At 45.7% G+C, this 72,089-nt stretch overlaps 1 protein-coding gene across 2 annotated transcripts; it reads right to left on the bottom strand.

Annotated features, from left to right (window-relative positions):
• Positions 1-13,382: 13,382 nt before the first annotated feature.
• Positions 13,383-68,629, bottom strand: LIFR (LIF receptor subunit alpha). 2 transcript variants are annotated; one of them, XM_077281511.1, is made up of 20 exons: positions 68,491-68,629; positions 37,379-37,524; positions 34,710-34,827; positions 34,045-34,193; positions 32,404-32,564; positions 29,742-29,916; positions 29,276-29,557; positions 23,833-23,965; positions 23,045-23,211; positions 22,681-22,826; positions 22,338-22,506; positions 22,114-22,190; positions 21,559-21,781; positions 20,306-20,482; positions 19,653-19,754; positions 18,399-18,566; positions 17,968-18,132; positions 16,568-16,661; positions 16,186-16,264; positions 13,383-14,990 (listed from the first exon to the last, which is right to left on the bottom strand). In XM_077281511.1, the coding sequence occupies exons 2-20, from the start codon at positions 37,455-37,457 to the stop codon at positions 14,370-14,372; spliced, it is 3,285 nt and encodes a 1,094-aa protein (XP_077137626.1). In that variant the 5' UTR covers positions 37,458-37,524; positions 68,491-68,629; the 3' UTR covers positions 13,383-14,369. The 2 variants fall into 2 exon arrangements, with proteins under 2 accessions (XP_077137626.1, XP_077137633.1); XM_077281518.1 differs by lacking the exon at positions 68,491-68,629 and having other exon boundaries at positions 14,257-14,990; positions 37,379-37,593.
• Between the last annotated feature and the right edge of the window lie 3,460 nt (positions 68,630-72,089).

The raw sequence follows: 72,089 nt of genomic DNA, 5'->3' as shown, positions 1-72,089 counted from the left end.
ACCTATGAACCGAGGTTTAAACTTAGGAGAAGAGACCTTCATAGGGACAAAACGAGAAGATAACCACACCAAGTCCCCAACACGAAGACGATGACCCACACGACGATGACGATTAGCAAACTGCTGAGTCTTCTCCTGAGACAACTTCAAATTGTCCACCACATGACTCCAAATCCGGTGCAGTCTATCCACCACAGTGTCCACTCCAGGGCAATCCGAAGATTCCACCTGGCCAGATGAAAAACGAGGGTGAAACCCTGAATTGCAAAAGAAAGGAGAAACCAGAGTGGCAGAACTGGCCCGATTATTGAGGGCAAACTCTGCCAACGGCAAAAAGGCGACCCAATCATCCTGATCAGCAGACACAAAACACCTCAAATAAGTCTCCAAAGTCTGATTAGTTCGCTCCGTCTGGCCATTAGTCTGAGGATGGAACGCAGATGAAAAAGACAAATCAATGCCCATCCTGGCACAGAACGCTCGCCAGAACCTAGACACAAATTGAGATCCTCTGTCAGAAACGATGTTCTCCGGGATACCATGTAAGCGAACCACATTCTGAAAAAACAAAGGAACCAACTCCGATGAAGAAGGCAATTTGGGCAAGGGTACCAAATGAACCATCTTAGAAAAACGGTCACAAACCACCCAAATGACGGACATTTTCTGAGAAACTGGAAGGTCCGAGATAAAGTCCATAGAGATGTGCGTCCACGGCCTCTTCGGAATAGGCAGGGACAACAACAATCCACTAGCCCTAGAACAGCAAGGCTTGGCCCGAGCACAAACATCACAAGACTGTACAAAAGTACGCACATCCCGAGACAGGGAAGGCCACCAGAAGGACCTGGCCACCAAATCTCTGGTACCAAAGATTCCAGGGTGGCCTGTCAACACAGAAGAATGAACCTCCGAGATGACTCTACTGGTCCACTCATCTGGAACAAACAGTCTCCCAGGCGGACAACGATCAGGCCTATCAGTCTGAAACTCCTGCAAGGCACGTCGCAAGTCTGGGGAGACAGCAGACAAAATCACTCCATCCTTAAGGATACCGGTAGGCTCAGAATCACCAGGGGAGTCAGGCTCAAAACTCCTAGAAAGGGCATCTGCCTTCACATTTTTCGAACCCGGCAAGTATGAAACCACAAAATTAAACCGGGAGAAAAACAACGACCAGCGCGCCTGTCTAGGATTCAGACGCCTGGCAGACTCAAGGTAAATCAGATTCTTGTGATCAGTCAAGACCACCACCTGATGTCTAGCACCCTCAAGCCAATGACGCCACTCCTCAAATGCCCACTTCATGGCCAAGAGCTCCCGATTACCGACATCATAATTTCGCTCGGCGGGCGAAAACTTTCGAGAGAAGAATGCACATGGTCTCATCACTGAGCAATCGGGACTTCTCTGCGACAAAACCGCCCCCGCTCCAATCTCGGAAGCATCAACCTCGACCTGAAAAGGGAGCGAAACATCAGGCTGGCGCAACACAGGGGCAGAAGAAAAGCGGCGCTTAAGCTCCCGAAAGGCCTCCACAGCCGCAGAGGACCAATTGGCAACATCAGCACCCTTCTTAGTCAAATCAGTCAGAGGCTTAGCAACACTTGAAAACCCAGTTATAAATCGACGATAGAAATTAGCAAAGCCCAAGAATTTCTGAAGACTCTTCAGGGAAGTAGGCTGTGTCCAATCACAAATAGCCCGAACCTTGACAGGATCCATCTCAATAGAAGAAGGGGAAAAAATGTACCCCAAAAAAGAGATCTTCTGAACCCCAAAAATACACTTTGAACCCTTTACAAACAAAGAATTGGCCCGCAAAACCTGAAAAACCCTCCTAACCTGTAGAACATGCGACTCCCAGTCATCCGAAAAAATCAAAATATCATCCAAATACACAATCATAAATTTATCCAGATATTCACGGAAAATATCGTGCATAAAGGACTGAAAGACTGAAGGGGCATTAGAAAGACCAAAAGGCATTACCAAATACTCAAAATGGCCCTCGGGCGTATTAAATGCAGTTTTCCACTCATCTCCCTGCTTAATCCGCACCAAATTATACACACCCCGAAGATCAATCTTAGAGAACCACTTTGCCCCTTTAATACGAGCAAATAAATCAGTCAATAGTGGCAATGGATACTGGTATTTGACTGTAATCTTATTCAACAGGCGATAATCAATACAAGGCCTCAGGGAACCATCTTTTTTACCCACGAAAAAAAAACCTGCTCCTAAAGGGGAAGAGGATGGACGGATATGTCCCTTTTCCAAGGACTCCTTAATATACTCTCGCATAGCAGCATGCTCAGGCACAGACAGATTGAACAAACGACCCTTGGGAAACTTGCTGCCAGGAATCAATTCTATAGCGCAATCACAATCCCTGTGAGGGGGGAGAGAACTAAGTTTAGGCTCCTCAAAAACATCACAATAGTCAGACAAAAATGCCGGAATTTCAGAGGGAGTAGATGAAGCAATGGAAACCAAAGGTACTTCCCCATGAGCCCCCTGACATCCCCAGCTTAACACAGACATTGTTTTCCAGTCAAGGACTGGATTATGAGTTTGCAACCATGGCAATCCAAGCACTAAGACATCATGCAAGTTATGCAACACAAGGAAGCGAATCACCTCCCGATGGTCAGGAGTCATACACATAGTCACTTGTGTCCAGTATTGTGGTTTATTCCTAGCCAATGGTGTGGAGTCGATACCCTTCAGAGGGATAGGAACTTCCAAAGGCTCTAGGCTAAACCCACAGCGTCTGGCAAAGGACAAATCCATAAGACTCAAGGAAGCGCCAGAATCCACATAGGCATCCACGGTAATAGATGATAATGAACAGATCAAAGTTACAGACAAAATAAACTTAGACTGTAAAGTGCCAATTGCAAAAGACTTATCAACCTTTTTTGTGCGTTTAGAGCATGCTGATATAACATGAGCAGAATCACCACAGTAGAAGCACAACCCATTTTTACGCCTATAACTCTGCCGTTCACTTCTGGACAGAATTCTATTACATTGCATATTCTCCGGTGCCTGCTCAGAAGACACCGCCAAATGGTGCACAGGTTTGCGCTCCCGTAAACGCCGATCAATCTGAATAGCCATTGTCATGGACTCATTCAGACCTGTGGGCGTAGGAAACCCCACCATGACATCTTTAACGGCGTCAGAGAGACCTTCTCTGAAATTCGCCGCCAGGGCGCACTCATTCCACTGAGTAAGCACAGACCATTTTCGAAATTTTTGACAATATATTTCAGCTTCATCATGCCCTTGAGAGAGGGCTATCAAGGCTTTTTCAGCCTGAATCTCCAAATTAGGTTCCTCATAGAGCAACCCCAGTGCCAGAAAAAACGCATCCACATTGAGCAGCGCAGGATCCCCTGGTGCCAATGCAAATGCCCAATTCTGGGGGTCACCCCGCAACAAGGAAATAACAATTTTAACCTGCTGAGCGGGGTTTCCAGCGGAGCGAGATCTCAGAGAAAGATACAATTTACAATTGTGCTTAAAATTCAAAAAACGAGATCTATCTCCAGAAAAAAACTCAGGTATAGGAATCTTGGGTTCAGACATAGGAGCATGTATAACAAAGTCTTGGATATTTTGAACTTTAGAAGCAAGAGTATTCAGGTTTGAAGCTAAACTCTGGATATCCATTTCTCAACAGCTGAGATCTGAGCCATTCAGGGATTAAGAGGAGAGAAAAAGCAACAGATTGCAATTATGGCTAGACAGAACTTCTGAGTAATAAAAAAAAAAAAAGTGTCAGAAACTTCTTTTTTCTCTCTTTCTTCAGCCAATACCTTTAATACATTATGGCCGGCAATACTGTCATGATTCCCAATGGCAGGGACTTAGGCAAAAACGGACTGCTCGAGGATGATGGAATCTCAGATGACCGCGATACTGAACCTAACACACAACTAATAGTAGCCGGGGGGCGCGCCTACGTTTTATCCCTAGACATCTCGCACCAGCCGGAGATCTAGCTACCCCTAGTAGAGGAATACACAGACCTGGCTTGCCTCCAGGGAAACCCCAAAAGTGATAGTAGCCCCCCACATATAATAATGGGTAGGTAAGAGGAAAACACGTACGTAGTATGAATATAGGTTCAGCAAAGAAAGGCCCTCTGACTATATAGCAGAAGATACAAAAGAGGACTTCGCGGTCACCTAAAAACCCTCACAAGCCATCCTGAAATTACTTTAACTCTGATATCAACTCATGACACCGGAGTAGTAATTTCAGATCACTAGAGCTTCCAGCAGCAAGAGTATATAAATGCGTGCTGGACAAACAAACACAAAAAATGCAGAAGATCCAACTTAGCTGAATTGCAGACTTGGAGCAGGTAGCAAACAACAGAGGTACTCTGGTAACATTGATTGCCGGCACTAGAATGACTGAAAAGCCAGACTAAATAGGAAACTCCCAATACCTGATGGGAACAGGTGCACTGGAAATAAAAGACAAAAGTAAGCCAGTACCACCAGTAGCCACCAGAGGGAGCCAAAAACAGAATTCACAACAGTCAGTCAGTCAGTCTCTCTCTCTCTCTCCTTCTCTCTCTCTCTCCTCTGTGCATATATTCTATTTGACTCTGGAAATCACTGCAGCCCAAGCGGTAATATGGCTCTATGACGCCGCAGAAACCGGGCCGGAACCTATGTCATCACGCTGCCCACAATTAATTGGCTGAAAAAATGACGGGGAAGGCGTCATTCAAAACGCGACTTTGGCGCCAAGATCGCGTACCGCATGGCCGACCCCACGCTGGGATCGGGTCGGGTTTCATGAGACGCCGACTTTGCCAAAAGTCGGCGACTTATGAAAATGACCGATCCGTTTCGCTCAACCCTAGTGAAGACCAAAGAGCTGTCGAAGGACATCAGAAACCAAATTGTAGCCCTGCACCAGGCTGGGGAGACTGAATCTGCAATAGGCAAGCAGCTTGGTGTGATGAAAACAACTGTGGAGCAATAAGAAAATGGAAGACATACAAGACCACTGATAATCTCCCTCGATCTGGGGCTCTACGCAAGATCTCACCCCGTGGGGTCAAAATGGTCACAAGAACGGTGAGCAAAAATCCCAGAACCACATGGGGGGACCTAGTAAATGACCTGCATTGAGCTGGGACCACCGTAACAAAGGCTACCATCAGTAACACACTACGCCGCCAGGGACTCAGATCCTGCAGTGCCAGACGTGTCCCCCTGCTTAAGCCAGTACATGTCTGGGCCCGTCTGAAGTTTGCTAAAGAGCATTTGGATTATCCAGAAGAGTATTGGGAGAATGTCTTATGGTCTGATGAAACCAAAGTAGAACTGTTTGGTAGAAACAAAACTCGTCGTGTTTGGAGGATACAGAATGCTGAGTTGCATCCAAAGAATACCATACCTACTGTGAAGCATGGGGGTGGCAACATCATGCTTTGGAGCCGTTTCTCTGAAAAGGGACCAGGACGACTGATCCGTGTACATGAAAGAATGAATGGGGCCATATATCGTGAGATTTTGAGTGCAAACCTCCTTCCATCAGCAAGGGCATTGAAGATGAAACGTGGATGGGTCTTTAAGTATGATGATCCCAAGCACACCGCCAGGGCAATGAAGGAGTGGCTTCGTAAGAAGCATATGAAGGTCCTGAGTGGCCTAGCCAATCTCCAGATCTCAACCCCATAGAAAACCTTTGGAGGGAGTTGAAAGTCCGTGTTGCCCAGGGACAGGCCCAAAACATCACTGCTCTAGAGGAGATCGGCATGGAGGAATGGGCCAACATACCACCAACAGTGTGTGGCAACCTTGTGAAGACTTACAGAAAACATGTGACCTCTGTCATTGCCAACTAAGGAAATATAACAAAATATTGAGATGAACTTTTGTTAATGAGCAAATACTGATTTTCCACCATAATTTGCAAAATAAATCTTCCCAAATCAGACAAGGTGATTTTCTGGATTTTTTTCATTGTGACTCTCATAGTTGCCAATTACAGGCCTCTCTCATCTTTAAGTGGGAGAACTTGCACAATTGGTCGCTGACTAAATACTTTTTTACCCCACTGTAACTCTAAACAGTACCAATGAGATTTTCGATGACCTCCATAAAGAAGACTACACTTGACAAGGGGGATATCCATAATTAACCCTATATACTTCCCATATATCAGACCTCATAGTTTATTAATTCACTCCCTGCATAAACTGTTGCCTTACATCACCACTAGAGGGAGCTCAATGTATAACAGTACGCATTTACCTCCTGAGCTCCCCCTAGTGGTGGATGCAGCCACTCAGAAACCACACGCTCACTGCTATAATTGCATATTAAACACAATAAAAGGACAAAAGATTATTTTTTTCTCCAATCCTGGACACTTCCATTAGCAAATTGAATATTCATAAGTTGCAGAATGCATATACATTTCTAATTTATTAACCTTCTTGCAGACTTTCTTCATAGTGAAGATTTTTTTGTGTGTCTTGCTGAACAGCAAAATGTCTCTCCAGATTCCCCAGACTTGATATAAGTAGGAAAGGAGCATTATTTATTTAATTATTTTTTAACTCTTTGTATGTATCCAGGAGAACCTGGAGGTCCGGCTGCAAAGAATTTAAGATGTAAGTAGTCACCTTAGTAATATTCTCCCTTTTTTTTGGCCCCAAACATAAGATTCCACGGTGCTGTGTCCACTAAAGATCCTTAACACCCCAAAAACTAATGATGCATGTTCTGAGCTGTGCAGCAGAAGTTTGAGCCACGCCCACTCTGACATCACTTCCTGCTCTGTTGCTATTGGCTGAAGCTGCACCCCATGGACACCCTGCACTGCCCTCCCCCGGCAGGAAAACTTCTTAGAATACTTGTCCTGTAAAGTCACTTATTAGGATTTGGAGCTTTGTATTTGAAAACAAAACAACATATTCTGAAATGTTTTCGTACAAGATCTAAAAGTCAAATGGTGTTAAAAGTTGGAATATCCCTTTAAGTATGATGAGATAACGCTCCTTTAAAGGGTTATTCCCCAACAGAAAAGAACAAAGTGAAGTTATAGGCTTGTCAGTGTAATCAACTGCCCAAAACAAAACAAAAAACAAACAAGAATAAACGCCAGGACAAAACCATCAATCTGCATCTCAGAGATTTTATTTATTTTTCTTACAAAACTCAAAAGCTCAAATTAGGATTTGGCTCAAATAAAAAAAAAAGCAGCATCAAAAGTGACTTTATACAAAAAAAAAACAAACAAAAGAAAAATACTGATGTAGCTTATGTGACGTGGAGCGACTCACATACATGGACACTAAAGAACAATCACAAAAAAAAATATCTACTGGCAGTGACGATCGAGAGGAGGAGTTACAAAAATAAGTCACCGAGAGCGATGGACAGATCCTCGGGGGACGGCCATGAAATGCCCAGGAGGAACCTATATATTACACATACAGGCAAAACAATTCACAGGGGGGTAACAACAGGGGGTGCAGAGGCGGCAATCGCTCCTGGGGCCCTAAGCTTCCTCTGCCACACAAGATGGCACCGTTATTAGTAGAAGGGCCCCGCTTACATTATTTTGGGCCCCAAGAACTTCCATTACCGCCTCTGACCCTACAGCAGGAGCTTCCAGTGTCATTCTCCGGACCAGCTTTCCGCTAGTCAATCGCATAACTGGCAACCCCCCTTAAAAAACCCTAAGGAATCAATCTACAGCAGGAATCCGCGCTCCACTTGGTGCAAAACTACAACTCCCAGCATTCCCTGACAAACGATATATAAGGGAACTGCTACTTAGGCAATCAGGTGCTACCCGCTGAGTGCAATTTAAGCCAATGCTAAAAGGTCATGTTTTTTCCCCCCCAGAGATGCCATTTTTGTCCAAGACAAGTGTCGGGTACAAGCGTCGCCTGCAATACCGGACATAGCCTGTGGTCAAAGGTGGCGCCATTCCTGCAGAAAAATAAATAGAAAACAAACTTTTTTGTTGTTGTAACTTCTAGTTGAAGGGGTTCATCCCCAGAACAGTGCGGGTCATAGAGGGGTTATCACATGCAGACAGTTGTTACATTTTTTTACATATATTCTACTATAAATACAGAATACATATAGAATTTTTTTTTTATGATCTTCTATCACTATAAACAGGAGACCCCAGAAGTGCATTTGCTTCACATATAAGACCCCAAAAATGTAGTAGACTCCAAAAACTTTTGGACTTTTCCCCCTTCTTCATATTTACACAAGAGATTAGCGCAAATAATCTGAACAGTGGCGTCTTATCTCCGATATACAGGTACGATTACATTTACAAAACGGTTAAATATTGGCTGATCTATAAATCCTCTTCTAAGAAACGCTCCCTGCGTTTTGTGTATACAGCTCCCATGCAGGTCTATGTGTCACCGTGGTAACAGACTACAAACCAGCCCTGTGTAGTCTGTCTCTGCAGTGATACATCCCTTGTAAGGGACAAGAAAGATGAGAGTATCACTGCAGGAGCGGGCTACACGAGGAGACGCATAGGTCTGCATAGGAGCTGCATACACAAAACGATAATCAACAAAGAAAAAAAAAAAAAGTTAGAACAAAAAAAATCATCTTTACTACAATTTAATACTGGAAGCGCAGGCACGGATTCTGTCTTTGGTATAAAGGGCGCAGGTCTATCCTCATTGGATAAAGTGCAAAGAAGAAGGGAAAAAAGTAACAAAAACCTCCAAAAATCTTACATTTTTAAATGTCTCTTAATATCGTAGTGCATGTCGTAGTGTCGCCTCCTCCCCAGCGAGGTGTATTATAGCAGGACTATATGGACGCTTTACAGGCACAGATTACAATATCTCGTATACGCAGCAGTGGAAGTTATTCCGGATATGTAACATTCACAAAACTGCCGCACAAGGTGAGAAGTCATCCACGACCCAGGGATGAGCCCGCGTTCTAGGAAATGGCCTTGATACGCGACTACCGCAACTTTATTGTTTTCATCAATTTTCTTTTTATATGTTTCACCTACTTGAAAGGGAATCTGTCAGCGGATTTTTGCAATTTAATCCGATTCCAACGATGCGTCACTTATTAGGCTGCGTGCTGCAGTTTCAACGCAATTATTGTTTTATCAGCAGGAGATTATCACAGACTATGTCTCATGTGCAGGTTAGTCAGGCTAATTTGTGTAACTCCGCCCCCCAACTACTGATTGGCACAGTATACAGGAAGCTACCAATCCCTGCTGGGGGCGGGGTTATACGCAGCTCAGCATTCTGACCACTGCTACATCTACAACAGAGAAAACGGGGATTCTAACAAAACTGCAGCAAGCAGAGCAATAAGGGATACATCACTGAAATCAGGGTCTCTGCCCCTACATCATTCTGCTCTCAGATTACATAGCAAAAAAAAAAAAAAACTACTGACAGATTCCTTTTAAATGTACGGTCGAACACTTAGGTTTTGAGTCCCGAGACCTCGACCCATCCAGCACACTCTGATGATCAGCAGCATCCAGCCCAATACAAAGTCTATGCATGCACTAATGCAAGAGCGTGCAGAAGTGAGTGCATCAGAAAGTGATGGGTCAGGGTCTCAGGGCCGATCGGCAGCATGTTTAAAGGGGTTGTCCTCTTCACAATTGCAAAACAAAACGTGCACTCACCTCCTGACTCGGCGCTGTTCCTCTGTTGTCGGTGCAGTGTCTCCCGGCGATTCTGACTGCTGCAGTCAATCAGTGGCAGCTGATCGGCTGCAGCCTTCACTATTCCAGAGCGGATGTCCGTTCTAATGAAATACTGAAAATTTCACTAGCAGTCACAAAATCGCTGGGTCAACGCACCGGACACCAGTGGAACAGCAGCGCCAGTCCAGGAGGTAAGTATAGGCTTCTTTAGCCATTATGACAAGGACAATCCCTTTAAATATGCAAACAATCAGCAGGAAACCAGATTCTAAGTCCCTGACCCATCACGCAAAACACAGTGGATTATTATATAAAGTGTGGTTCTTTAACAATTAAGTTTGTAGAACATATAAAAATGAATTAAAATAAATGGGACAGGATCCCTTTAAATTAATATAACTGATAAATAAAATCTGACGACCCAGTAAACTATTTGCAGCTGCGGAGTCTCTTTAGCTGCCATAAAACAATCTCAAGCTCTCTCTGCCTCTCTCACAGCAGAAATCCCAGCAGTAGTCAGAAGATACAATGTATCCAGCATTATATATACCAAGGGTCTACAGCAGAAAACCCAGAACCCAAGTCTAAGGTCACACTGCTGCCTAAAGCGTGTCCTTCCAGCCTCCACCTGCCTTCCCCATAACTAGCTGTACAGTCCACAGCCCACAAAATCCTATGTTTAAAAGGAACGTTACAGAACTTAAAGGCATTTTATAGAAATAAGAATTGATATTATATTCTTAATTCCTCAATTGTTAATATATAGTTAGTGAATGAGACAAATTGCGAGACAGTATTCCGATTCATAACGAGCCCTGCCCTCAGCTGATACAATGTATCCAGTGCAGACAATGCTCTGTGAGCGAAACATTCCGGAATCCAGCCTGATACAATGTATCCAGTGCAAACAATGCTCTGTGAGCTAAACCACTCAGAATCTAGACTGATACATTGTAACAAACCAGCAGAGAGATCTGTGCAGCTGCATCTAAATCCCATTTATAGTGTATACTTCTCACAGATGAGACTTTATTACAATTCTATCCAGTGTGGACAATGCTCTGTGAGCTCTGCTGGATTGTTACAATGGATCAGTCCTGATTCCAGCCTGTTTAGCTCACAGAGCATTGTCTGCACTGGATGCATTGTATCAGCAGAGACCTGTACAGGGTTACTGTCTTTAATTTGATAATTAGTGTATACAAATTCTACATTTTTTTTCTTTTATCTTGCCATCTCATCCCTGTAGTCATAAACATCCAGTTTACCTGAACAATCACTTTAAATAATTGTGACTAACACACAAAAAAAACAAAACAGGTTAGTTGCGAAAGTCATCAAAAATGTCATAAAACAGCAAAAATCTAAAATAAAAATTGTTGATAAAAATCTATTAACTTTACTGGTGGTGATTAACTTTAAAACCCTATCTACAGTGCAAGGCCACAAAAAAAGTGGAAAAAAAAATCAGTAGATAAAATAGTTCACTAAAGACTCTAAAAATAATACTTCTATGCAAAAATAAAAACAAACATTTAATATCTCAATTTTAACAGAAAAGTAGAAAATATCAGGAAGGGAAGGAGAGAAAGTGAAAACTTCAGATTAAAAGGGAATGTGCACAAATAAATATCCTCTGACCAGTTATTAGAAATCTTTCATGGGCTGTACTGGTGTTAAAGGGAGTTGCTCTAGCAAGAGTCTGGATTTATTTTTCACCAGGTGGCGCCACTCTTGCCTGTAGGCCATGACTGGTATTGCAATAAAGTAAATAAGGCGGAGCTGCAATACCGGCAATGTCTGACAGACAAAGGTAGCACCGCTTCTGGAAAAACACATTCCATTTCTGCTAGTTCTGGACAGTCCCTTTAAATTTAAAGGAACATTATAGTCCAATTTATATCAATGGGACAGAAACAGACTTAAAAAAAAAAAAAAAAGTAAGGAGATATATCAACCTCACTCAAAGTGCAACAGTCCCTACTTCCCCAAAAACGCTGAAGTAAAATGACGTTCTATGCTGACCATTGCTACTTTTACAATTGAAATTATTTTGCTCCAATACATAAAAAAAGGCAATTTTGCAAATAGTCAGGATTAAAATACTATAATTTGGTGCCTGCAGCTCTTGAACAGACCTATGTGTCGCCAAGGTAACAGACTACAAAACAACCCCACGTAGTCTAACCCTGAAGACGACCGTTACTTCTTTCCATCTACACAAATTTTTGATGACAAACATTTAGTTGATGAATAAGAACTAAGGGACTGACAAAAAAAAGAGAGAGTATGGCGGCAGGACCAGACTACAGAGTTAGTTTGTAGTCTGTTACCATGGAGACTAACAATTCTGTACAGTTGATTTTTAAATTTAAAGACAGTTTGAAAAGTTGCTACATTTTTGGATGCATCGATACAAAAATAGTTTCGGACACACATGATCAAAAGGAATCACCCATGTCCTGGACAAAGACAGAAAAAACATAAGGGACAGAAAATACAGCTTTATCCATATAGGATAAGTGCATAGACCTCTATGGACAGCTCCTCCACCCACTGGACTGTACAATAACCTGGTCACATGACTAGGACTATAGGTGTTTCTAACGAACCAATCTCCAATCATAAAAGTCACCACTTTAACTTTCTTCCTCCATGTACCCCCCCTTTGAGTTACCCCAATAATTCCTATATGTGCTGGCTTGCTAAATTGGGTACAACTGCTTTAATTTTCAAAATTTACATGATCTTCGGAGTGCAACCATGAAAAAAAAAATAATAAAATCACAAACATTTGTGGAATTTTCGAAGCCCCTTTAAGCAGTAAAGTCTTTACTGGGCTAGAACAATCTACTAGAATTTAAAAAATCGCTCTTAGAAATCTTGAGCGATCAGCGGTGATCTGGGAAAAAATTGTGGGGGCCACCTATATTGATGTGGGGTCCATTATAATTAGTAATTAACATGTAATATAATTACTGGTGGCGTCCACAAAACCCAGAGCCAATCTCCATTCTGGATAAAGAGGGGCCCAAAAGCTGGAGGAATAATTATTCTCACAAGTGGCTAATGTTTTTTTGCACAAATTCTTGCATTTTCAGCTAACTTTGATAGTTACAAAAAGAATAAATAAATTAAAAAAAAAAAAAAAAAAAGAACAAAACAACGAAAAAAGCAAAACACAAAAACAAAAAAAAGAACAAAACAAAAAAGAACAAAACAATGAAAAAAAAACAAAAAACAAAAAACTAACAAAACAAAAACAAAATTAAAAAAAGAACAAAAACTTAGAAATAACTTGCAAGGTACAAATAGGATTTTCAAGGATATAACTCAAGTAAAACATGGACCGCCCCACTTCACAGATTTCAAGGAGTTGGAAATAAAAAAAGAGAAATACTAAATCTAACGCAAAGCAGAAGCGTTCACACGTATGGATTCACATTTGTTGCCAAGGATCTGATCACACGAATTATGCAGGATCCCAACAAATCCCACTGCTTTATGAAGGGGGTCCTTCAAATTCTGGTCATGGTCGCAAATTTTTGACAGCGGGCTGTTCAATGCCATCAAAAGTGATGATACTGCATAACACAAGTGTGAACGGAGCTTTCAAAAGTGCGACAGGTTCACCGGGAAACAGATCACAAAAAGTAACAAAAAAAAACACAAAAAAAATCATAAAAATAAGTAGTGCTCTTTAACAAAAATATAATGCAATACATTCATAAACCTGACAAAAATCAGGACGAGCCGATACAATTCCACCGAAAGGAAAAAAATGTAAAAACAAAAGCGATGGAGAAAAATGAAAAAACATGTGGACATTCCTTTGGTAAAAAATAAAAACCCCACACGATTTTGGAAAGACTGCTACGTATTAAAGTCACATTAGTAGGACAGCCACTTCCTTCAAAAACCTTGAATGTAGTGTTAACCCCTCTCATTGCTCGGGGTTACTGTGTAGTGGTGTTGACCCTTCAGAAAAGTGTGACCAGGAACTAATTATTTAAAAAAATGTAAATAAAACATCACTGAAATTATTGTTTTGCGATATTTGGCATTCAAAAGAAAATCCAGCGCTATCACACGTGTTCCTTTTGGAGCCTCGGAAAGCCTCCCCTACATCTGACAGACCAGGACCACCACAAGTCCAACATTACCCCATACATGGAAATAATTGGACCACGGCGTGCACAGTTGCAACATGATCTTCTTTGGACCAGGTCTTCGGATTCAGGAGCAGCCATAATTAAAACATTTGACCACTGGAAGCTTGATGTGATTACTGACATCCTCAACCATCGCAATGACCAACGATGAACCCAACTAAGGCTGCCACAAGTCAACCTGGACATTTTTGGGCACCAAACCCTACAGCACCGGACTGGCACAAGCAAAACAAGGCGGACGGCTTTACTTCTGAAGAGATGAATGCAGCATCAAGGCCATATGGTAACATTTTTGAACGTTCTCCATGACCAATAAATCCCTTAAAAATCGGTCTCTTTGCCCTTTGAGAGAAGGAACCAATGATTGTATTGATCCAATTAATGCCGTAAGACGCGAAAACCCAAGTTCTACTCTTGAGTCCATGGACACCGCCTACCAAAACCTCCTTCATTGATGAGCAGCTGGAGGGGCATGCTGGATGGTGTTGCCCATGCTTATTCCTCTTGCTTGTTTTGAAACAGGGAAGATATGGACCACCCCACGTGGGCCGGTTTGAGGGGTTCTTTAACGTCCACTGGAGGGATGAGGAAATGTCTGGAGTTCACCGAACACGGGCTCCCAAAAGAAGCATTTTCACTTCCCATAGACGTAGGAGAACCTGGAGAATCCCCACCCCATGTATTGGGGTGTTCCTGAGGCCTATACCCTGAAGAAGCTGCCATGTCATCTCTGGGTGCCTGGTGGTTCATATTCACAGTAGTGATCGGTAACTGCATCTGAGGTTTGTATCCAGCTCCATCGACCATGTCGACGTCAAGTTCTTCTTCTGAGCCGGCTTGCGGTTGGTACATGGACTGGACGTCGATATAGACCACAGAGGGGGACGCAGACCCATCGAGAACAGGATTGGATGTGTCTTCATGTATAGTGGGCTGGGAATATATAACTCCGGTGTGATTATCATCCGGACTCTTCGAGCCATCCTCCGGGGTCTGACCGTTGTCCGATAGCGGAGAGTTAAGCTCCGTGTCCAGGATTTTCGGGAATGGTTCCACAACTTCCACGCTGCTGGGGGTACACCGGTTCATCTCCAGGGTTTTAATGGTTTTGCTCCCCTGTAAATAAATAAAAGATCACAAACTTCAGAAAAGGACAATAAAATCTGAAAACACACGGAGCATTGGAGCTGCGAGTATCCAAACCTGACCTAAGGGGATCTGTCCAAGAATGGGGGGAAAAAATGGGGGTCCTAGGTTGCAGCTCAACACCATTGATGTGGATAGGTCTGAGCTGCAATACCATGCTCAACCTAAGGACAGGGGTAGTGCGGTTTTTGAAAGAATGTGCCAAACACATATAGGAGATGAGCAAAAAGATTCACAGCAGGACCCTGATCTGGCATCCATGTCATGACATAGTGGGGGTCTTGTAAAAGCCCAGGATGTTGCAATACAAATGTGGACACCAAACCATGGTCCTGCAAATTCTTTTAATTAACTTTTTTTTTTATCAGTTAGAAATGTAGAATTGTGTACAAAAAAAAATGGGTTTGCGTTTGCCATTTACAGAGACCCCATAACTTTTTTTTTTTTTTTCATCCATGGAGCTAAGTGGAGGCTTGTTGGGTTTTTTTGTAGCAAGCTAAGGTTTGTTTTTATAATCAATGCCATTTCGGGGTACATGTAATATTTTGATCGCTTTTTATTACATTTATTTTTGGAGAGGGGATAGAGGGTGTGGTGACCAAAAAAAACAAAAAAACAAAAACAAAACAGCAATCCTGACCATCCCCCATCTACCTTTACGGCATTTACTGAATAGGTTAAATAATTTCACATTTCAGCACATTAGATTTTTACAGCACAGACTCGGCAATGTCAAATACTCTTATTTTTGTCATTTATTTCTATTGGAAAAAAAAAAAAAGAAGTTTCCACAGGGACTACAAAGCTGAACCTTCAGTAGTTCCCCATCAAGGGGTATCATGAATGGACCCCCAACCCCAGATCGCACCTCTTAAATGCTGCTGTCAATTTCTGACAGTGATGTTTAAGTGGCTAAACTGCAGCGATTGCAGTTTGCTCATCACTACTGTTAAGTTTTTACCACTGCTCCTGATCACACTTCATACATTTGCACCTGACATAGGACATAATACGTCCCATATCAGGAATGGATTAGAACTTTTTAGGAGCATTTATTAATTTTTGCAAACTCCTAACGATAAAAAATGGGAAGTTTATAATGTATTTTCGGATTTACTGAATGGTCGTCAATATACAGGGGGACCGTGATGGGGGGCGCGGTTACCTCAGTGACGTTCTTCGGGAATTGCAGAGCTTTACTGTTTTCTGGATTTGGGATTTCAGGGTAAAATGTTTCTTTGATCCTAGGTGGAGAGATAAAGAATATTTATATGCAAAAAAAATGAAATAAAATCTGGAACTGTCAATATCAGTTGAACGCTTAATTGGCAAAATAAAAACAAAAAAAAGTGCAATATTTGTTTTTCTCCCCCAAAAATGGTAACAACGAGGGTCCTTGTCCAACTAATCTAGAGTTCTGGCTCTGACATTCAGGTCCGTCAGGCTGCTCCAAGAGGTTGAAGATCTGTCAACAGCAGTTTTCCAATGGTTTCAAGAGAAAAGGGATTTGTTTTAAACCTGGCAAAAAAAAAAACCCTGTTTCTTACCATTCCCTTTTCTTGTAGCAGATGGCACTGGTGATGATAACGAGAACCACCACAATCACTATTGGGATTAGGATGGCGAGAATTATCTTGACCGCTGCAAAGATATAAGAAATAGACAGAAAGTGTTATCGACTAGTCAGGTTCTCAAAAAAAAAAATTGGGCCCCTGTGTCAGTCCGAAATCGCACTTGGCCCCCCCCCCCCTGGCATTAATCACTGTAAAAAAGGACCAGGTGATTTTTTTGCGATATTTTTTTCTCCCCTCCTTCTAAGACCCATAACTACGGTAATTTTATTTTCCCAACACACAGCTGTACGAGGGCTTGTTTTTTCCAGGACAAGTTTTCCCATTGAATGCCACCATTCATTTTACCTTACAATGTACTAAAAAACAGGGAAAAATAGCTCCAAGAGGGAAGAAAAAGTGGCACAGAAACACTAAAGAAGCAATAATTCAGCTATTATTAATAATAATAAAAAATTATTAAAATAGAAAAAAAAAAGTTTTTAATTGCTATTTTCTGAAACCATTAATTTTTTTTCATTTATGAGGGCTTATTATTATTTGCGCTGACATTTTTATCTATACTATTTTGGGGTACACAAACATTTGTCACATTTTATCACTTTTTTTATGTGAATTGCAGCAACTGTAAAATACTCACAAAAAAAAGTCTGGCTTATAAAATTATAAAATTAAGCTGCCCATATGGTAAATACTAGAAAAACATTTTTTTTATGGGAGTGATGTCGGATGACTGAAAAAAGCAATAAAATCATAGTATCTACCCGAAAAATGTACTAGTAAAAAACGTGCCTTCCTATTGATTGAAATATAAAAAGTTACAGGTGTCAGAAAATGGTAAGACAAACCCAATTACCCTCAAGTCTTAAATGTATTTTTAAAATAATTTTTTTTTTTTCATCCTACCGAAGTACTGTAGAACCTCTGTTCATTTTTTACCGCACAATGAAACCCCCCCAAAAAAATGATGAAATTGTACTTTTTTCTTAATCTCATCACATTATTTGATAAAGTGAATGGTGTCATTCAAAATTACAACTCATAGATCAATGGCAAAATAAAAGTGTAAAATTTATGACTCTTAGAACATGGGGTATAAAAAAAAATTAAAAAAAAATAAAAAAATCACGTGTTCTTAAAAAGGGGGGAAAAAATAAGAGAAATACAAAAACATTTTTTTTTTAAAAGTTGGAAGAAAATCAACAAGGAAAGGGAAAAGTGGAGTTTCTTCACGACAATAAATTGGAAAATCTATAGGGGATGCAGAGGTCGCAGCTGCATCCGGTCCCGATGCCCGAGAGAATTAAAAGTCCCCCAGAAATAGACTCCAGCTTTATAAGTGGATGATGGTAGGTGGGAGCCCAGTAAACACTTACCATTGTCACTGGTCAGAACAGAGAAGTACTTGATTGGGCCCATGCCTCCGTTGGTATACGCTTGTAATCCCAGGGTATAACTTGTTCCACTCTGAAGGTCTTGGATCTTTAACACCCGCACCGCTGGGTCTGTGATATTCCTAATTTTTGTCTCTGTATGACGAACTACAAAGTAAAAGTAAAATGAAATAAATACATTTTTTATTCAATACTCTATTACAGATTAAAAGTTCACGGGAGGGGGAAGCGTTCGCACCATTATATTCAAAAGGACCATGGAAAGTGATCATAGGGGCCCCACAAATGGGGTCAACAGAGGTGCGTTACTTATACAAACTTGCATTAAGTTTTGAAGTTTTTGGGGTGCTAAATGAACCATAATTATGGATTCATATCTTTAGGAGGTATGCAAAATCATTAATATTAATTACCCAGATCCTGGAACCTTGAGAAGGACGCGTTATTTTGCTGTTTGACAACATAGAACAAATAACCCTGCAGGAATCCCCGTAGGTTTTCTTCAGATATATCTTCCCATTTCACCAGTACAGAACTGGACGTTGTCTCCTGTATAGTGAGATTTGGAGCCACTAACGGAGCTGAGAAAATAGATTGTTTTTAGCATTAAAAAGGAATAAAGTGCTTATGTGCCATGTAATACTATAGACTAACTACACCACAGTAAAAGCTCATTGCTCCAGATTATAAAAAGGGACCGCTATGGGGACAAATCACTCCCCTGAAGTCCTAATAGGGTACGTGAACAGTGGTTGTGTTAATGACAAAATCCCTGTAAAACTATTTTTTTTTTATGTTAATGCTAATTAATCGCTGGTATTTGTTTTTGGGAATTAAGCATATAGAATTTTTGGACGTGAACTGATAAACTAGCGATATGAAATCCTTCCTGCTGTATGCATACGCTGCATAATATCCAGGTTATATAAAACAGCAAAAGTGAGAAACCAAAATCAGTCTCTGGCTCCCAGGGCAAACTGGAAAGCAGTGAGTAAAAGATCCTTGCGAAAGAAGGGGAAATGGGTTTTTCATTCCACTCTGTTTTGTATACCCCCAATATTACGCAAATGTAAATATACAGCAGGAAGGTTTTCATATTGCTCAGTTGTTAGATCACTGCCAAAAATTCTAGACACTTTATTCTTAAAAACAAATTCCTCATCTTAGCAACCAAGTAACATTAATACAAACAAATATAAAACAGAGTTACAAGCGGTTGTCTCATTATGACAAGTTCTGTAGTGTGGTCTATCAAGACATATGGACTTTAGTGAAGTTGTTTGTATGCATAGCGGTCCATTTTTACTAGCTGGAGCAGTGAGCTTTGACTGTGGTGGACTTGACCACGTTTATGTAAATGGCAGCAATTAAGTACTAAAATCAGTTTCACAAGCAATGAAAATTGGTGGATGAAGCTTCTTATGCAGTGAAATTTTAGATTGCTTAAATGTTCATGAAAAAAAAACATTTTTTTCTTTCCAACTTCTGTTGATGTGCCCTATAAGAACTTATGGATATCATAGGGAAATGAAGGTGGGGGGGTGGGATGTCCCCATAGCGGTCCCTTTATATTTGCTGTCGAAGTGAACAGTGACTCTCAGAGCTTGATGGAAGTTGTAGTTACAGCTAGTTAGGGAGCAAGGCACTATAGGGTCTTGCGATATTACCTAGTTCCTCGGAGTACATGTTCATTTCTCTCAGGAGCTGGTGGTCATCATTTTCACAGCGGTACAGAGACACATTGTATTTTTGTCCAGGTTGGAAAAGTTCTGAGAATGCAGATAAGCAGAAAGTTACACAAATGTCATAATGGTTGTAGATGGATCTCCTGATATTCTAAGAGGAGGCAGCACTCGAAGACACAGAGGTCTCTCGGCCTACTGATGATGCCCATATCTTAGATAAAGGAGGTATTGAGAATCTCAGCAAACTCCTCTTCTGTGCAGAGTATGGGGGCAACAAAAAAATTGCCAAATACATCCCGAATCTCTCTGGCTTTGCAAAAATGTTGCACAAAGCAACATTTTTGTGCCGATTTTAATGCCAAAACATTTTTTATGCACGGCTAAATAAATGTAAGTCAATCGTTATAAATGGATTGTATAAAGCTAAGAAAGCAACTTCTAGAAACAGTGCTAACGCTTGCCCATGGCGGCAGCTTGTATTGTAGTTAGAATGTTTCAATACCAGATACGTCCAGACAAAAGTGGAATCATTCATGACAAGTTTCTAAAATTTTTGGGGGTCCAAGCGTGATCCTCAGTGACTGATAGGAAGAGAGCCACATTAAACGCATTCTGTTCCACTGCCCTCTTCTTACTTGAGCTGATGAAGCCGCTGGAAGAGCTAGAGGAAAACCTCTCCCACATCAGCGACGAATCTAGGGGGAGGCTGGATGGCACCCACTTCACCAAATATCCGCAGGAAGCATTCGGGTCTCGACTCCATGTGATGTTAATGCCATTACCGCCCCCATCAATCTGCTCCACAGCCACCTCTGGAAGCAAGAAAAATAAAAAATAAAACAAAAAGAACCATTAGACAAAAGCATGGAAATTTAGGTAAACTCTACAATGTAATAGAAAATTCAATCACTTTCAGCGGTTAGGCATCGGCCATATTTTTTTAGTTCCCCCCCACCAGTCCTTCACAACCGGGAGATTTTCTGTATTTTTTTCTATTTACCATGTTCACTGTACAGTAAAAAGGACCTGGCAATATGTTTTTCCAAGTGAGTATGAGTACGCAGATAGCAAACGTATAGTTTTTTTTAATTTAAGCTGTGATTTTTTCCCCAAAAAATTTCTAAAATAAAAAAAAAAATTGTGTGTCGCCTTTTTCCGACACCCATAGAGTTTCCATTTTTCGCATCTGTGGCTGGGTTATTTTTTGCGCCCTGAGTGGACGTTTTTATTGATGCCATTTTGGGTTAGATGCGATGTTTTGATCGCTTCTTATTGCATTTTATTGCAATGTTTGGGTGCAATGTACTGAAAACTGGAGAAATATTCCAAGTACATTGAAATGGTAAAAAAAATAAATAAATGCGATATCGCTTTAGTTTTTTGTTCAGTAAAAAAGGTACAACACTGGAGCGTCAGTACAGTTACAGTGATACCAAACAATAGAGGTAGGTTTTTATTTTAGAGGCTTAAAAATAATAATAAAAAAAAAATAAAAATTTGTGCTTGCGTCAATATTTTCCATAGCTTTCTTTTTTCAGTCGGTGGAGCAGAGTGAGGGCTTGTCCTGTAGTTTTTATTTGAACCATTTTAAAAGGTGCTTAAAATATGTATACATTTCGACTTTTTTTAAAATTATATACTATATGTTCACAGTATTAGAATCTATAGTAAAAATAATGGCCTTTGATAAAGCTCTGCTTGTGGCTTGGCTTCATTGGAGCACCAAAATGAAGCTTTAGATCGGCATTCTGATGCCTTTATGACAGTGTATATAAACATAATATAAATTGTTTCAATATCTGCAGTGGACGGATGCGTTGCAGCTCTAGATGTGAATAGATTATTTTCTTGATGGCGACACCCGCCGCTCTGATGTCCGGTCACTCACCACTTGGCAGCAGCACGGTCGTTATCCTGGACGGCGGGGAAGACCCAGCAGAATTGACGGCCCTGACAGTGATTTCATAATCCCGCCCGTCAGTAAGGGTGATGCTGGTCCTGTTGCGATCTGCAGTCACCTGTGTCTCCTGGATCGTGTCCACACCGTGCAGTGGTCTCCATGTAACTCTGTAGGCGATCACTTCCCCATTAGCTTCTCGGACGGTGAAACGCTGGAAGAGACGGTCAGATTGTCAGCACCGACAGCAATGCTCATGCCTGATCTCTGTACAGTGCTGTGCAAAATGTGGGCGCTACATCTGCACCTATGGTGACATCTGTACCCTCAGAACCTTTTGGCCTTTGTTGAGGTTAATTGACTTGTCTGCAGATTAATGTGTCGAGGATGCCATAGATAGCATCGAGCCGCCAGGATCAGACTTTCGGGACAAGATGTCACCTCTGTTTATATTAATAACCTATTTCCAATTTGGAAAGGGGAGGGGGATGATTAAATTTGGAAAACAAATGACAACGACGTCACACTGCAGTTATGGCAGCTTACCTTCCAAAAAACCTCGATCTTACGCCCTTCTGCGCTCCAGAGTATCTCTCTCCAAATATCTAACTTTCTAAAAGGGGCTGTGGACAGAAAAAACTAAAATTAATAAAGTAACTCTCCTCCTGTCAAACTGTTCTTTAGAGGGTGAGAAGATGCTAAAGGAGTCATCGTTGAAATGGGACCGCCATGGGTACCAGACACACCCCATACAGGGATCAGCGTCCTACCGGCAGTCAGTGTGCGGTGCCTCTTGGCGCTTCTCCAATCGCTCCACTTCCAAAAATGATCGTAAGATGCACATCGTACACCAAAGTCGTAAACATGAAACGGGTGGAGGTTGTTGATATCACAGTGGTAATGTGAATCTTTTATTAACCCTTCCAGAGTAAAATTGCGCTGTAAAAGACAATTGTTAGGAGATATTTTAATGCAATAATTTTACATATTTGGCTAATTTTTCAGGATTTGAAGCTACTAAACCCCTTAGACACTGCGGTCACTTCAGGCAGCAGCATCTAAAGCGGTTTGCCTGATGGCAAGTGTTGACCGATACAATGAATTGGTCCTTACCGTCTCCGGCTCTCCGTGCATCAGCTTGACTTCAACTTCACACAATAGATTGACAGATGTATAAGTTCCCGGCAGAATCCAGGAGAGGTAAACCTCGCTGGCACTGGTGTCACGAATGATGAGCTTCTCGATAGGCAGAGGGTGAACTAGAAAAAAAATATATAGAAAAAATAAAATAATGGTTAGATGAAAAGTAACAATAAAAACAAAAAACAAACAAAAAAAATCTACAATGTAACAAAAAGGAAAACAAATATTCAAGTTGTTTTCGAGACACACGTGACAGCTGTAACAAAAGTATCAAACGAAGGCCCAACTTAATCAGAATAGGTGGCCTTCCTCAAGGTGACGATCCCGCACTTACTTCTTTCGGTGACATTAATAGTGAAGGAGGCGTTGGAAGTTCCCAATGGATTTTCAGCGAGGAGCAAGAACTGGTGCAGCTCCTGCTCCTTCTTTATGTCGTAGCTGCAGTTGAATTCGTCCTGATCTTCTCGAAATCCGGAACACGAAGTGTTAACTCCCGAGAACCTAAAATATCAATCAGTCGTCTCGTTACCAAAAAAGTTCCCACTTTTACTTCTTGTGTTAAAAATCGCTGTTCACATTGTAGGGGTATTCTGGCGCCACTCATTTCTGTTTTGGGAGGTTCATGAAAACCCACCAGGAGACGTGTGCCATTAGCGGGAAATGAGGGCACCGGAATATCCCTTTAAAAGTTTCCAATTTTTTTTCTTACGCACATGCAATCATTTTTTCAATTGGATTTCATTACAAACTGTGCATAGTTTTTGCCTTCTGTAGCCTCTGTGTTGGTGGCTGCAGAATGAGTTAACTGAGATTCTAACAGTAAGCTCGTTCTGAAGGGAGACTTTCTAATTGTTCTTCCTCTGAGCCGAGTTATGAACACATGAAAGTGCTGCTCAACACTGTGCCCATAAGTCAGCCGAGAAAGGAAGTCAGAAGAAGGCTCGCTGATAGGTTTTCAGTTACCTCATCATTCAGTTGCCAATAGATCGTTCTAGAAGGCAAACTGTGAAATTTGCAAATCAGACCCAGTTGCAAAAATTGTTTGCAGCTTACAAAAAAAAAAAAAAAGCCACATGGAGATTTTGATATGCCTTTATCGATTCATACGGATGTGGATTTTACCTTTCATACAGGGTGTATTTTGTCCCACGGTCCACACCGTACAGTCCGGTGTCTCTTCCAGCCTTCCAGGTACAGTTGATCACGTTGAGGTGCCGGGCTTCACAGCTGAAATCCTGGGGCTCGTCAGGAGGATCTAGGAGAGGTGACTTCACTATTACTGTGCTCGATAAATACAGATGAACGGAGGACGAACAGATCAGATTTTCAGAGTGTCTTGCGAAAGTATTCCCCTCCCCCCCCAGCTTTTTACCTATTTTATTACATTACAACCTGTGTGTAAATATTTTTGTATTTGTGTGTGATGCATCAGCACTAAATAGTGTAAGTTAGTGAAGTGAGAAAAATATAGGCCTAAATTTAATTTATGGGATCAAATAACTAAAAATTGGCATGAGCGTATGTATTCACCCTAACAATTTCTGGTGCAAGCAATTCCCTTCATATGTCCCATGCTTAGTGACAGGACGTCCCCCTGTGTGCAATCTAAGTGTCACATGTCTGTCACTATACACACTTTACTTATTCCAAAAGGCCACAGGGGCGGCAACACAACGAAGACGAAGGAGATCTCCAAACACCACCATGAAGACCAAGGAGATCTCCAAACACCACCACGGAGACCAATGAGATCTCCAAACACCACCACGGAGACCAAGGAGATCTCCAAACAACATCACGGAGACCAAGGAGATCTCCAAACAACACCACGAAGACCAAGGAGCTCTCCAAACAACACCATGAAGACCAAGGAGATCTCCAAACACCACCACGGAGACCAATGAGATCTCCAAACACCACCACGGAGACCAAGGAGATCTCCAAACAACATCACGGAGACCAAGGAGCTCTCCGAACAACACCATGAAGACCAAGGAGATCTCCGAACAACACCATGAAGACCAAGCAGATTTCCAAACAGCACCATGAAGACCAAAGAGATCTTTGAACAACACCATGAAGACCAAGGAAATCTCTGAACACCACCATGAAGACCACGCAGATCTCCAAACAAGTCAAGGACAAATATGGTGAGAGGTACAAGTCAGAAATGGGTTATAAATAGTGGTGAGCAAATATACTCGTTACTCGAGATTTCCCGAGCACGCTCGGGGGTTCTCCGAGTATTTTTTAGTGCTCGGAGATCGCCTGACCACACCCATTCATAACTAGCCACACCCATATCCGCGTCCCAACCACACCCATTTAGCACTGCTGATCACACTGTTTCATAATGAATGATTATAAACAAAAAATATGGCCACACAGTGCTCCATACTGTATAATGGCCGCACATGATGCTCCATACTGTATAATGGCCACACATGATGCTCCATACTGTATAATGACCGCACATGATGCTCCATACTGTATAATGGCCACACATGATGCTCCATACTGTATAATGGCCACACATGATGCTCCATACTGTATAATGGCCACACATGATGCTCCATACTGTATAATGGCCACACATGATGCTCCATACTGTATAATGGCCACACATGATGCTCCATACTGTATAATGGCCACACATGATGCTCCATACTGTATAATGGCCACACATGATGCTCCATACTGTATAATGGCCACACATGATGCTCCATACTGTATAATGGCCACACATGATGCTCCATACTGTATAATGGCCACACATGATGCTCCATACTGTATAATGGCCACACATGATGCTCCATACTGTATAATGGCCACACATGATGCTCCATACTGTATAATGGCCACACATGATGCTCCATACTGTATAATGGCCACACATGATGCTTCATACTGTATAATGGCCACACATGATGCTCCATACTGTATAATGGCCACACATGATGCTCCATACTGTATAATGGCCACACATGATGCTCCATACTGTATAATGGCCACACATGATGCTCCATACTGTATAATGGCCACACATGATGCTCCATACTGTATAATGGCCACACATGATGCTCCATACTGTATAATGGCCACACATGATGCTCCATACTGTATATTGGCCGCACATGATACTTCGTACCGTATAATGGCCACACATAGCTACTCCTACACACGCGTCTGCGCTCCATACACCTCGTACACACACGACTCCACTCCGTACACCTCATACACACGGCTCCGCTCTGTACACCTCATACACACACGGCTCCGCTCCGTATACCTCATACACACGGCTCCGCTCTGTACACCTCATACACACACGGCTCCGCTCCATACACCTCATACACATTCAGCTCCGCTCCATACACTTATTGCCTTTTGAAAAGATTTTTTATAATTTTTTCTATTTTTTCTCTGGCGCCCCCTTAGGGTCGGCGCCCTAGGCGGCCGCCTAGTTCCCTATATGTTCGGGCCGGCCCTGACTGGGGCGGAGCTTCACCTTCCAACAAGACAATGGCCCAAAGCAAACTGCTAAAGCAACACTCGAGCGGTTTAAGGGGAAACATGTAAATGTTCTGGAGTGTCCATGTCACAACCCAGACCTTAACCCAATGGAGAATCTGTGGTCAGATGTGAAGATCGCTGTTCCCTAGAGGAAACCATCTAACTTGAAAAAGCTGGAGCAGTTTTTCCTTGAGGAAAGGGCAAAAATCCCAGTGGCAAGATGTGGAAAGCTCATAGGAGAATTATCCACAGCGACTTGCAGCTGTAATTGCGGCAAAAGGAGGCTCTACAAAGTACTGACTTAGGGGAGAGAATAGTTAAGCACATTTAAGTTTTCAGTTATTTTGTCCTATTTGTTTACTTCACAATAAAAGGAAAACCAAAATGTTCACAGTTTTAGGCATGAGCTTTACATGAACTGATGCAATTCCTCAACAAAAAAAAGTTAAATTCCAGGTTGTGAGGTAGCAAAACAGAAAAATGCCAAGGGGGTGAATACTTTTGCAAGCCACTGTACTTGGTTGAATGTAATAGAAAATTCCACTGTAAGAATTATTTCAGCCATCGTCTTCTCTCCACAGAGCTCGGAGTCTTGGTTTATGGCACGTTTGAGAACTGGAAGTAGAAATAATACTTCCACTATCCAGCAGGTGTCACTACAACACTGAATTGAAGCGTGACAACATAATAAATAACATCATGTACATGTCTGTGACCACTGCAGACAATCCCATCAATGGCCTCAGCGCTCTCATTCTTTACATGTATGTGACTGCTGCAGGAAAATCACTTACTCCATAGCAGATTGTTAATGTTATCATTCTCAGAGTATATATCTCCCACTGTAAACGGTGAAAAAAATAGCACAACTGCCATTTCTGTTCCATTTGGAAAAACAATGGGGTAAAAAGTGATATTACAAGTTGTATGCACCCCACAATGGTATTTACTAGTGATGAGCGAATATACTCGTTACTCGAGATTTCCCGAGCACGCTCAGGGGTCCTCCGAGTAGTTTTTAGTGCTCGGAGATGTCTTTTTTATTGCCGCAGCTGAATGATTTACATCTGTTAGCCAGCATAAGTACATGTGGGGGTTGCCTGGTTGCTAGGGAATCCCCTCATGTAATCAAGCTGGCTAACAGACGTAAATCATTCAGCTGCGGCAATAAAAAAAAAAACACATCTCCGAGCACTAAAAAATACTCGGCGGACACCCGAGCATGCTCGGGAAATCTCGAGAAACGAGTATATTCGCTCGTAACTATTATTAACATCAAAAAATAATGCGAGGCATGGCAGGGGAAAGGAGAAAGGGGAAAGAGGGAAAGGAGAAAGGGGAAAGGAGAAAGGGGAAAGGAAAAAGGGGAAAGGAAAAAGGGGAAAGGAAAAAGGGGAAAGGAAAAAGGGGAAAGGAAAAAGGGGAAAGGAAAAAGGGGAAAGGAAAAAGGGGAAAGGAAAAAGGGGAAAGGAAAAAGGGGAAAGGAAAAAGGGGAAAGGAAAAAGGGGAAAGGAAAAAGGGGAAAGGAAAAAGGGGAAAGGAAAAAGGGGAAAGGAAAAAGGGGAAAGGAAAAGGGGGAAAGGAAAAGGGGGAAAGGAAAAAGGGGAAAGGAAAAAGGGGAAAGGAAAAAGGGGAAAGGAAAAAGGGGAAAGGAAAAAGGGGAAAGGAAAAGGGGGAAAGGAAAAGGGGGAAAGGAAAAAGGGGAAAGGAAAAAGGGGAAAGGAAAAAGGGGAAAGGAAAAAGGGGAAAGGAAAAAGGGGAAAGGAAAAAGGGGAAAGGAAAAAGGGGAAAGGAAAAAGGGGAAAGGAAAAAGGGGAAAGGAAAAAGGGGAAAGGAAAAAGGGGAAAGGAAAAAGGGGAAAGGAAAAAGGGGAAAGGAAAAAGGGGAAAGGAAAAAGGGGAAAGGAAAAGGGGGAAAGGAAAAGGGGGAAAGGAAAAGGGGGAAAGGAAAAAGGGGAAAGGAAAAAGGGGAAAGGAAAAAGGGGAAAGGAAAAAGGGGAAAGGAAAAAGGGGAAAGGAAAAAGGGGAAAGGAAAAAGGGGAAAGGAAAAAGGGGAAAGGAAAAAGGGGAAAGGGGAAAGGAGAAAGGGGAAAGGGGAAAGGAGAAAGGGGAAAGGAGAAAGGGGAAAGGAGAAAGGGGAAAGGAGAAAGGGGAAAGAGGGAAAGGAGAAAGGGGAAAGGGGAAAGGGGAAAGGGGAAAGGGGAAAGGAGAAAGGGGAAAGGAAAAAGGGGAAAGGAAAAAGGGGAAAGGAAAAAGGGGAAAGGAAAAAGGGGAAAGGAAAAAGGGGAAAGGAAAAAGGGGAAAGGAAAAATGGGAAAGGAAAAATGGGAAAGGAAAAAGGGGAAAGGAAAAATGGGAAAGGAAAAAGGGGAAAGGAAAAAAGGGAAAGGAGAAAGGGGAAAGGGGAAAGGGGAAAGGAGAAAGGAGAAAGGGGAAAGGGCAAAGGAGAAAGGGGAAAGGGGAAAGGAGAAAGGGGAAAGGAGAAAGGAGAAAGGGGAAAGGGGAAAGGAAAAAGGGGAAAGGAAAAAGGGGAAAGGAAAAAGGGGAAAGGAAAAAGGGGAAAGGAAAAAGGGGAAAGGAAAAAGGGGAAAGGAAAAATGGAAAAGGAGAAGGGGAAAAGAAAAGGAAAGACATATGGCTGTGCCTCAAGTCGACCAAGTGGATATGAACCCAATTTGGTTGGATGAAGCAATTCTGAAATATGAAACAGAAGAGAAATGACGGACTAATATAGAAGAGCTCATTGACTAGCAGAACCCTGGTCTAGCGGGCAGGTCAGTAATCTGAGACTGCGGGACCGGAGCACGTCGGCATTGCTGGCTCCCCTTTTAACTACCTGGCCTGGCGTGACGTTGTGGTGTTTGACGCCATTATGATGACATTGCACCGGGTCGGCAAATCAAAAGAAAAGCAGTGGTCGGCGACGTGTAGGAGGTGGATCAGAGGGCACTCGTCTTTTGGCCACAGACTACTGACCTGACCGCTGGATCCCGAGAGCCAGTTCACTCCTCTCTACTGTTCGAGCACCGGAAGGACACGAGTCTAATACTTACATCCGACAAAGACCACGGTCCCGGTGACGTACGGTGTCTCGTGGGTGTTGCAGAAGATGTTGTCTCCGCTGGGGTGGGACATCGGGAGACTTGTTAGCCGGATCCCTGCGACACCGTCTCCCAGATCGACCAGTGGATACTCGTCCTTGTGGGACTTGAAGTTTATGGATTTGATTTGGTCTCCGCTTTTCAGTTTACAGCAGTAGTTCACATCGGAGCCGACGAGGACGGTTATATCCTCAGGGAAGACTCTACCTTCATCTTCACCTTCATCACTGCTACCTGTGGACGGCGGAGAGATGAGCATGAGCCCAAGACCACCATAACAGCCCGTCCATAGGTACCCTGTGTGCCGCCATATAGTGCTCACAATGCTGCACTGTACCGCCACACATGCATCATCCGAGGGCACAGGATGCCATTTTCCCAGCGGTTGCATTATTCTGCTACGTCCCCATAACGTTACCATTGACGGTTTTGGTGGTGCTCCAGCCGCTCTGCCTCTTTTCGCCGTTGTAGTGTTCTTCATGCACGAAGCAGCGGACCCTCACCGAGTGCGAGGTGCAATTTAAAGGGAAATCAGACTTCCATTTCCAGTGAAAAGTCTCGAAATGAGGAAACCAATGTTCTACCACCGTCTCCTGAAGGGAGAAAAGAAAGTATGTGACCCACAAAATGTGCAAAAGCCAGCGCCATGTACTCCAGACCACCAGGGAACAAAGCATCAACCCCTCAATATATAACCTACACCCCAAGATGTTCCATAGAGGAGACTTCATCTCAATTGGATTTGACAGTGAATTTCTATATTGTTACTTACAATATTTTGATTATCTACAGACTTTGAATTTGTTCCCTGGTGGTCTAGAGTAAATAAGGGGCTAAAACCTACAGGTGAAGGATACATTTACATTTAAGGGATGATAGATTGTTCCTTGCTGGTTTAGATTAACGAAGAGGGCGGGTGGGAAGGTTTAAACACAGTGGTCTAGTATATCCCTGGTGGTCTAGAGGCTTTAATGAGTTAATACTTGCGCCCTATGGTATTTTTTTGTGGGGTGGGCTATTTTGTTGAATTGTGGAACTGAGTAAACAAGGAGTTAAATTGTTTACATTACATTTGAGGGGTGATAATTTGTGTCCCTGGTTGCCTAAAGTCATTAAAGGGTTTATTCCTACTGGTCTGGAGTATATAAGAGGATAATACCTGCCTAGTGAGAGGGTATGGGGGGTGAGATTGGCAGCGATTTATTCCCTGGTGGCCTAGTGATCTAACGCATGGGGGTGAGGGAGGCAGTGATTACTTCCCTGGTGGCCCAGTGTTTCAGGCTATGGGGGGCAGTGATTATTTCCCTGGTGGCCTAGTGATCCAGGCTATGGGGGGCAGTGATTACCTCCCTGGTGGCCTAATGGTCCAGTGTATGGGGGATTGAGGGGGACAGTGATTACTTCCCTGGTGGTCTAGTGTAAATAATGAGTTCAAACCTTGGCGTATATTGAGGAGGGTGGAATTGTTGGTGGGGTCAATTTTTTCCCTGGAGCCTAGAGTAAAAAAAGGGTCAGAAACCTGCGGTCTACGTTACATTACAGGGAGTGATAACTTCAAAATGTAAGGGAACAAAAGAACACCTTTTCATTTAACACTGACCACCAGGTTTTGCCCGTTATATACCCTAGTCTTCGGGGACAGAATATTGACCCCTCCACCAATACACAGCAGAATATAAGGTTTTAACCCATTATTTACTCTAGGCCACCAGCGAACAAAATCCTACTGCTCCTCCCCAGTATATACCATATCACCGGGTATTCGGTCATTATATACTCAGGGTCATCATGTGCTAGCCTCTTTCAGTTCACTCTAGAACACCAGGGGAATGAGGTCATTTACCCCTGGTCGTCTAGAGTAATGAGGTCATTTACCCCTGGTGGTCTAGAGATATGAGGTCATTTACCCCTGGTGGTCTAGAGTTATGAGGTCATTTACCCTGGTGGTCTAGAGTAATGAGGTCATTTACCCCTGGTGGTCTAGAGATATGAGGTCATTTACCCCTGGTGGTCTAGAGTTAGGAGGTCATTTACCCCTGGTGGTCTAGAGTAATGAGGTCATTTACCCCTGGTGGTCTAGAGTAATGAGGTCATTTACCCCTGGTGGTCTAGAGTAATGAGGTCATTTACCCCTGGTGGTCTAGAGATATGAGGTCATTTACCCCTGGTGGTCTAGAGTTATGAGGTCATTTACCCTGGTGGTCTAGAGTAATGAGGTCATTTACCCCTGGTGGTCTAGAGATATGAGGTCATTTACCCCTGGTGGTCTAGAGTTAGGAGGTCATTTACCCCTGGTGGTCTAGAGTAATGAGGTCATTTACCCCTGGTGGTCTAGAGTAATGAGGTCATTTACCCCTGGTGGTCTAGAGTAATGAGGTCATTTACCCCTGGTGGTCTAGAGATATGAGGTCATTTACCCCTGGTGGTCTAGAGTTATGAGGTCATTTACCCTGGTGGTCTAGAGTAATGAGGTCATTTACCCCTGGTGGTCTAGAGATATGAGGTCATTTACCCCTGGTGGTCTAGAGTTAGGAGGTCATTTACCCCTGGTGGTCTAGAGTAATGAGGTCATTTACCCCTGGTGGTCTAGAGTAATGAGGTCATTTACCCCTGGTGGTCTAGAGTTAGGAGGTCATTTACCCCTGGTGGTCTAGAGTTATGAGGTCATTTACCCCTGGTGGTCTAGAGTTATGAGGTCATTTACCCCTGGTGGTCTAGAGTTATGAGGTCATTTACCCCTGGTGGTCTAGAGTTATGAGGTCATTTACCCCTGGTGGTCTAGAGTTATGAGGTCATTTACCCCTGGTGGTCTAGAGTTATGAGGTCATTTACCCCTGGTGGTCTAGAGTTATGAGGTCATTTACCCCTGGTGGTCTAGAGTTATGAGGTCATTTACCCCTGGTGGTCTAGAGTTATGAGGTCATTTACCCCTGGTGGTCTAGAGTTATGAGGTCATTTACCCCTGGTGGTCTTGTGTACACTGTGGAGGAGAGATCGTTTTGTTTTCTAATGCTACAGTGTAGGGGAATCATCGATATACCCATTCTGTCCCCCAGGGCGCTGTGCACACAGGGACCTACGTTCAGGGCCAGCAGGTTCTCTCCTCGCAGCACGTTCATCTCGCAGGTCAGTTTCACCCCGTCCAGCATCGACGTGGCGTTCACAGCCCAGTCCACAGACAGCAGGTCGGACTGATAATCGGCAACCAGGGAGCGAATCTCTGGAGGATAGGGAACGTAGGCTGCAAGAAACACAGACTCCACATAGAAGAGCACAGGGAGGAGGAAGGAAACGAGCGGCCATTACATCCATCTCACTAATGAGATCCTTCTAATCAGCGGATCGGGCGCAGGATACAACGTGTCAGCACCGGATGTAAAGAGGAAGAAGAATCCACCCGTCCTCCGCTGCACCAGGGAAATCAGAGACCGACGGGGCTCAATACATAAGGGGGTTCTAAGAGATGCTCATAGCTACATCCGCAATGTCGGCACTCCTGAGCTGTCCTTAACAAGTATGTAACAGCAGGTATGTAACGGGGCGACCTACCTAGTATATAACACCAGGTGGCGCCCTGACTAGTATATAACACCAGGTGGCGCCCTAACTAGTATATAACACCAGGTGGCACCCTAACTAGTATATAACACCAGGTGGCGCCCTAACTAGTATATAACACCAGGTGGCGCCCTAACTAGTATATAACACCAGGGGGCGCCCTGACTAGTATATAACACCAGGTGGCGCCCTGACTAGTATATAACACCAGGTGGCACCCTAACTAGTATATAACACCAGGGGGCGCCCTGACTAGTATATAACACCAGGTGGCACCCTAACTAGTATATAACACCAGGTGGCGCCCTAACTAGTATATAACACCAGGTGGCGCCCTAATTAGTATATAACACCAGGTGGCGCCCTAACTAGTATATAACAGCAGGTGGCGCCCTAACTAGTATATAACAGCAGGTGGCGCCCTAACTAGTATATAACAGCAGGTGGCGCCCTAACTAGTATATAACAGCAGGTGGCGCCCTAACTAGTATATAACACCAGGTGGCACCCTAACTAGTATATAACACCAGGTGGCGCCCTAACTAGTATATAACACCAGGTGGCGCCCTAACTAGTATATAACACCAGGGGGCGCCCTGACTAGTATATAACACCAGGTGGCGCCCTGACTAGTATATAACACCAGGTGGCACCCTAACTAGTATATAACACCAGGGGGCGCCCTGACTAGTATATAACACCAGGTGGCACCCTAACTAGTATATAACACCAGGTGGCGCCCTAACTAGTATATAACACCAGGTGGCGCCCTAATTAGTATATAACACCAGGTGGCGCCCTAACTAGTATATAACAGCAGGTGGCGCCCTAACTAGTATATAACAGCAGGTGGCGCCCTAACTAGTATATAACAGCAGGTGGCGCCCTAACTAGTATATAACAGCAGGTGGCGCCCTAACTAGTATATAACACCAGGTGGCACCCTAACAAGTATATAACACCAGGTGGCGCCCTAACAAGTATATAACAGCAGGTGGCGCCCTAACAAGTATGTAACAACAGGGGGCGCCCTAACTTGTATATAACATCAAGGGGCACCCTAACAAGTATATAACGGCATGGAGGGGCTATAATATCTGTGAATAGACATGATGCCTTTTGACCTCCAATAGTGGATGCGTATAAAGATACAGGACACTTACGAATATCTAAGGAGGTCTTCTGAAACCGTATGGACGGGCTCCCCGGAACGTCTATGGCTTCTATGTTGATGTCAGACACAGAGAAGACTGGGAACTCCACTTCCAACTTGTTTCCAGTTGTTTCGAAACATGCGGCTGAGATTCCGGACCTGCAGCACAGAAGACCCCGTAATGTAATCCTATACAATCACATGTATGGACGTCGCTGCGGCCCCGGCCCGTCACCCCCATGACCTCGCTGGGTTTGTGATCAGACACACATTTCCTCCGATTGAAATCTAGTATTGTCTGTGGACTAATAGAAGGATAGGCCGGGTCAGCTCTGACTGACTGCGGACCCCTCTATAATGCGCACATGCTTTATGAGGGCACACAATGCTCTGTGAGCGGCACAGATCTCTGCAATAATGTATCAGTCCGGGATGTTCAGCTCATTGGATCTTCCTCTCCGCTGGGTGCAGGTTGCGGCCTCCGGTCTTCTCATCCATTGAGGGACAGAATTCTAAAGTTTGTTAGAAAGTTATAAAACTTTTGATTTTTATATAGATCACCCTTTTTCTTTTAAATATAAATCTAGAAATCCCCTTTAATTATTGTAGGAGAAATCCATAAGTGATCGGTCATCACATTGTCTGCAGCTGCCAGAAGAAGTTTTGGCTTCTTACCTGGAGCAAACCTTGTAGACGATGTTCCGGTCGGAGGGGAGCGGGGTGTCCCACCGGCAGGACATGGTTTCAAAATCATGCGTCAGGCAGTCAAGGTTCCTGAAGAAATCTGAAGAAACTGAAAAAGGAGAAGTCAGAAATCAGGGCAGCACTGCTGCGCCCCCATGTGTAGCTCCCATAGAACTTTACAGGCATCTACGGTGTCTCTGGGGGTCTTGGCACTAATTACGGGGGCACGTTCCATCAGTGTTCCAGCTCCATACTGCCCCAGTCCTAAGCCCCCGACCTGCTGCGCTTACAGACGAGGATCGGATACCTTTATCCACGACCACCAGCGTTAATCTCCCTGCAGATTTATGGGTTTTTCTTCTTCCGAGGAGACAATATTTTTACATTTTTGCCAAAATCCCTTACGATTTATTCCATGCCGGGGATGTCTGTCACTTTTACAATCCACACTCAACATTTTCATGACTTTTATTAGCGCAGCACTTCAAGCTGCCACTATGGCCGAGTGCAGAGCGGATATCCCCATTACTAGACGAGGTTGTAGCCAAAGACCAGCAAAAAAAAAATCTGTTACATAACTGAAGGGAGCCTGCGGGATCGATCACACGTAAAATACAACCCGACTAGTACGGCCATAGAATGAGCCCGTGGGTCTCCGCGCCGAGTCACATAGACTACTGCGCGCCAGGTACTGAGGTCTCCGTTCACACGGACGTCTGCGCGCCAGGTCCTGAGGTCTCCTCTCATGCGGACGTCTGCGCGCCAGGTCCTTAGGTCTCCACTCACATCTACACGCTGGGTCCTTAGGACTCCTCTCACGCGGACGTCTACGCTCTGGGTCCTTAGGACTCCGCTCACACAGACGTCTACACACTGGGTCCTTAGGTCTCCTCTCACGCAGACGTCTGCGCGCCAGGTCCTGAGGTCTCCTCTCATGCGGACGTCTGCGCACCAGGTCCTTAGGTCTCCGCTCACGTCTACATGCTGGGTCCTTAGGACTCCACTCACGTGGGCGTCTACACGCTGGGTCCTTAGGACTCCGCTCACGTGGACGTCTACGCGCCTGGTCCTGAGGACTCCGTTCACAAGGACGTCTGCGCACCGGGTCCTTATAGTCCCCAAACAGGACCATGAGTTCTATGCACAGAGTATTAGCTGGGCCTTAATAAACTGATACAATTGCTCCTGGCAGAAACTGCGACTATTAATAAGCAATTATTAATTAAAACCAACCAGTCTGGGGTCACCAGAGATTTAGGCTCTTCACTATCTAATAGCAGCTAGCAGATGCAGCCGGCTACAAACACTTCTGAAGCTGTCCATACATAGAGGTTTACCGACCGAGCCCAGATTGTGGCAGGACCTGCTGACCGGCTACTGTATAGGAGCCCCCAACTCTCCCCCAATGTCTGATGCCAGGGAACAAGAGGATCCGGCGCTTGGATTTTAACTTGCACAATACTTTTTTTTTGCCCCCAAAAAAGCCAGGAGAAAGAATGACACTGGAGGCGCCAGGAGAAAAATAAGGACGCTATGACTATGGAGGCGCCGGGAGAAAAAGCAGGATGAAAAAGGCGCAGTGAGAAAGGAGGAGGACGACGGAGGCGCCGTGAGAAAGATGAGAAGAAAGGTGACGGAGGTGCAAGCAGAAAAAGGAGAAGGATAACTACGAAGGCGCCAGGAGAAAGGAGGAGAATTAAGAGGACGGAGAGAGAAAGGAGGACAACAATGGAGGTGGCAGGAGAAAATGAGGACCACTACGACTATGGAGACGCTGGGAGAAAAAGGACGATGACAAAGGCGCCGCAACAAAGGAGGAGGAGGATGACTGAGGCGCCGTGAGAAAGGAGGACAACGAAAGAGGCACCGTGAGAGAAAGGAGGAGGACAACGATGCTAGGAGAAAGACGATGACGGAGACGGCAGGAGAAAAGAAGAGGAGGATGACTATGGAGGAGTCGGGGTCAAACGAGGAGGATGACGACGGAGGCACCAGGAGAAAGAAAAGGGGGAGGACGATGACCGAGGCGCCAGGGGAAAGAAGAGTAGGACGACTATGGAAGCGGTAGGAGAAAGAGGAGGAGGAGGACGCGGAGAATGACGGAGGCGCCAGGAGAAAGAAGAGGAGGAGGGCAGCGAAGGAGATGCCAGGAGAAAGAAGAGGAGGATGACTATGGAGGAGTCGGGGTCAAACGATGAGGATGATGACGGAGGCGCCAGGAGAAAGAAAAGGGGGAGGACGATGACCGAGGCGCCAGGGGAAAGAAGAGTAGGACGACTATGGAAGCGGTAGGAGAAAGAGGAGGAGGTGGACGAGGAGAATGACGAAGGCGCCAGGAGAAAGAAGAGGAGGAGGGCAACGAAGGAGATGCCAGGAGAAAGAAGAGGAGGATGACTATGGGGGAGTCAGGGTCAAACGAGGAGGACGATGACCGAGGCGCCAGAAGAAAGAAGAGTAGGACGACTATGGAAGCGCTAAGAGAAAGAGGAGGAGGACAGGTAGGTAACATATGGCAGCGCTATGTGTGACCTGCACGGTTACTTATCACTGTATGGCAGTATTATACTTGCACAATATTATATTATACTTTGGGAAGCCATAATTAGATCTAATGGAGAGGACCCCAACATGCGGTGACCCTCCCCTTACTGGTCACTCACCGGAGGCCTGGCTGCAGACATGGGGCAGCAGACACTGGAAAGCAGCCAGGACACTGACCGCACCGACAATACTCCACATTCTCCTGACAACTCTTGGGGTTTCGCTACGTTGTCATGAGCTGCATTTTTAACTGATCCACAAAATCCTGCAAAAAATAAAAAATACAATTTATTACAGGAATTCAACATTAATTAAAACTGTCGCTCACTGCCCCTACATATTATTCCCATGTCTTTGTTTCACCTGTAACAATTACATCACACAGTACAAGGCGTGCGGCCAAATGTCCCATTAATCTGGATATCCTACACCAGTCCGGGGCGGAGGGTCGGCTGCTAGGCGGCTACAGCTTTATACACCTGAAATCCAAGACTGGCAGCCCATGAATAGATTAGTCGCTGTGACCCCTCGCCGAGAAAAAAGATCCCCCTCCACCCCCACAAAGCATCCATTATTCATGATTACTGGATGCGCAGAGTCAAGAGGAGGCGACTAAGCGACAGCAGCAAACATATTCCGCAGTTTAATTCAATCCTTCATTCAGTGTCATTCACACAAGCTGCATCCACAGGAGGGAAGCGCTGCGCCACGGGACATCGGCCAACTCTGCCAGGAACCCATTTCTCTGCCCAAGGAAAGTTGGTGCAAGCAGTCTAATAATATATTATGTGACTCCCAATAAGTGACAAGAAGGCGTCTCCTACACAAAGAAGCACATTCAATTTCTACTCATATTCAAGAACTACGCTTGTTGTCTTGACCAGTCATTCTCAACGTCATGATAAACCAGCTGCAAATCTATCCCTAGATCAACCCCAAAGCCGATCTGTAATATTAACCCTATTTCTAATACCATCTCTTACCTTAACACCAACCCTTATCCCTGACCCCAACCCTGAACACAAATCCTAGCTCTATCCCGATTCATAATCCAATCTCTAATCCCAACCCTATCCCTAACTCCGACCCCAAGCCTGTACCCAAACCCTAGTTCTAACCCGACTCATAATCAAATCTCTAATCCCAGTCCTATCCCTAACTCCGACCCCAAGCCTGTACCCAAACCCTAGTTCTAACCTGATTCATAATCCAATCTCTAATCCCAACCCTATCCCTAACTCTGACCCCAAGCCTGTACCCAAACCCTAGTTCTAACCTGATTCATAATCCAATCTCTAATCCCAACCCTATCCCTAACTCCGACCCCAAGCCTGTACCCAAACCCTAGTTCTAACCTGATTCATAATCCAATCTCTAATCCCAACCCTATCCCTAACTCCGACCCCAACCCTGAACACAAACCCTAGCTCTAACCCAATTTATAATCCAATCTCTAATCCCAACCCTATCCCTAACGCCGAACCCAACCCTGAACACAAACCCTAGCTCTAACCCAATTTATAATCCAATCTCTAATCCCAACCATATCCCTAACTCCGACCCCAACCCCGAACACAAACCCTAGCTCTAACCTGATTTATAATCCAATCTCTAATCCCAACCCTATCCCTAACTCCGACCCCAACCCTGAACACAAACCCTAGCTCTAACCTGATTTATAATCCAATCTCTAATCCCAACCCTATCTCTAACTCCGACCCCAACCCTGAACACAAACCCTAGCTCTAACCCAATTTATAATCCAATCTCTAATCCCAACCCTATCCCTAACTCCGACCCCAACCCTGAACACAAACCCTAGCTCTAACTCAATTTATAATCCAATCTCTAATCCCAACCATATCCCTAACTCCGACCCCAACCCTGAACACAAACCCTAGTTCTAACCTGATTTATAATCCAATCTCTAATCCCAACCCTATCCCTAACTCCAACCCCAACCCTGTACCCAAACCCTAGATCTAACCCAATTCATAATCCAATCTCTAATCCCAACCCTATCCCTAACTCCGACCCCAACCCTGAACACAAACCCTAGCTCTAACTCAATTTATAATCCAATCTCTAATCCCAACCCTATCCCTAACTCCGACCCCAACCCTGAACACAAACCCTAGTTCTAACCTGATTTATAATCCAATCTCTAATCCCAACCCTATCCCTAACTCCGACCCCAACCCTGAACACAAACCCTAGCTCTAACTCAATTTATAATCCAATCTCTAATCCCAACCATAACCCTAACTCCGACCCCAACCCTGAACACAAACCCTAGTTCTAACCTGATTTATAATCCAATCTCTAATCCCAACCCTATCCCTAACTCCAACCCCAACCCTGTACCCAAACCCTAGATCTAACCCAATTCATAATCCAATCTCTAATCCCAACCCTATCCCTAACTCCGACCCCAACCCTGAACACAAACCCTAGTTCTAACCTGATTTATAATCCAATCTCTAATCCCAACCCTATCCCTAACTCCAACCCCAACCCTGAACACAAACCCTAGCTCTAACTCAATTTATAATCCAATCTCTAATCCCAACCATATCCCTAACTCCGACCCCAACCCTGAACACAAACCCTAGTTCTAACCTGATTTATAATCCAATCTCTAATCCCAACCCTATCCCTAACTCCAACCCCAACCCTGTACCCAAACCCTAGATCTAACCCAATTTATAATCCAATCTCTAATCCCAACCCTATCCCTAACTCCGACCCCAACCCTGAACACAAACCCTAGCTCTAACTCAATTTATAATCCAATCTCTAATCCCAACCCTATCCCTAACTCCGACCCCAACCCTGAACACAAACCCTAGTTCTAACCTGATTTATAATCCAATCTCTAATCCCAACCCTATCCCTAACTCCAACCCCAACCCTGTACCCAAACCCTAGATCTAACCTGATTCATAATCCAATCTCTAATCCCAACCCTATCCCTAACTCCGACCCCAAACCTGTACCCAAACCCTAGCTCTAACCCGATTCATAATCCAATCTCTAATCCCAACCCTATCCCTAACTCCGACCCCAAGCCTGTACACAAACCCTAGCTCTAACCCGATTCATAATCCAATCTCTAATCCCAACCATATCCCTAACTCCGACCCCAACCCTGAACACAAACCCTAGCTCTAACCTGACTCATAATCCAATCTCTAATCCCAACCCTATCCCTAACTCCGACCCCAACCCTGAACACAAACCCTAGTTCTAACCTGATTTATAATCCAATCTCTAACCCCAACCCTATCCTTAACTCTGACCTCAAGCCTGAACACAAACCCTAGTTCTAACCTGATTCATAAACTAATCTCTAATCCCAACCCTATCCCTAACTCCGACCCCAACCCTGAACACAAACCCTAGCTCTAACCTGATTCATAATCCTATCCTAACCCTATCCTTAACTCTGACCTCAAGCCTGAACACAAACCCTAGCTCTAACCCAATTCATAATCCAATCTCATACCCCAACCTCTCTAATCCCAACCATATCCTTAACCCTACCTCCGACCTGAAACCCTAGCACTAAACCCCATCCATAATCCTCTCAAACCCCAACCCTGTACCCAAACCCTAGCTCTAACCCCATTCCTATCCCTACGTCTAATCCTATCCAAAACCATAGCTCTAACCCCAACCCTGTACCCAAATCCTATGTGTAACCCTGGCAAAAACCCTAGATCCAACCCCAACACTATCCCTGACCCTAGCTCCGACCCCAAACCTGTACACAAACCCTAGCTCTAACCCGATTCATAATCCAATCTCTAATCCCAACCATATCCCTAACTCTGACCCCAAGCCTGTACCCAAACCCTAGCTCTAACCAGATTCATAATCCTATCTCTAATCCCAACCCTATCCCTAACTCCGACCCCAAGCCTGTACACAAACCCTAGCTCTAACCCTATCCATAATCCTATCTCTAACCCCAACCCTATCCCTGTCTCTGACCTCAAGCCTGCACACAAACCCTAGCTGGAACTCGATTCATAATCCAATCTCAGATCCCAACCCTATCCTTAACCCTAGCTCCGACCTGAAACCCTAGCTCTAACCCTATCCATAATCCTCTCAAACCCCAACCCTGTACCCAAACCATAGCTCTAACCCCAATCCTATTCCTGATGCTAGCTCTAACCCCATCTCTAACCCCAACCCTGTACCCAAACCCTAGGTCTAACCGTATCCAAAACCATAGCTCTAACCCAACCCTGTACCCAAACCCTACGTCTAACCCTATCCAAAACCCTAGATCCAACCCCAACCCTATCCCTGACCCTAGCTCTGACCCCAACCCTGTACCCTAACTCTAACCCTATCCATAATCCTATCTCAAACCTTAACCCTGTCCCTAGCTCCAAACCCAGCACGTACCCAAACCCTAGCTCTAATCCTATCCATCATCCTATCTCTAACCCCAACCCTATCCCTGACCCCAGCTCTAACCACAATCTTAGCTAGGGTTACAAAGTGTTAAAATATAAAAGCAGCTCTTAGTAGTGAATGACGACATTTTTTAATCATGTGCATGTATTAGAGCCATTATGTGCGCTCCACTTGATTCAATATAGTCTTTCCTCTAAGTGCTAATCATCTGCCTTGCTGCCTATGCAGTGCGCTTAAGTGGAGATGAGTTTATCACCATCGGCTGTTGCGCTCTACATGGGACAGCGACCAAGATGGCAAAGCTCACATCATTATTCCAAGCTGTATGGTTGCTGCCTATGCAGAATTAGTATTTTCCCGAGTTACCAACTTCCGCTGGAAACTTTCCAGTCCTGTATTTCACAAAAAGATTTTTTCGGAGATAATTCTCACATTAATGATCAAATCAAAGCTTCAAAATGAAATAAGAAAACCACACGGGGCACGGAGGCGGCTTCGATTTCCTTCTAGAAGTGCATAATCGCTAATGGTGCCGGTAAGACGCTCCTCACATACTGGAAATCTAATCTAAAATTCTTAATACGGGACATTTAAAGGGGTCGGACACTTCGAAACACACGATTACATTTCTCCAGAAATGGCACCCAAACTCCCCCACAAAGCCACCTGTCCATGAGTTGGCTCAGGTATGGCCGCTCAGCTCCACTGAAGGGTATAGGGCTACGCTGCAATACCAGACACAACCTGGGGAGAGGTAGAGGCACTGTTTCCAGAAAAAAATAGCCATGTTTTGATTTTTTTTTTTACCTGGGTCTGACCCCTTTAAATTGTTCCGTATGGGTCCCCTGGAAATAAGAGCAAACACACACAGTACATGACATGTGTGAGACATTTCTAACAGACGTCCTAGACCAAGCAGACTGCAAAAAGTGCTGAGGTGCCGCAGACGTGACGTCAGCCCTGCTGATTGGCTGCAGCGCTGTTAATGTGATGACCGCCCTGCCGATTGGTTGCAGTGCTGATGATGTGATCTCTGCCCTGCAGATTGGCTGCAGCGCTTTTGAGGTGACGTTAGCCCTGCCGCTTGGCTGCAGCGCTGATGATGTGACATCAGCTAGCATAGTTTATAGCAGGACATTTTCTTAAAGGGGACAACACCTTTAATATCCTCTGTCACCAATATGTGCCCACCAACCACGCAGACGCCATTCTAAGAAATTCTCATGCTGTGCCTCCTCCTGCGCCACAACCACGGTGGACGATCTATGCCTCCTCCTGTGTCGTCACCCCGGTGGACGGTCTGTGCCTCCTCCTGTGTCACCCCGGTGGACGGTCTGTGCCTCCTCCTGTGTAGTCACCCCGGTGGACGGTCTGTGCCTCCTCCTGTGTCGTCACCCCGGTGGACGGTCTGTGCCTCCTCCTGTGTCGTCACCCCGGTGGACGGTCTGTGCCTCCTCCTGTGTCGTCACCCCGGTGGACGGTCTGTGCCTCCTCCTGTGTCGTCACCCCGGTGGACGGTCTGTTCCTCCTCCTGTGTCGTCACCCCGGTGGACGGTCTGTGCCTCCTCCTGTGTCGTCACCCCGGTGGACGGTCTGTGCCTCCTCCTGTGTCGTCACCCCGGTGGACGGTCTGTGCCTCCTCCTGTGTCATCATCCGGGCGGACGTTCTGTGCCTCCTCCTGCGTCATAACCCTGGTGGAAGGTCTGTGCCACCTCCTGTGTAGTCACTCCGGTGGACGTTCTGTGCCTCCTGCTGTCTCATCACCCGGTGGACGGTCTGTGCCTCCTCCTGTGTCGTCACCCCGGTGGACGGTCTGTGCCTCCTCCTGTGTCGTCACCACGGTGGACGGTCTGTGCCTCCTCCTGTGTCATCATCCCGATGGACGGTCTGTGCCGTCACATCGGTGGACGGTCTGTGCTCCCAACTGTGTCGTCACTCTGGTGGACGGTCTATGCCTCCTCCTGTGCAGTCACCACGTTGGACGGTCTGTGCTTCCTCCTGAGTCATAACCCGGGTGGATGGTCTGTGCCTCCTCCTGTGTCGTCACTCCGGTGGACCGTCTGTTCCTCCTCCTGTGTTGTCACCCCGGTGGACCGTCTGTGCCTCCTCCTGTGTCGTCACCCCGTTGGACGGTCTGCGCCTCCTCCTGTGTCGTCACTCCGGTGGACGGTCTGTGCCTCCTCCTGTGTCGTCACCCCGGTGGACCGTCTGTGCCTCCTCCTGTGTCGTCACTCCGGTGGACGGTCTGTGCCTCCTCCTGTGTCGTCACTCCGGTGGACGGTCTGTGCCTCCTCCTGTGTCGTCACTCCGGTGGACGGTCTGTGCCTCCTCCTGTGTCGTCACCCCGGTGGACCGTCTGTGCCTCCTCCTGTGTCGTCACCCCGGTGGACGGTCTGTGCCTCCTCCTGTGTCGTCACCCCGGTGGACCGTCTGTGCCTCCTCCTGTGTCATCACTCCGGTGGACGGTCTGTGCCAAGCCTGCCACCTGCGCGCTGCCCCAGCGCTGCCTTCATCACATACAATGGGCTCATTAATAAAACACAAACACAACTGTTTATAAAACATCTCGGAGCAGCTGCCGCCTGAATACGCCGCGGTTTAGAGCCGTCGTCAGGATCCAGATGAGACCTAAATCCGTCGCACAATAAATATTATTGGAATCGCTCCATTTACAAGTCCGATAGCAAACAAGACTAAGGCTCCCCGTGGCCCCAAACACGTCCGCACGGAGCCGGGTGTGATACACCGAGCAGAAAGTTCGGAAAGTTCTACAACCTTCTAGTAAACTTTGGGCTGGTTCATCATTTTTTAAAGAAAAATGTAAAAAAAATTCTGCTGAAAACCCCGATTGGGGGAAATTCTTGCAGATGGCACCAATGAGAAGAATCCAAAGACTCTGACAACTTAAACTCTTTTCTTAAGCTACGACCTGGGTCTTACTATTGCGGCACCTCCTGCTTTTCTTTTATCCTCTCTCTCATGTTTGTTTTCTCTTTTATTTACTTTCTCTAACAGATAGACCTTTATCCACCATTATCGGACGATTCATGAGAATTCGAGCGACATCGTACAACATCTCGTACTTATAATTTGATGGTCCTGTCTGACTTATTGGTACTAGTTAATTAAAAGAAATTAATAAAACGGATTCAACATTAAATCTACCTGGGATACATAAAATCACTCTGAGGAAGGGCTCTGAGTACACATGTGACAATTTTTTTTTACTTTTTTGAAAAGTTAAAAAAAATGATTAGGCAAAAAAATATGGAAATGCTAAACTCTACCCAGAGTTTTAAACTTAAAAAAAAAGAATAAAAAAACAAAAACACAACACAAATAACAGACACAAAAAAGGCACAAAGGGAATGATGAATTCAGTGTAAAAAAATAAAAAAATTGACAAAACATGCAAAAAAAAAAACAAAAAAGTACAATAATGACTCAGACTGTTAATGTTTCAATCATCATATCACTTTCCTGTGAGTGAATGAGAACAGTTGTTTCCATTCAGATGCAGTAATCCGGTATACATCTAGTCCTGCTCTCAGTTGATACAATGTATCAAGTGCAGACAATGATCTCCCGACTGATACATTGAAACAACCCATCAGAGAGATCTGTGCCCCGGCTGCTGATGTGTCTGGTCTGGACAATGCTCTGTGAGCTAAACATATAATCTTCTGCTCTGCTACAATGCGTCAGTGTGGAGTCCAGGCTGTTTAGCTCACAGAGCATTGTACAATTGTATCCAGTGCAATGTACGGAGAAGTAAAACCCAATGTAAGTGACAACGATCACAAGATAAGTGGAGAGGAGGAGAAGTAAAGCGATTTACCATACTTCGCAGCACTGATCTGCGGGATTACTGCGGAGTTCTCCTTTAGCCGTCCGGTTACAGATCAGAACACTCAATGATTTATTTCTCTTGTAAGACTGAATTATTGACGTAATCAGAGGTGATAGTCTTGTGTGCTTTCCTCCAAAACAAACACCTTCCCCGCACAGAACCGGTTGGGTCGCTTTCCAACACGCTGGATTAATAGTTGTACCATTTAATGACTTTAATAAACAATAGGCCTGTTGTGTATATACAGGTAGTATATAGCCGGCGGCGAGATGGCACCCGACAGCACCCCAACTATGCTGCAGCTCAGCCAAATCCTGTTCATCAGCAAAAGTCACCAAAGTTCTGAAGATTTCCAAGAAATGAGCAGGAACCTGCGAGAAGACAACTGCGGGTCTGAACATAGACAGCCATGGCCTGAAATCTGCAGCTCGGCGACCGTAGCTCCAACTATTGCCCCCTCCATCAGCCCATGAGTCTGCAGCGTCTCGTCCACAACCGCATTGCAAAACGCATGCAAACGCATACTAACGCTGCTTTTTTTTTTATCCGCCATCAACTTACGCATGACGGTTAAAAAAAAGCAACGTTTGCATGCGTTCCCTTTTTTTATGCGCATGCGTTTGATATTTCCAGGAAGCGTGTCTCAATCAGCTCCTGGACATGCGCAGTCCGAAGTACGCAAGCGCATCGAAACGCATGCGTACACAAAGACGTGCGTACTCATGCGTTCCCATAGACAGTAATGTTTTTTAACGCACTCATCCGGAAGCGCATATTTGACAGAAATTTGCCGCCTCAAAAATTCTAACATGGTGCGTCAGCCGCGCCCTGCGAAAAAATGCATGCGTAAGCAAACGCGTGCAAACGCAAGCACCTGCGCCTACAATGTTAAAGATAGGAAATCAAGACGCATGCGGATGTATGCGGCAAAAACGCTGCGGACACAACCGCAAATGTGAAACCAGCCTAATATGGGTGGGGGACTACAGACAGGGAATGTTGGGGGTAATAGGAATGGGAATTTTGAATCTTTTTTGTCTCAGGGTAGATAAGCGGCTAAGAGAAGCGTCTGAACACTCGGGTGAGAGAATCGGCCGACCCTTTTAGACGTCGGTGCACCCATCAAGTTTTTCAATCAGAATGCCGGCGGTGTTTTCACTTATTCAGGCAGCGGTTCGGTCGTTGACTCTTTATCAGCCACTTTTTAGCCACTTTGGGTCTTTACAATCATGAAGAGCAAAAAAAAACCTCTAAACATAAGTAGAGCGAGTGGCTCTTACATCACGGTGCACTTCTTCACCGCTTTTCATGTTTACTTAGCACTTTCCAGGCCGGTTACAGAGCGGAGGAACCTGGAAAAGTTGTTGTGTGCACAAAACCTTTGGGCTGTAATTAGTCCTCAATTTTATTCATGTTTGCCAATATTGCCCCAGTGTTGTCATTAGTTATCCCTCAAGTCACTGTTAGGAGCGTGCTCACACAGCAGTGATTTTTCTTAAAAAAAAAGCAATTTTTCATTAATATTTTTCACCATGTATCACTTTCAATTATCAAGGTTTCAAATAATAAAAAGAAATTAACATAAAAAAAAACTTCCTGCGCTGGATACAATTTTTATCCATCTGTTTTGGGAGTTTGGGAGCCTGGAAAAAAAACAACAACAAAAAACACAGAACAGTTTCTCCTAATTAGGCAATATAAAAAATAAATACAAATAAAGGCATTTGCGTCTGTCTTTTTTTATGGAACCTTTCATTTCAGTGGGTGACTTGGATTTACAAGTTTTTCTTTTTATTTCTGATGCACAGATGTGTGAACAGCTCAAAAAAAAAAAGAAAAAAAAAAAAAGACTATAATGAGAACATGAGCATGTTCTAGCCATTAAAAAAAAACAACGAATATGTTAATGCCAAAAACAGGAGGCAAAACCGCACATCTGAAAAGGGCACAAGGCTGGAATTTTAAGTTTTTGATAGTTTTTTTAGCAACATGTGAGTTAATCAGAGACACACCTGTGGATGTATTTTAATGCACACCTGAAACACACTGCTTCTTTGCGTAGCATCATGGGAAAGTCTCAAGAAATCAGCCAAGATATCAGGAAGAGAGTTGTGGGCTTGCACAAGTCTGGCTCTTCCTTGGATACAATTTCAAGATACCTAAAGGTGCCTCGTTCATCTGTACAAACAATTACGGTATATGCAAATACAGACAAGATGGGAATATCCAGCCATCATACCGCTCAGGAAGGAGATGGGTTCTGTGTCCCAGAGAAGAACATGATTGGTTCGACATGTGCATATCAACCCAAGGACAAAAGCAAAAGACCTTGTGAAGATGTTGGCGGAAGCTGGTAAGATTGTGTCAATATCCACAGTGAAACGAGTACTGTATCAACATGGGCTGAAAGGTCACTGCCAGGAGGAAGTCATTACTCCAAAAGAAACATAAAAAAGCCAGATTAATGTTTTCAGATGCAGGAACAAAGATCTTAATTTTTTGAGATGTCCAGTGGTCTGATGAAACTAAAATTGAACTTTTGGGCATATTGACCATCGTTTCGTTTGGAGGAAAAAGGGAGAAGCTTGGAAGCCTAAGAACACCATCCCCACTGGGAAATACGGGGGAGGCAGCATCATGTTGAGGGGTTATTTCCTGTAGTAGGGACTGGTACACTTCACAAAATAGATGGCATCATGAGAAAAGAAGATCATGTGGCGATACTGAAGCAACATCTCAAGACATCAGTCAGGAAGTCAAAGCTTGGGCAAAATGGGTCTTCCAAATGGACAATGACCCGAAGCATACTGACAAAATGGTAACAAAGTGGCTTAAGGATAAGAAAGTCAATGTTTTGAAGTGGCCATCACAAGGCCCTGATCTCAATCCTATTGAAAATTTATGGGCAAAGCTGAAAAGGCCAATGCGAGCAAGGCGGCCTACAAACTGGATCAGTTACACCAGTTTTGTTAGGAGGAATGGGCCCAAATTCCCACGAACTATTGTGAGAAGCTTGTGGAAGGAGATCCCAAACGTCTAACCCAAGTCATTCAGTTTAAGGGCAATGGTACCAAATACTATTGAAATGGATGGAAACTTTTGACTTTGCAGTAAGTAATAAAAATGCCTTAAACATTCTCTCTCTCTCTCTTTATTCTGGCATTTGGCAAATATTAATGATTATTGTAATCCTAACTGACCTAAAACGGGAAAGGTTTATTCTGATTTCATGTCAGATATTGGGAAAAACCTGCAGATGTGTCTTTATATATAGTGGATGGAAACTTCTGGTTTCAACTGTATACACGGCCGCTCGTACAGGTCTGGAGACCCGAGTCTTTCCGGGAGTTCTTCCTACGGTCCTCCACATGCAGGTGTGTGCAGCCGGCCATGACGAGTCAGACCAGGCACGGATTGGCCCCATGTGTTGATCGGGTGCTGGAGGCATCTTCATTTTACTGTACAGTTCTGGTCTGTATACAATGGACCGCAATAGTGCATCCTGCCACATTTTTCCTGCAGACCACCAGTTCCCCCATGGGCACTAGCGCAGGGTCCATAGGTGATTTGCAGCCCACACTTAACGAACTGGACGAGTCCTCTAATACGCCCCATGGATCCCCTCGGTGACCCCTGGCACAGGGACCAGGATCGCTCTGGACGGAATAAGTAGGAAAACTTCACTCAGTGAAAAGTTATAAAAGGAGATGGAACTCAGGGGATCAGCTGCACCTGGCGTTCGCCAGCAGGATGGAATTGCTCCGCCGGTATAAGCTGCGCTCTCCGGTAGACCACTACCGTGTTGGAGGGAACTCAGGGATCATTTGCTCTGGGGCTCATCAGCAGGGTGGAAGTGCTCCACCGGTATATGCTGCCTTCTCCAGGAGACCACTACCGTGTCGGAGGGAACTCAGGGATCCTCTGCCCTCCCCCGGGGCTCATCAGCAGGGTGGAAGTGCTCCGCTGGTATATGCTGCCTTCTCCAGGAGACCACTACCGTGTCGGAGGGAACTCAGGGATCCGCTGCCCCGGGGCTCATCAGCAGGGTGGAAGTGCTCCACCGGTATATGCCGCGCTCTCCGGTAGACAGTCACCATGTCAGAGGGAATTCAGGACACGTTGGATTTTAGTACATCAGACTCTCCAGAAATAAGAGGCGTCAGAGGTGATCAGCCGCTCATCTCCCGCGCTCCTCGTTAATAATGCACGCTCACAGCCTAACGAGCCTTGGCAGGTGGCCAGCCTCTCTCCTGGGTGCGCAGCCCCATGTCAGCTGGGTTCATCCATGACTGTTGTGGCTCAGGGGAATGATTTTTCCAAAAATGGGAATAGATCCAAGAGGAAGATGTAAACAGCGGAGGCCACGTCTCCAGAAGGAGCTCAGCGCCATAAGTGACTGCACTCAAGACGGCTGACGGTCCGCTCCCCACACTGCTGCCTCCATGCTGCCACTCTGCCCACTATGCCTGACTTTAAGGGTTATATTCACCATATGTTCGGACATTATCGATCTTCAAGGGGGATTTTTTTTTTTTTTTTTTTGAGCTTCAAAGCTCATATTCTTCCAAATTGGATTCATGGAGGATCTTGCCCAGTTTGGCCTTATAGGACGGCGAAGAGGCGGCCATGCTTAACCTCACCTTCAATCACTGTCAGCAGAAGTGCGCACACAACTTGTCTCCTAACAGGGATACAGAGCCCCCATCTAGCTTTACTGTGGGGTCCCGCTGCTTGGACAACCCAGAGATCAGCAAGTTAAGCAAAGATCAAGCCTCCTTCTGCCCATAAATTAGCGCAAAAAAAAAAAAAAAAAAAGAGTGAAAAAAGGTTACAGACCCCAAAAAGAGCTCGCTGCTGGATCACTGGTGACTCATTCTGCAGCCTATGTACAGTGATACAAGGAGGATGCAGAAAACAAATTCTCTACTTATGAGTGATGAGCTGGAATAAGGGGTTATCTGAGTGTCTTCGGCATGCTCGAAATTAATGTTTGGGTCCCCGCGGCTGCATTTATCACGACTGTTCGACACGCGCAACACATGCATGGATTGCCTAACACACAGGCTAACACTGCACAGGTTGACACATGCAGCCGCGGGGACTCGTACATATATTCCGAGAACGCCGAAATATTCGGTCATCACTAAAATTCTGCAGGATTCTTAATAAAACACTACTGAAAAAAAAAACTTCAAAAAAGTGTCCATATCCTTTACGTCTCCGCTAATAATGGTTCCGAATCCGGAGAAAGCTTTTCTGTCGCAGCCGAGAAAACAAGAAGCCGAGACACGGAAGCCCCCGCAGTCTTCGGCCTCCTCCCTTCCCGCGGCCTGTCAGGACTTTGTGCACAATGGGAAGAACAATATCCGAAGTTTTCCCGCTTTCCTCCTGCAGCAAGGAGGTCAGAGGAGCGGAAATGTGGCCGCACTTCCATACCCGGTATTTTTCCATACAAGTTCTCTGCGCTTCTCGCTCCCAAGACATTATTTTTCTCCGCTCACTATTAACCACATGTTCTCCGCCGCCCTCTGCCAAGAAGAGAAGAAGCAGCAGTGAGGTTGTGCCAAGACACAGTGTCCCATGGCGGCACACACAAGTCCTGGCGACGAGCCGGGACGTGATGTAATAACAGCCGCGTCGGGACACAACGCAGGAGGGAAAGAACACAATGTAACTAAAATCGTGCTCTGGAACACCGTCCAATGCTCTGTGAGCTGCACACAGCTATCTGCTGGTTTGTTACAGTGTATCAGTCTGGAGTCACAGAGCATTGTCCGCACTGGATACATTGTATCAGTCTGGAGTCACAGAGCATTGTCTGCACTGGATATATTGTATCAGTCTGGAGTCACAGAGCATTGTCTGCACTGGATACATTGTATCAGTCTGGAGTCACAGAGCATTGTCTGCACTGGATACATTGTATCAGTCTGGAGTCACAGAGCATTGTCCGCACTGGATACATTGTATCAGTCTGGAGTCACAGAGCATTGTCCGCACTGGATACATTGTATCAGTCTGGAGTCACAGAGCATTGTCCGCACTGGATACATTGTATCAGTCTGGAGTCACAGAGCATTGTCCGCACTGGATACATTGTATCAGTCTGGAGTCACAGAGCATTGTCCGCACTGGATACATTGTATCAGTCTGGAGTCACAGAGCATTGTCCGCACTGGATACATTGTATCAGTCTGGAGTCACAGAGCATTGTCCGCACTGGATACATTGTATCAGTCTGGAGTCACAGAGCATTGTCCGCACTGGATACATTGTATCAGTCTGGAGTCACAGAGCATTGTCTGCACTGGATACATTGTATCAGTCTGGAGTCACAGAGCATTGTCTGCACTGGATACATTGTATCAGTCTGGAGTCACAGAGCATTGTCCGCACTGGATACATTGTATCAGTCTGGAGTCTCAGAGCATTGTCTGCACTGGATACATTGTATCAGTCTGGAGTCTCAGAGCATTGTCCGCACTGGATACATTGTATCAGTCTGGAGTCACAGAGCATTGTCCGCACTGGATACATTGTATCAGTCTGGAGTCTCAGAGCATTGTCTGCACTGGATACATTGTATCAGTCTGGAGTCACAGAGCATTGTCTGCACTGGATACATTGTATCAACTATGAGATGTGTAGAACTTTACTTTCTTCTCACTGGAGAACAAAGCCTGAAGAGAAGCAGTAAATGGCCAATAAACATAAAATGAAATGGGCTATTATTATACAGTTGTGGCCGAAAGTGTTGTCACCCTTGAAATTGTTCCAGAAAATGAAGTATTTCTCCCAGAAAATTATTTCCTTTGTGTGTATTGAAACAAAACAAACAAAAAAAAAAAAAACGGAAAAAAAGATGTAAATTGGACATCATTTCACACAAAACCCAAAAATGGGGTGGACAAAATTGTTGGCATCTTTCCAAAAATTGTGGGTAAACAACTGTTTCAATAGTGCGATGCTTGTTCACACTCACCTGTGGCAAGTAACAGGTGTCGGTAATATGAAAATCACACCTGAAACCAGAGAAAAAGGGGAGAAGTTGACTCGATCCTCACATTTGTGTGTGTCACATTAAGCATGAGCAAGTCTGATGACTTGAGAACCAAAATTGTTGAACAGTATCAACAACCTCAAGAAGTTTTCAATCCTAAGAAATACTTGATTTTCTGGAACAATTAAAGGTGCCAACACTTTTGGCCGTTACTATATGTTGGACTTATGGGACGATTCAGGCTCCTTTGTGGAACATCACAGACTGTTGCAAAAAAATAAATGTGAATTTTTACTTAGTTTTTACCCCCTAAACCTGCAAAAACTAATCATTAACGTAGCATCTGATACATTTCGGTGACTTGTTCAAAAAAAAAAAGGAGTGAAGCCTTGTAACATTAGTTTTTTCCTGCAGGAGGGTAGGGAAGTTTGTTTTTTTCCGTCGGAGCGAGTGTTCAGGAAGGAGAGACCTTCCCGGAGCGAACATGGACGCTGTCATTACCGGCTGGAAATATCAACCTTATGTAACTGGCAGAGCTGGGACGGCCACTAATCCAAGGGAGAAACTGCAGCGATGACATCTGCTGGAGAGAAAAGCCTCCAGGGACATTCATTATAGGAAGAGGATGACGAGCGACCGCGGAAATCAGGACTGTAACCCGGCCAAGAAGTTCTCACCCACCCAGCTGCCCTGGGAGGAGCGGAGATCTGCTCGGCCACTTAGTTATTTTTTTAGTTGGACTTTTTGCAGGGTGGAGAATAATAGTTTGTAAATTTTCACCATAATACGATTCCGGCTTTAAAATTTTGCGCAAATTTGAGCTACGGATTCTCTAACAATCTGCAAAAACGGAGCAGAAACTTTACAAATCTTCTTCAAAGTGTCATTTTTTTCAGTTTCTGCTCAGAAAAAGCTCAAAAAAAAACTTTTTCCAATGCTTTTAACATCAGAGCTTTACTCCGATTTCTGTCATTATTTCTATAAGCATAATTCATAAGGGTACCGTCACACAGTGCCATTTTCATCGCTACGACGGCACGATCCGTGACGTTGCAGCGTCGTATAATTATCGCTCCAGCGTCGTATACTGCGGTCACACGTTGCAATACACGGCGCTGGAGCGATCATTTCATGACGTATTTGCGATGTAGAAGCCGTTGGTTACTGTGCGCACATCGTATACAACCTGTGTCACACGATGCAATCATGCCGCCACAGCGGGACACTAGACGACGAAAGAAAGTTTCAAACGATCTGCTACGACGTACGATTCTCAGCGGGGATCCGGATCGCAGTAGCGTGTCAGACACAACGATATCGTAACGATATCGCTAGAACGTCACGAATCGTGCCGTCGTAGCGATGAAAATGGCACTGTGTGACGATACCCTAAGAAAAAGAAAAATGTTGGCCATTAAATGTTTATAATAGTCACCGCCAGCCATACATGGGCGCGATAAGAGCGCTGTTCTATTGTTTTAGTACTTTTTAAAACTATTGTTTAACAAAAAGTTCCAAAAGTTCTTGAAATAGAAAAGTCTCAGTTGTTATTCCAGCTCTTTGGAGAACTTTATGCTGAAATAAAAGAGAATGTTAAACTCTTGACCCAGAATCAATCGGTTCACGTGACGGGGTCGGCTCAATTTTATTCACAGGTCATGGACAGAATAATCATCTTCTCCAATAATGGTGAACCTCATAGGAGGTACATATATTCATTATGTAAATTGGGGGCGGTCAGTGAGGGACCAGTGACCTGTCAGCAGTCTGAATTGTGACTAGCTAATCAGAGCACCATATGAGGACCCCCCACAGCCCGCCCCGGAGCACGAGAATATCATTAACTCAAAACTGCAAATAAAGTGTAAACAACAACCACAAGACGGATTTCATCACCAGGTATCATTGTAATCAGTATAACAGCTCCGACCTGACACTGTCTGTAGTTACTGAGCACAATCCTGCTGACAGGTTCCCTTTAAAAGAGAACCACTTCCGACATCACTTCCTGCTCTTTAGCCATTGGCTGAAGCTGCACCTCCCAGACTCCCTGCTCTACGGCCATTGGCTGAAGCTGCGCCTCCCTGACTCCCTGATCTATGGCCATTGGCTGAAGCTGCATCTCCCAGACTCCCTGCTGTACAGTTATTGGCTGAAGCTGCACCTCCCAGACTCCTTGCTGTACGGCCATTGGCTGAAGCTGCACCTCCCAGACTCCCTGCTCTAGGGCCATTGGCTGAAGCTGCGCCTCCCAGGCTCCCTGCTCTACGGCCATTGGCTGAAGCTGCACTTTCCAGACTCCCAGCTGTACAGCCATTGGCTGAAGCTGCATCTCCCAACTTCTGCTGTAAGGTCCAGTGTGCAGCAGTAGTTGCCATTTTCTGTGGTGTTCAAAGCAGACTGGAAATGTGCATTTGAGGGATCAGAATGGAAAAAAAATGGCCCTGGCAGGTTACATGACCCCTTTAGCTCCGTTTTACTCATTATAAAATCTGACTTTAATATTAAAAAATATTAAAACCACAAGTTTATAATTTGACCAACCAAAACTACAGAAAAACCATCATGTTTCCAGCAATGCAATAATCATTCATATCTGTCTACATTCCATGGTAAAAATTAAAGTTGGCTAAAATATATATCTCCGATTTCCTCCAGAAACAGCCCCACATCTTAACATAGGATGTGTCTGGTACTGCAGCTCAGCTCCCTGGAAACCAATGTTACCAAGCTGCAATACCACACTCAACCTGTAGTGGCACTAGAGAGCAGAGACTTTTTTTGTAGTAACTGGATAATTCCCATTAAATGTCCAATGATTTGAGACTCAGATGTTGGTGACTAGGTTTGTATATGGATCCAGATTTCATGCATGCCTCAATAAAAAAAAACAGGTAGAAACACCGCCCCCGCTATGGTGCAAGCAACACTGGGAAAGCAAAAACTCCTGAGGGATCCAGATCAAATATTAAACTAAACAAAACACTTCAAATGAGCAATAAAAGATTGGGCAAATGTCTAAAAACACAAGTTAAATATTAGTCCAAAAGATTCCAGACTGCGACAATAGAGATCTGTGGAGGAGATAAGTGGCCGTCCAGCAGCCGCAGCGGCCACCTCCGCCCATCTGGGATCTATTAGAAAACTCAGCACTCAGGAGAAGCCGCCTGACCAATTATTCGGCTTATTGCTGGGAAAGTGTGATATACACAGAATTACCCTAATACACAGGACGAGACGGACCATAACATTAACCCGACCAGCGGCTCGCTCTACGGGAGTGAAGACTCCATATACAACTCCTACTATCCGGAATCAGATCCACGCCAAGATCGGAGACCGCCAGCGCCTCCGCACGCCAAGCAGGGGCCAGCGCCTCCGCACGCCAAGCAGGGGCCAGCGCCTCCGCACGCCAAGCAGGGGCCAGCGCCTCCGCACGCCAAGCAGGGGCCAGGCCAGTGCCCCTCCCCAGCGGCAAGCAGGGGCCAGGCCAGTGCCCCTCCCCAGCGGCAAGCAGGGGCCAGGCCAGTGCCCCTCCCCAGCGGCAAGCAGGGGCCAGGCCAGTGCCCCTCCCCAGCGGCAAGCAGGGGCCAGGCCAGTGCCCCTCCCCAGCGGCAAGCAGGGGCCAGGCCAGTGCCCCTCCCCAGCGGCAAGCAGGGGCCAGGCCAGTGCCCCTCCCCAGCGGCAAGCAGGGGCCAGGCCAGTGCCCCTCCCCAGCGGCAAGCAGGGGCCAGGCCAGTGCCCCTCCCCAGCGGCAAGCAGGGGCCAGGCCAGTGCCCCTCCCCAGCGGCAAGCAGGGGATGGGCCGACTTCAGCGCCCCTCCCCCTACACAGCAAGCAGGGGTTGGGCCTAAGTTGCAACCCCACCCTAATCCACAGAGCAAGCAGGAGCCCGAGCCTGTGTCTTCCATCTTACCCGAGAAACCGCATATCAGAGGTGGGTTTTCAGTTCATGGAAGGCAATTAATTACACTAGCTGATCGCTGGGGATCCCTTTGCAGAACACTAGCTGATCGCTGGGGATCCCTGATCACTTGAGCTGCTGACGAGCCCAGTAATGCGGGGATATAACATGTAATGATCCGCTTGCTGGGCGCCGCTGCGTACGTGGAGCGATCAGTGTTGTGCCTTCGTCTCTATTTGCATTATTTATTAGCAGAATTTATTCTCAGCTTGTTTGTCTTTAATACAAAAAGCAGATTTACTGCTCCTCCTCAACTGTGGCCTTTGTGCAAGGTATGAATGGTCGAGTATTTGTTAATGGGAGACAAAAGAAATTGGGTCACTGATAGAACGCCCAGGACTGGGGAGATTAAAGCCTCTGGGGGGGGGGGGGTGTAGTAAAATATGGAACCCCCTGCGGTTAGAATGGACTGACCCTAGTTCACCATAGATCCTTATGGTAAGTGGAGTTGCATCCACTTGAATTGCAGGGGTGGGTCAGGGTCGTGTAGCCATAATGCAGAATCTAAAAAAAAAAAAAATGCAGGCGTGCTGCGGACATCTGATGATACATAAGCCAAAAAGGGAAGCAACTAATGAGCGGAACAATCAAATGCAACAGACCTCAGTTTTGCAATGCAGCGGAGTTCACACACAGCGGGGTTTTTTTTTGTTTTTTTTTAACCCTTTAGCGCCTGTGCTGTAATAGCATTGGGACAAGGTTGTCTTAAGTTCTCAATGGGAATCCCAAAGATTTTGCCCCAAAACACACACGATAAAAAGGATCTTGCAATATTAAGGGGCGACAGTTTAAAAAAATAAATAAATAAATAAATAACATTCCTGGAAACTTCCCCCCAGAAAACACAGGATAGTTATGGGGGGCTATCTACCACCATAAAAAGAGCAGTATCGCCCAAACCGGACAGAACACCCATTGATCAGAAGGGACGACATGAGCTTCCTCCGCTTACAATGGGCATCCTTGTTCCGGAGGACTGGGGCAGTCGCACCATTTCTGCTCCTGCTGGTTATTAACCCCTTAAAGACAAGCCTTTCACCGACTCATGCCAGATCGCCATGACCGGCTGCATCACATAGCGGAGGAAGATAAGTGGCTGCCAGACACCATTGATGCCGCTCATCTTGGGAGGAGGGAAAAAAAACAGATGAAATCCAACCTGTCCGGTACATTTGCCCTTGAGGCTGCGGTATCGGTAAAAGTTAAATTACCAGCAGATCCTGCCGAAAACACCAGTTAACGTGTAGCTATGGTCTCACAAATATATTAGGATGCCCAAGCATCAGCATCCACTAATGTGTGTAGCTAATCCTATCACTTTCATCACTGATCATCTTACAGACGCAGTTCTCATTTAAATAAATGTATTTTGGATTAAAATTAATTTTTGCAATTGGGTTTCATTACAATATTTGCATCGTTTGCCTTCTACTACATATTGCAACTGTAGAATGAGTCAACTGAGAATCTGTGAGTGAGCGCATTCTGATGGGACAAAGATGATAAAACTGATCTTCCTTTCATCTCTGCCTATTTGTATCCACCAAGTTCAGTTCAACTTTCTGGAGGATCTTAAATCAGCTGAAAAAGAGTGAAACCAGTTATAAACTCTTCCACCAGAACAAGCTCGCTGACGGAATCTCCGTAAACTCAATCTGCAGCCAGCACACACAATTTGTAATGAAAGCCAATTAATATAAAATTGCAGTCTAACACATAAGTATTTTAGTAAAAGAAAATTACCCTGAAGGGGTTTATATTATTTAATGTCATATTTTACAGGTACAACATGACGGAGAGTAACCAGCAGAGGGAAGATTGTACAATGTTTTCTGTTACCAAGAGCAACCAGCGGATATAAGATACAATGTTTGTTACCAAGAGCAACAAGAAGAGGATAGAATGTTGTCCATTACCAAGGGCAACCAGCAGAGAGAAGAGGATAGAATGTTGTCGGTTACCAAGAGCAACGAGCAGAGAGAAGAGGATAGAATGTTGTCCATTACCAAGGGCAACCAGCAGAGAGAAGAGGATAGAATGTTGTCGGTTACCAAGGGCAACCAGCAGAGAGAAAAGGATAGAATGTTGTCGGTTACCAAGAGCAACGAGCAGAGAGAAGAGGATAGAATGTTGTCGGTTACCAAGGGCAACCAGCAGAGAGAAGATAGAATGTTGTCCATTACCAAGGGCAACCAGCAGAGAGAAGAGGATAGAATGTTGTCGGTTACCAAGGGCAACCAGCAGAGAGAAGAGGCTAGAATGTTGTCGGTTACCAAGGGCAACCAGCAGAGAGAAGAGGATAGAATGTTGTCGGTTACCAAGGGCAACCAGCAGAGAGAAGAGGATAGAATGTTGTCCATTACCAAGGGCAACCGGCAGAGAGAAGAGGATAGAATGTTGTTGGTTACCAAGGGCAACCAGCAGAGAGAAGAGGATAGAATGTTGTTGGTTACCAAGGGCAACCAGCAGAGAGAAGATAGAATGTTGTCCATTACCAAGGGCAACCAGCAGAGAGAAGAGGATAGAATGTTGTCGGTTACCAAGGGCAACCAGCAGAGAGAAGATAGAATGTTGTCCATTACCAAGGGCAACCAGCAGAGAGAAGAGGATAGAATGTTGTCGGTTACCAAGGGCAACCAGCAGAGAGAAGAGGATAGAATGTTGTCGGTTACCAAGGGCAACCAGCAGAGAGAAGAGGATAGAATGTTGTCGGTTACCAAGGGCAACCAGCAGAGAGAAGAGGATAGAATGTTGTCAGGTTACCAAGGGCAAGCAGCAGAAATTGAAAGCATTTATGTATACAAAGGAAATATAGCAATAGTTAAAAATATATAATAAATATATATCTTGTAGTCATCAGCTAGAAATACCGGGATCCCTCATCTCTTGCTTCGGAGTAGAAGCCTGGTTAAAGGGGCGTCATTTGCCTTGCAAGATCTCCATTGCAGACTGAGGAGTAGGAGGTTTATGATGCAGCAAGAAGTAGCTCAGACCGGAGGCAGCGTCCGAATATTGGAGGATTATTATTGGAACTTTAGTTTCATCCAATTAATTATTATTATTTTTAAACTAGCTACAATCTTGTCGTCATCTGTATAACACTATTCTATAGGTCACACTAATTATTTATGGAGCTAGGATTAATTTTTTTTCTGGGATTTTGAAAGCTTAGAGAAAAAAATTCAGGAGCATTTTGCTGATTTTAGTGATTTATTTCTCTTTGGTTACATTGATTTTTTTTTTTTGGGGGGGGGGGGGGTATATATTTAAAGTAGCGTAAAGACCTGTAGTGGAAACACGCCAGAGGAAGGAAAAAAAAAACAAAACAAAAAAAAGCAGCTATAAAGCAAAACACACTGTAGTCTACAAAGAAACAGTGGGCTGGGAACTAATATGCAAGACAAAAACAATGCACAAAGAAGGCTGAGCTTCAAAACTACTTGGAAAACTCTCCCCATTGATTTCTATGGGAAATCCACTTCATTGTTTGTAAGAGGTTTTTTTTTTTATTGTTTCTGTAGAGGTTTTAAAAAAAAATACTTCTGGCCTAAAAAAAAAAGAAAAAGTGGATGTCACTTCTTTGTAGAGGATCCTGAAAGAAACTTCTCCAAACTAGCCACTGTCCCATATAGAGAGCAGCGGATTGTTTTGCACAACCCCCGAACCAGGTCAGTGCCTGCCGGCCATGGGCAGGAGCTGCACAAATCTCATTAACCCCCTGGGGTCAATGCTCCGCTAGAGAGCATTGACCTGAACCATGGACTGGGGTTGCATGAGGTGATCAAAAGTCTGGAGAGAAAAGGGGGGAAAAAAACTCCTGAAAAAGCTTCATCTTGCGAAACAGTAAACATTGCGGTATTGTGCAAATTTACATTTTTTGTCCATTTTTTCCTACCTTGGATAGATGAAATTATGATTTGTATACGGACCAGAAGAGGGGTTAATCTCAGAAAAATCTGCAGATTGCCCGCCATGGAGGGTGTGGATTGTGCACAGCAAGGATAGAAACTGAAATACCCCACAGGATGAAACAAGAGGGAAAACCTTGGAGACCCAATCATTACCGTCCAGACTGGGGATTCGGACCCAATGGGCAATTTCCCTCCTTGTCCCGGAAAATAAGGGATGCAATGATATCAATATAATGATCTCAGACTGATCCGGTCGGTATTGAGGCCCTGACACAGAATCTCCGTGATGAATGACGCAGAGTGTCGGGCTCATCCCTGGCTTTCATCGGGACTATATTTAGCCACGGGGTCGTCTCTCGCACCCTCCATGTGTTCGGACTCTCGGGCTTGTCACTATCAAATGTTCCTCATGGACAGAAGTTATGCATGTAAAAGTTCAAGAAATAAACTCCAAAGGTTCGAATAAACTTCTCCGTACGCATCTAGGCTGTTCGCTTTTCTTGTGCATTGCAAGTAAAAAAGTTACAATGTAACAAGTAAAAATGTTAGAACCCAGAAGAATTCAACTTTATTTCTTACATGTATTCCTAATGGGCAACTAGATATGGCCGTCATAGGGGCCCACCTGAGGCCCCCGGGTGCCGTATTTACCTCCCAGCCATCACATTAAGCCTTCAGCATGGGTCTGGATGGTGCAGCCGCACACGGATACCCTACAATGGACGCCCACGGAGGATTCGAAATAAAATGTTTGGAACACTCAGCAGATACAGCAGCGATAATCCAGTGCTGACCGCAGAGCGAGCCGGGTCACGCAGAGCGAGCCGGGTCACGCAGAGCGAGCCGGGTCACGCAGAGAGAGCCGGGTCACGCAGAGAGAGCCGGGTCACGCAGAGAGAGCCGGGTCACGCAGAGAGAGCCGGGTCACGCAGAGAGAGCCGGGTCACGCAGAGAGAGCCGAGTCACTAGCTCCTAACAGGACAGATACACGCAGCCGAAGAGCTGGCAACATAATGTCTTACAAGTCTCCTTACATGCCAGGCCTGGCTTGTCACGCTCCACATTTTTGCTGCTTTTTTTTAATGCAAATTTTAAAGCTGCATTTTACAGTTCCAGCAAAGTCTATGGGATATCCGAAATCTCATGCATAGTTTTTTTTTTTCCCTGACCGATTTGGAAAACTGCAGCATGTCACTTATTTCAACGTTTTTTTCCTGCGTATTTGTAGCTTTTTTTTCAGCCATCGCAAGCAATGGGAAAGTGCAAAAAAAAAAAAATGCAGGTTTTTTTGCTGCCTTTTTAGTGCAAAAACATAAGGAAGCTAAATCATGATTTATTTTTTTTTGAGGGCACTAAACTTTATCAACATGCACAAGAGACAACAAAAACGCAACAAAAAAAAGCCATACAAACTCAGCAAGTTCTGCTTTTTTGTAAGCAGCTTCTTTACTGCCATAAAAAAAACAGCAAAAACACAACGTGTGAACATTTCCTACAACTTCACTCTGTTGCCAAAATCTGCGGCAATTCAAAGAAAATAGTTTGACAAAGTTGATCGGGGACCGTTCCCAGAGACTGTTCAGACAGCACGAATCTAAGGAGAAGTTCCCTTTAAGGCCACTGACAAGGTGCCTTTAATTTTCCATTTTAGACACATTTGAGCAATTAATAGGAGTCACTGTAAACAGGAACATGAACTTGAGCTCAGTGCAATCGCACGGCAGCGTCCAATAATTATTTTATTCTAAAAAAGTAACAAATCAGGTAAATATCGGTGCAATTAAACTGTATGTTCTCTCCGTGTTTGCGTGGGTTTCCTCCCACATTCCAAAGACATACTGATAGGGAATTTAGATTGTGAGCCCCATTGGGGACAGTGATGATAATGTGTGCAAACTGTAAAGCGCTGCGGAATATGTTAGCGCTATATAAAAAAAAAACAAAAAAACTTCTTTCGGTGTTTTTTCATTTGTAAGAAACAATGGGGAAATGCTAAAACACAGCAAAAATGCAACAAAACCTGGTTTTTTTTTTTTAAGCATGTTCTTTTGTGTCCCTAGAACAGGTTTTGCCTGTGGGGGAAAAAAAAAGCGCAGCAAAAAATGCAACGTGTGAACAAAACCTTAATCTACCCAGTGCCAGAAGAAGAGGAGGGCGGTGTAACGGGGCTGAGAAAGGAATCCGTAAACAGCCACCGAGGCTACAAGAATGCAAAACCAGACTGGTGCCAAGGCTGCGGCCGGCAGAGGCGCAATACCAACAGGAAGAGGGAAAACCTGACCACTAACCACACCGAGAGCCGCAGATCCAGGGGAGGCGCCATCAGCTGTGCACAGACAGCGCCCCCTTAAGGCCATATTATTACCAAGCGCAAACACTGTTTTTCTTTTTAATTGCTAGCATGTGACTTCATAAAAGACAAAAAAAAAAAACAACAATCAAATCAGAGAAGATCCCTTTTTTTTTGCACCATAAGGGCAGAGTGAGACGGCGGGTGAGGATCACAGCACAATGCACGGACTCCCGACCCCATTGTGACAGCTGGATTGCTCTACCGCCGGCCAGTCCGAGCATTGTGATCCTCGTCCGAGTTATACGGCCGTCTGTCGCTGCCCTCATACTTCACAATTAAAAAGCAGCAGAAAAAAATGCTACAGTGCAATAACACACACAGCCATTAGATAACGACGGCGCCATTAGGGAGAGAGAAAAAGTTTTGCTTTTTTTTTTTTTTTTTTTTTTTTTTTTAAATCTTTTAGAAGCCATTTAGCACAATCCATAAAAAGCAATAAAAAGTCATAATAAAAGACATTGAGGAACTTATTAAAAAACGACCGATTACTGCTGGAGACTAAACAGAGGGGCCACCGGCCTACACCCGCCGCGCACTGGTTAATTAGTGACTGCAATCATTACCGGGAAAGGATTAGTCAATAAGTAAAGAACGTTACAGATTTATACAGATTTATTATACAGTCGCCTCGCAGCAATATATACTAGTTCACATAAATCATGTGCGTATGGTATTAACCATTGCACGTCTATTCTTAAACATCCTGGAATGATACACTGTAACAAGCCAGCAGAGAGATCTCTGTAGCTGCCACTGATGAGTTTAGCTCACAGAGCATTGTCTGCACTGGATACATTGTATCAGTCTGGAGTCACAGAGCATTGTCTGCACTGGATACATTGTATCAGTCTGGAGTCACAGAGCATTGTCTGCACTGGATACATTGTATCAGTCTGGAGTCACAGAGCATTGTCTGCACTGGATACATTGTATCAGTCTGGAGTCACAGAGCATTGTCTGCACTGGATACATTGTATCAGTCTGGAGTCACAGAGCATTGTCTGCACTGGATACATTGTATCAGTCTGGAGTCACAGAGCATTGTCTGCACTGGATACATTGTATCAGTCTGGAGTCACAGAGCATTGTCTGCACTGGATACATTGTATCAGTCTGGAGTCACAGAGCATTGTCTGCACTGGATACATTGTGATAAAGTCTCATCTGTGAGAAGCATCTCTAATTGGGATTTAGATACAGAGAACATCAGCAGCAGCAGCACAGATCTCTCCGCTGGTTTGTTACAATGTATCAGTGTGGAGTTCAGGATGTTTCACTCACAGAGCATTGTCTGCACTGGATACATTGTATCAGCTGAGAGCAGGATTAGTGATGTACAGGTTACTGTCTCTGAAGTTGTCATTCGCTGACAGAATGAAAGCATATTTTCGAAACAACGGAAAAGCAATATTAGAGGGTAGAATTAGAACGCTTTCCACGCTTCTGCCGTAATGTAATGTTCTACCCCTTCACCAGCCGGAGGCAGCGCCCTCGCGTTCTTAGAAGTATCAACCTTCTAGGACCTTCTCAGGAGACCTGAATGTTTTAGTTCTGTCCCTTCACACTCTGTTCTGTTATCTCCATATAGAAGGTCAAAAGCTGGAAAATAACATTATACCAGGACATCATCCAGATTACAAGGCAAATACTCTGGACATCTGCAGGAAACAATAGTAAAGGCAGCTGCAAAGGTACAATAAATAAAATAACTGTAAAAGAGCAGACAATATACAAAAACAAAAAAGTCTGTTAAAAAAATAATTAAAAATTCAGTTTTCTTTGCTAAAAGATCTCTGCAGATTGTCATCCTATTAACCCCGTACACATACTGCAAGGTCAGCGTGTGCATGTATGGGACAGGCTCAGGGGCGGCATCTGCCTATAATGGCAGCAGTATAACTATGTAAATGCCGCAGTCAATTTATATAACACGATGGATGGTGCAAGCGCCCACCAGATCCCAGCGGCACGGTCGGGGGGAACCAATGTGTTATCGCAGCACCAAGGGGTTTCACACTTTGCAATGATATCCACGGAGGTCATCAATACTGGACGCCCACAGAACATAAGCTCGGTGGGTACATACTCGGGACATACTATACCATAGAATTGTCAACTGCTGTGTTTTTTTCGGCAGAATAAGTATGTGATTTCCTGAGTATTTATATCCACTGTGGGGTTAAAGATGCTGAGGAAAAAAGTGTGTTTTTAGTTAGCGCATTTTTTCCCCTTTAATAGGAAAAAAATACAATTTTTTAATGTATCTTTAGTACAAAGTCAAAGCATTTATGTAGGTTAAAAAATTACATAAAAAACAGTCACGTCTGCGCCAAAAAGGGAGAGACTCGTTATTAAATATTATTACTATTATTATTATTATAAACATAAAAAATGCATTAATCACAGCAGATTGCTATTGCATATTTTGTGCAGTCGCCTGCAGAATAAAAAGCATTTCTACAAGTGAGAACATGGCCTAATAATTTATTTTCTAATAGTCCAATATTTATTTTCAGCCCAGAATTGCAATAAAACATGGAATTTCACAAGACTAGAAGCAGAAGACTCAGCAGAGATAAGAGAAGATTGTGTTAATCCACAATCAGGAACGTTTGTATGAAGATGTCACTGTGTACATTCCTTCCAGATTCATTTTATATACTAGAATCCAGAACATAGAACTCCGGTGCAGGATGAAAAGAATAACAAATACATCGGCCCGGAGAAAACGGATGATTTGCATGTCAATTTTCTAACATGGAGCAATCAGTTTGTTGACCCGAGATATATATTTAAAAAAAAAAAAAATTCCAGAACCGCAAAAATGTATTACATTACAACTACAACCATTTCTTCACCTGCGTCAGAGCTTTCATATAATCGTATAATACTTACGGGAAAATAGATGCAATGAGAAGTGGATACAATGTATCCAGTGCAGACAATGCTCTGTGAGCTAAACATCAGCAGCTGCTGCACAGATCTCTCTGCTGGGTTGTTACAATGTATCAGTCTGGAGTCACAAAGCATCGTCTGTACTCCATACATTGTATCCACTTTGCCAGTAACACAACATGAAATTTCACAAGACTAGAAGCAGAAGATCCAGAAGATAAGAGAAGATTGCTCCAATCTACAGCAGGATGACAGTCGCCCCAATGCAGAGCGAGTGTCAGTCGGCGCTGGGGGCACGATAACAACCGCCATACAGAGCGGTGACTGATGCCGCCCCCATAACTGAAACATTACTGGGGGAAATAAAGTTCATTTTCTCCCAGCAGAGGTCGACTAAGTGCAGGTTAATAATGCTATTAACCTGCAGACTAACCCCATAACCGCAGGTTAAACGGTTTGGTTTTTTTTCCAGGTAACAGATTCCCTTTCAGGCTCGTTGCTTTTTTTTTTTTTTTTTTGCTGCTGCACACGGATTATGAACTTTGCACAAAGATAAAAAAAAACCCAGATATTAGGGATCGATTCATTGAGGTGTTTTCACTACTTTTCTTGAGAGTAAAACAAATTTGAAACTTTGCAACATTTTTGCACAACTCGATGTTGCACAAAAAAACCTGAAGAATTCAAAAAAGTAGCTGGAACTATCAGCTGGAATCAGGGTCTCTGCCCTGATCATGCTGCTTGCAGGTGGGGTGAGCAAAATCCTGGTGACAGATTGTTTTTAAGAGCAAATCATTGCAAGGATAGCAGAGGTGGGGTACGGGCAATATTTATTCCGGTGGACATGAGAGCACTCCAGGGTTGATGGGGGAAGATGTGGAGAACATTTGCGATTTCAAAAACTTGGAAATGATAAATTAGGCAAAAATCTTTGGAAAACCAACTTCGCCAATTTAAAAAAAAATTATATATATACATACACGGCAGGTTTTTTTGTTTTTCTTCTTTAGGGCAAGAAAAAAAAATATCAAAAACTGCAGTGGAAATTATTCGTAAAGGTTTTGGGCGACGTCGTACAAGCCCTATCCGTCTTTTTCGTGGATACGACACATACCCATCAGAGTCTACGGGGCCGTTCACATGTCTGTGGGTTTTGTTTGGGGTCCGGAAGAAAATCACAGCAACGTGGCCATTTTTTTTTTTTCCTAATCCAAAATGATCCATACAAGTGGGTGAATATCGCAGGCAGCGCACGTCTCTGCACGCAGTATACACCATGTATACAGCATCTATAGGGAGGGGGACAGCACGGATTTAGCCATGATTCACCGTCCCCTCCGTCTACACCCACAGACACCGCCAGCTCCCATCATTCCTCGCCGACACATGGAGGAAACCTTCACTGGAAACATTTACTGTAATATTGTACCTTCTAATTATAAACACAGATCATCGTATCCACAGGAAAAGGGCAACAACGTCTGTACACATCGTCCGCGCAGCCGGGAAGGAACGCATCTGCACCAGCACAAGAAATGGACCAAAACCGCAGCAAAAGCTGCAACAGAAGCGCAGCTGACAGAAGAGTCACCCAGCTTTCCCAGGAGCAGAGAACGAACTTCACAATTCAATATTATCCAAGGAAAACGTCTGTAATGGCGAGATGTGAAGCCGGAGCTCCGGCAGCGACCAGTCACCAGGGAGCTCTGGATGAGTCTGAGGACTTCTCCTATATGGAATCTGCCAAAATCAGACCTGAGGCCACGGGCCGTCCCCGCTACAGAGTCACAGCCTGTAGGGAGCAGGGTCGGCCCCAGGAGCCCGAGGAACGGTCCCGGTCATTGTGCTACACCAGGGGGACGCACATCGCCACTAGTAACATTATCAGAGTAACAATAATATTCTCATCATATGATGCCGCCATATACAGTGTGTAATAAACACTGCACCCCCCATCCAGTGTGTAATAAACACTACAGCCCCCCATCCAGTGTGTAATAAACACTACAGCCCCCATCCAGTGTGTAATAAACACTACAGCCCCCCATCCAGTGTGTAATAAACACTACAGCCCCCCATCCAGTGTGTAATAAACACTACAGCCCCCCATCCAGTGTGTAATAAACACTACAGCCCCCCATCCAGTGTGTAATAAACACTACAGCCCCCCATCCAGTGTGTAATAAACACTACAGCCCCCCATCCAGTGTGTAATAAACACTACAGCCCTCCATCCAGTGTGTAATAAACACTACAGCCCCCCATCCAGTGTGTAATAAACACTACAGCCCCCCATCCAGTGTGTAATAAACACTACAGCCCCCCCATCCAGTGTGTAATAAACACTACAGCCCCCATCCAGTGTGTAATAAACACTACAGCCCCCCATCCAGCGTGTAATAAACACTACAGCCCCCATCCAGTGTGTAATAAACACTACAGCCCCCCATCCAGTGTGTAATAAACACTACAGCCCCCCATCCAGTGTGTAATAAACACTACAGCCCCCCATCCAGCGTGTAATAAACACTACAGCCCCCCATCCAGTGTGTAATAAACACTACAGCCCCCCATCCAGTGTGTAATAAACACTACAGCCCCCATCCAGTGTGTAATAAACACTACCGCCGTCCTCCCCATGTGATGCAGCAGTCCCACGTAGTGATGCAGCAGTCCCACGTAGTGATGCAGCAGTCCCACGTAGTGATGCAGCAGTCCCATGTACAGCCCTACACCCTCCGTACACAATCACTGCAGCTCTGCGCCCCCAGCACCGGCCTCCGCCTGCTCCAGCCCGGACCCCCGACCCTGCCCCAGTCACTGACTCACATAGCCGGTGTCCCGTGCTGTCCGCGGCCGCCGAGGATGCAGAGAGCGGGTGAGTCACGGCGCCTCCGTGCACTGAGCATCCAGGATCCCGGGGTGACGTCTCCAGGACTGGCGCAGCCTCAGCCCGCCCCCTACCGCCCGGAGGAGGAGCATACATGCGGTATACAGACTGCCGGAGCCCGCCCCCTAGCGCCCGGAGGAGGAGCAGCAGCAGCATACATGCGGTATACTCAGCGCCGGAGCCCGCCCCCTACCGCCCGGAGGAGGAGCATGCATGCAGTGTACAGAGTGCCGGAGCCCGCCCCCTAGCGCCCGGAGGAGGAGCATACATGCGGTATACTCAGCGCCGGAGCCCGCCCCCTACCGCCCGGAGGAGCAGCATACATGCGGTATACTCAGCGCCGGAGCCCGCCCTCTACCGCCCGGAGGAGGAGCATGCATGCGGTATACTCAGCGCCGGAGCCCGCCCCCTACCGCCCGGAGGAGGAGCATACATGCGGTATACTCAGCGCCGGAGCCCGCCCTCTACCGCCCGGAGGAGGAGCATACATGCGGTATACTCAGCTCCGGAGCCCGCCCCCTACCGCCCGGAGGAGGAGCATACATGCGGTATACTCAGCGCCGGAGCCCGCCCCCTACCGCCCGGAGGAGCAGCATACATGCGGTATACTCAGCGCCGGAGCCCGCCCCCTACCGCCCGGAGGAGGAGGAGGAGCATACATGCCGTATACTCAGCGCCGGAGCCCGCCCCCTACCGCCCGGAGGAGCAGCATACATGCGGTATACTCAGCTCCGGAGCCCGCCCCCTACCGCCCGGAGGAGCAGCATACATGCGGTATACTCAGCGCCGGAGCCCGCCCCCTACCGCCCGGAGGAGGAGCATACATGCGGCATACTCAGCGCCGGAGCCTGCCCCCTACCGCCCGGAGGAGCAGCATACATGCGGTATACTCAGCGCCGGAGCCCGCCCCCTACCGCCCGGAGGAGGAGCATACATGCGGTATACTCAGCGCCGGAGCCCGCCCTCTACCGCCCGGAGGAGGAGCATACATGCGGTATACTCAGCTCCGGAGCCCGCCCCCTACCGCCCGGAGGAGGAGCATACATGCGGTATACTCAGTGCCGGAGCCCGCCCCCTACCGCCCGGAGGAGCAGCATACATGCGGTATACTCAGCGCCGGAGCCCGCCCTCTACCGCCCGGAGGAGGAGCATGCATGCGGTATACTCAGCGCCGGAGCCCGCCCCCTACCGCCCGGAGGAGGAGCATACATGCGGTATACTCAGCGCCGGAGCCCGCCCTCTACCGCCCGGAGGAGGAGCATACATGCGGTATACTCAGCGCCGGAGCCCGCCCTCTACCGCCCGGAGGAGGAGCATACATGCTGTATACTCAGTGCCGGAGCCCACCCCCTACCGCCCGGAGGAGGAGCATACATGCGGTATATTTAGCGCCGGAGCCCGCCCTCTACCGCCCGGAGGAGGAGCATACATGCGGTATACTCAGCTCCGGAGCCCGCCCCCTACCGCCCGGAGGAGCAGCATACATGCGGTATACTCAGCGCCGGAGCCCGCCCCCTACCGCCCGGAGGAGCAGCATACATGCGGTATACTCAGCTCCGGAGCCCGCCCCCTACCGCCCGGAGGAGCAGCATACATGCGGTATACTCAGCGCCGGAGCCCGCCCCCTACCGCCCGGAGGAGGAGCATACATGCGGTATACTCAGCGCCGGAGCCCGCCCCCTACCGCCCGGAGGAGCAGCATACATGTGGTATACTCAGCGCCGGAGCCCGCCCCCTACCGCCCGGAGGAGGAGCATACATGCGGTATACTCAGCGCCGGAGCCCGCCCTCTACCGCCCGGAGTAGGAGCATACATGCGGTATACTCAGCGCCGGAGCCCGCCCCCTACCGCCCGGAGGAGGAGCATACATGCGGTATACTCAGCGCCGGAGCCCGCCCCCTACCGCCCGGAGGAGGAGCATGCATGCGGTATACTCAGCGCCGGAGCCCGCCCCCTACCGCCCGGAGGAGGAGCATACATGCGGTATACTCAGCGCCGGAGCCCGCCCCCTACCGCCTGGAGGAGGAGCATACATGCGGTATACTCAGCGCTGGAGCCCGCCCTCTACCGCCCGGAGGAGGAGCATACATGCGGTATACTCAGCGCCGGAGCCCGCCCTCTACCGCCCGGAGGAGGAGCATACATGCTGTATACTCAGCGCCGGAGCCCGCCCCCTACCGCCCGGAGGAGGAGCATACATGCGGTATACTCAGCGCCGGAGCCCGCCCTCTACCGCCCGGAGGAGGAGCATACATGCGGTATACTCAGCGCCGGAGCCCGCCCTCTACCGCCCGGAGGAGGAGCATACATGCGGTATACTCCGTGCCGGAGCCCGCCCCCTACCGCCCGGAGGAGGAGCATACATGCGGTATACAGAGTGCCGGAGCCCGCCCTCTACCGCCCGGAGGAGGAGCATACATGCGGTATACTCAGCGCCGGAGCCCGCCCTCTACCGCCCGGAGGAGGCGCATACATGCTGTATACTCAGCACCGGAGCCCGCCCTCTACTGCCCGGAGGAGGAGCATACATGCGATATACTAAGCGCCGGAGCCCGCCCCCTACCGCCCGGAGGAGGAGGAGGAGGAGCATACATGCGATATACTCAGCGCCGGAGCCCGCCCCCTACCGCCCGGAGGAGGAGGAGGAGGAGCATACATGCGGTATACTCAGCGCCGGAGCCCGCCCCCTACCGCCCGGAGGAGCAGCATACATGCGGTATACTCAGCGCCGGAGCCCGCCCCCTACCGCCCGGAGGAGGAGGAGGAGGAGCATACATGCGGTATACTCAGCGCCGGAGCCCGCCCCCTACCGCCCGGAGGAGCAGCATACATGCGGTATACTCAGCGCCGGAGCCCGCCCCCTACCGCCCGGAGGAGGAGCATACATGCGGTATACAGAGTGCCGGAGCCCGCCCCCTACCGCCCGGAGGAGGAGCATACATGCGGTATACAGAGTGCCGGAGCCCGCCCTCTACCACCCGGAGGAGGAGCATACATGCCATATACTCAGCGCCGGAGCCCGCCCCCTACCGCCCGGAGGAGGAGCATACATGCAGTGTACAGAGTGCCGGAGCCCGCCCCCTACTGCCCGGAGGAGGAGAAGCAGCAGCAGCATACATGCGGTATACTCAGCGCCGGAGCCCGCCCCCTACGGCCCGGAGGAGGAGCATACATGCAGTGTACAGACTGCCGGAGCCCGCCCCCTACTGCCCGGAGGAGGAGAAGCAGCAGCAGCATACATGCGGTATACTCATCTCCGGAGCCCGCCCCCTACCGCCCGGAGGAGCAGCATACATGCGGTATACTCAGTGCCGGAGCCCGCCCCCTACCGCCCGGAGGAGGAGAAGCAGCAGCAGCATACATGCGGTATACTCAGCTCCGGAGCCCGCCCCCTACCGCCCGGAGGAGGAGCATACATGCGGTATACTCAGCGCCGGAGCCCGCCCCCTACCGCCCGGAGGAGCAGCATACATGTGGTATACTCAGCGCCGGAGCCCGCCCCCTACCGCCCGGAGGAGGAGCATACATGCGGTATAC

The sequence above is a fragment of the Ranitomeya variabilis genome, chromosome 1 (assembly GCF_051348905.1).
Source record: "Ranitomeya variabilis isolate aRanVar5 chromosome 1, aRanVar5.hap1, whole genome shotgun sequence".
NCBI lineage: Eukaryota > Metazoa > Chordata > Amphibia > Anura > Dendrobatidae > Ranitomeya > Ranitomeya variabilis.
This window is presented reverse-complemented; position numbering and strand designations above follow the sequence as displayed.

Excerpts from the sequence above, each read along its gene's own strand:
- LIFR (XM_077281511.1), bottom strand. The coding sequence starts at position 37,457 with ATGTGGAGTATTGTCGGTGCGGTCAGTGTCCTGGCTGCTTTCCAGTGT. Across the intron at positions 32,565-34,044 it reads GAAGACCTCCTTAGATATTC|CCTACGTTCCCTATCCTCCA; the intron begins GTAAGTGTCCTG and ends TGTTTCTTGCAG. Across the intron at positions 16,662-17,967 it reads TGTTCTGACCAGTGACAATG|CGGTCAAGATAATTCTCGCC; the intron begins GTAAGTGTTTAC and ends ATATCTTTGCAG.